Source organism: Amborella trichopoda, chromosome 1 (genome assembly GCF_054954075.1).
Source record: "Amborella trichopoda isolate Santa Cruz 75 chromosome 1, AtrichopodaSantaCruz75HAP2 v2.0, whole genome shotgun sequence".
NCBI classification, from domain to species: Eukaryota; Viridiplantae; Streptophyta; class Magnoliopsida; order Amborellales; family Amborellaceae; genus Amborella; species Amborella trichopoda.
The window spans coordinates 31,874,481-31,946,569 of NC_142336.1; the positions used below are offsets into that span (position 1 = coordinate 31,874,481).

The 72,089-nt window shown below is 36.5% G+C and overlaps 1 protein-coding gene across 19 annotated transcripts; it reads left to right on the forward strand.

Moving 5' to 3' along the window:
* The first annotated feature begins 364 nt into the window (after nucleotides 1–364).
* On the forward strand, nucleotides 365–30,195 carry FTSH11 (FTSH protease 11). 19 transcript variants are annotated; one of them, XR_016046557.1, is made up of 18 exons: nucleotides 365–1,126; nucleotides 2,232–2,385; nucleotides 5,965–6,057; nucleotides 6,244–6,332; nucleotides 7,195–7,318; nucleotides 8,953–9,072; nucleotides 10,462–10,512; nucleotides 11,617–11,678; nucleotides 11,876–11,933; nucleotides 20,747–20,872; nucleotides 20,980–21,060; nucleotides 22,856–22,985; nucleotides 23,258–23,406; nucleotides 23,481–23,780; nucleotides 25,760–25,849; nucleotides 25,980–26,033; nucleotides 27,106–27,298; nucleotides 29,841–30,195. XR_016046557.1 is itself a non-coding variant. In XM_088854658.1 (17 exons), exons 1-17 carry the CDS (start codon nucleotides 531–533, stop codon nucleotides 27,241–27,243), a joined length of 2,415 nt encoding a protein of 804 aa, XP_088710784.1. In that variant the 5' UTR covers nucleotides 365–530; the 3' UTR covers nucleotides 27,244–27,573. The 19 variants fall into 19 exon arrangements, 7 of the variants coding, with proteins under 7 accessions (XP_088710784.1, XP_006837453.1, XP_088710789.1 ...); XR_016046563.1 differs by having other exon boundaries at nucleotides 23,499–23,780; XR_016046607.1 differs by having other exon boundaries at nucleotides 20,980–21,056; nucleotides 23,499–23,780.
* Nucleotides 30,196–72,089: the final 41,894 nt, after the last annotated feature.

Below are 72,089 nucleotides of genomic sequence, written 5' to 3' on the forward strand. Positions count from 1 at the left end.
TTATAAAATACACTATTTTTAAGACTTAAAATCTTTTTATTTTTAACAGTCATATATTTATGTTTAAGACTTAAAAATACATCTTGATATCGAGATGATCGATTTTTCAACATTAAAACTTTTTATTTTTTAGTTTTATTTTTAAAAGGCCGCCGTAGACCTACATCATAAGGCAGCATCCTTATATAAACTTTTTCCTTCAAAACTTTCCCATTTCTCGTAGTAGCGGTGGCAGCTGCGGCGACCAAAAACCACGCAAGCAACCGGCTTTTCTGGAGGACATCAATGCAGTAAAGGCAGTCAAGGGTATTTTAGTCAATTGACTCGGATATCTTCTCATAGTTTGTGTGGCCGAACTGAAACTACTTTTGTAAAGAAGAGACGCCAGCAAAGACTCTCCTCTTGCTCTTCTTCCCCTTCTCCATTCTTTTATAGGGGAGAAGAGTATCAGGGAGGGAGGAGAATAAACTGAAAAACCCTAAAATTCCATTTGCAAGAAAAGAGGATCAAAACCCTAATCGGCCAAATTCATGGCCATGTATTCTACAGTCCAGGCGTCCCGCCTCCACACTCCCACTTGTCCTCCTCATCGTTCTCCATTGTCAAAAGGACACCGTGTTTCTCTCTCTAAACTCTCACGAGCTAATCTGTCTATCTACAAATTTGGGTCATTCGTTTCTTCTCGCTCTTTGGAGTCCCGGCACCATGGACCCTGCAGTGTTCGTGCATTCTCGTCTGAATTCCTGAACTCTGGCCAAGAAGTCGCCGGGGATTTCAGCCATGGAGTTGCAGAGCACAATGGCGACTCGGAAAATGGAGATGCAGAGGAGAGAGAAAGCTCTTTGGTCAATGATGGGGCTCTTATGGAAAGTGGGCCGTTACCACAGATGGTGCAATTGCCAGTTGGAGCATCAGGAAGAGAGAGAGAAGGTGTTGGTAAGTTTCCGGACTTCATGTTTTTCACTGGTGCGATGGCTTCTATGGGGAGGCGGTTAATGGATTGGGGGAGTTGGTGGCCATTTTGGAGGAGAGAGAAACACTTGGAGCGCTTGATTGCAGAGGCAGATGCCAACCCTATGGATTCTTTCAAGCAGAGCGCATTGCTAGCCGAACTCAATAAACACTGGTATGATTATGAGCTGGCTACGATTCATGACGGTTCCATGTAATTTGCTTGTTTCTATTTGATATGTAAGTGCAAGGCTGCTTTACATCTTGGTGCTTATTGTATTAAAAAAAAAAAAAAAAAAAAAAAAAAAAAAAACTCTTGCAAGAAGAACACTGTAAAAATAACATAGGAAATTAAAGAACCATGTCAGAGATTGTGGTATTATTGAAGATTAACCAGGTTAGTTTGAAGGGCAGATGGTAGAGGAGGAGTGGTGGGGTTTGATATGCCTAACGACCCTAGAAAGTTTTAATAGGCTGATTTCCTTTTGAGACCATGTTGCCATAGGATGGTGTGTCTAGGTGAAGAGATAATTGTTTTGGTGGGGGACGGCGTTTTTCTCTCCAAGAAGTAAATTTTGAAGGTTTCCTTGGTTTTCCAATCTTGAACATGAGAATAAGCCACTGTCAGAGTTCAAACTACTATCCTGGTTGTAACTACTTGGAAGAATCAAACATGCAGTTGGTTTGTAACTGATCTTGAAACTTCTTCAGAAAAGTAGTTTTATTCGGTGATTAAACTGAAAAGAAAGAGATATGGGTGTTTTAAGTTGTTTTTAAGTTGCTTTGTTGTCGAACACTATTTCTCGTTCTTGGCTGGATCATGGATGTATTGATGCTGTATCTTGAAGAAACTGCATTGTGAAGAGTTGTCAGTTGCATGCAGGAGTTGGTTTACTGATTTGTTTTGCTTATCCATATCTTTTAGCCTCAAATCTACTCCTTGTTTGTTGGATGCTTGGGTTCGTAGAATGTTGGAGTAATTCCGATTTGCATTGTATTTTAAATCCTACTGGCTGAATTTTCTTGTGAAGGTCAATCAATACATTGCATCCTGCATAATGATATATTCGTCATAAGAACCTCTTCTCAACATAACATCTTCAAATTTTTTTTAGACAACTTTAAACAATAAATGAACATGTCGAATATGATGGTTGATTGTAGGCTTCATACTTCATACCTTTTGTATCGTTTTTTCTTTTAATTAATTAATTATTTATTTTGTTGCTATACTTTAAGATACTTTTTTTTTTTGGTGTTGTCAACTTTGTTGTTGATAGTCCCGAATCAGTTATAAAACGTTTTGAACGAAGGGAACATGCAGTAGATAGCAAGGCCGTTGCAGAATATCTTCGTGCTCTGGTTGTCACAGACTCTTTATCAGAATATCTTCCAGATGAGCGCTCTGGAAAACCTTCAAGTCTTCCTGAACTGGTAATTTTATAACTTTTGTGGCTTACACACCTTGAAAACTTCTGTTCCTTTTTTTAGAATTTATTTGTAATGATTGAAACTTAAGATCTTCGTGCAAAGTTTGTGAACTTTTGAACACATTTCATATTCTATTGTGTTCTCGAACTGGTGTTGCTTTTCTTTTTTTTGATAGCTATAAAACTATTGTTACTTTGCATGTATGTCTTTGCATAGTTCGATTGTTTTAATATATCTGAAGATTCCAGATTGTGTAATACCTTGATGCACATTAATTTGCACAGAACCATGAAAGGGGCAACTTGTACTCCTTTTATATAAATGGCAACTTAACTAAAGGCAAATCAAGTACAGACATAACTGGTAAAAAGAAAAAAAAATGAGAAACACAGAGCAAGGGCAACTGCTAATTTTGTACATCATCTCTAGAGGAAATCACCTCTCTGTGGCAGACTGACCTTGCTCTAGGTCTTCCACTTCTTTATGTGTAGGAGCCCCTGCCTCCCTTTGAGTAAAGGACCTACCTTTCTCTCTCTGGGCAGCAGCCTTTCCAGTGCTGGTCGATTGCAGAACACATTAGATCTCTTATCTCATCTTTTTAGATAAGAGAGTCCAATGCAAGAGATTCTACAATTTCTCTTTCTTTGAAATCAATGTGAGAAAGAACTGATTGTTTACTCACCGTCTTTTCTCTCTCTAGAATCCCCTTCTAGAGGTACGTGGGTTCTTGATGTAGGATCAAAGGGGCTTGGCTCCTATATGATTGTAACAAGCAAGCTGGGCTTAGAAAGAAAGGATCTTGGTAAGAATGGGAGTCCCAATTCCAATAGGATTGGGAAATATGAGGTCTAAATGGGGTAGGATTAAGCTAAGGTAATAGGATGGGTTTTGGTATGACTGGGACAATAATTAGGGATCGATTTAGATGGTGTTATAGAGGTTAAAGTTGCTGGAAAATTGCAGGCTCATCAAGGATAATTGATAGCTTTGAAGGGAATGAGATGAGATTAGGTATTTAGGGCTAATTTAGGTTTTCTGTGATCAGGGGTATACATAATGCGTCTGGGAAGGTATCAAGCTATGTTGTTAAGGCTTGGGAAGGGTTGCTTGATGGGGACGAATAGGTTGTAGGGAATCTTGGATGGGGGGACTATTTGCAAGAGGAAAATAAGAAGGCTTTTGTTTGGTGAAGGAAGAACTCCTCCAAAGATGGCCTCACACCACCAAAAGAAAGAACTCAATCTTTATTATCACCTTCACTTTTGACTGAATTGGCCATGGGCCTACATGGTTATTAGAGAGAGTTCCAAGTTCTATTTACCCTATACTTTAACTATTGAAAGCATAGAAAACAAATTCCTAGATGCTTTAGGAAGCTATCCGATGCAAACATTTTTAATCCAATAGTATATGAACCTTATTTTCTAGAAATCATATAACTTAAAGAAACCAAATTCCAAACCAAATTGCAATATGGACTCAATTGTGGAAAGAAAGAAACTTAAAACCCTAAGGGACAGACAATTCATTACCTTTTATCCAGCAAGCTTGTTACAATTATATGGGTCACAAAACACTCAAATTAGGGAATTCTTAGATAAAGTAGTTTTAGATCTTGATAGATCTTCTATTCAAGCCACAGGCCACCCCAAATGGACATCTGGGTGAAAGTTATGCCTCTGGAAAGCAGTGTGCATTATTTCTATTTCTATTTGTCATTCTTGTTGAGGAAGACCATATTTGCCATCACATTTCTCCACATGAAACCATGTACTCACATACTTCAATGCCCTCGGACGCTTCGCTTCCTCTAGTGCCTGAATGAATCCAGAGCCAGAGAACCTTGAGCGGGGGGATCAACAGTCGAAATCTTTGGAAGCATGACGGAGGTAACCTTAGCTGGAACGCTCCTCACCTGGATGTGGAGTTCATGCTCTCATTCCGGTCTGGAATTGACGCGGTTTTTCTTGACGAAATACACAAACCCCAGTCCAGTGCTTAATGATGCTTTGATAGCAATTGTTTTGTTGTGGAACCCTCAAATGCAGAAACAAAAATAATGAGATCCAACTCAAATATCCATGGAAACATCCCTCACTGTGGCAAACTGGCCTCTTTCTCTGTGGGACTTGTGAGAACCCTCACCAGTATAAAATCTGGCTGGGGTTATAATTCTGAGAGACCACTTCTGGTTGCTATCTTTCTCATTTAAGAGTATAAACTTTGGGTGGCCATCAAGCTGGTGGAGGCACTGGTTCTGTCAGACTGGCCTAACTGCACTGGTTCATATATAAGAATATCTTACTCAGGACTGATACCTATGGTGGAATAGTTGCCTTAACCAGCTGACAGGGGTGAGCAAGGGATAAAGGTGGTGGTGGATTTGTGGAGAGCTATTAGCATTCCATCTAGTTTTCTGGTGATTCCTTGCTAAGATATGTTTTTGCATCAACAACCAAGTGAATGCAGACAGGAACTCATCATAGCAAGTAACTTTACAGTTTGCGTGTGCTACAATGGAGCTCTTTGAAGCTGTGGGGTGCATCAGGGTATCCTCCCAATGTCTTCCATTTAGGGTGAATTACACATAGTAGAGGTCCATAGCACCTTGACCATGTGGAGGTTCATTGCACTGCCACTGGCATTTCCCTACATTTCTCTGCCCTGTGCTGCTTTAAACCTCAACAGCGGAGGCTGCCACTGAACCATAGGTTGTTTGGCTTTGGAATAATTGAATAAATTGCTTATCGCTTGGGATCCTTGCTGATGGCTGTCTGTTGCGTCACTTTGTATAGCTAAATTTCTAATCTTTCATTGATATTGAAAGCTCCCAGGGTCTCCTTTGTCCAACAAGCGTTTCAGCTCGTCTGCTGGGGTTTATGTCGAAGCAATTAAGTATCTAAAAACTTGGGGATCCTGTGGATCTGGTTGTGGCAGAATATCTAGATTTGAACTAGTGATGCTTTGATAATGTTTTTGCATGGTTGTAGAAAAGCTAATGGGATTATGGACTCCTTGCATCGGTCTAGGTTGTTAGGGAATTTTTTATTTTATTGCTTAGGACACACACACACACACTCTCTCTTTTAACTGCTACCTCTGTAAAGTTGTTCTATTTCTACCTCTTATATGTTATTCATATCGAGAGTAGAAATAAGAAACGGTTGACAAAGTAGTCACTTGTCTTATGTGTATGTTGGAAGTGCCCCTTGATCCCAACTCCAATAATGGAATTTCTTTAGAGGTGTGGTTAAAACTACTTATTGCGGAAATCAGCATGTTTCAAGTTACAACCTCTACTTCAGAACTCCTGAACAGGAGATATTTACCTTAGTATCAAAGGAAATAGAAAGAATAACAATGATTATGTGGCTTTTACATTCAGTCATCCTTTAATGAACATTCATAATGGGACACTTTAATCTATCTATTTCTATTATGTAACCAAGGTACTTTTTTGGCCTTTGTGGCTGTTCAGACTTGTAGGAAACCTGAATTTATTCTCCCAACCATGATTTGACATTTATGTTCATGATCCATGACGACCGAGTAGTTCTTGTACTGATCTTTTGTTCTGTACAGTTGCATGAGTTGAAGCAACGTGCAACAGGAAATGCAAATGAGTCCTTTTTGAGCCCTGGCATATCTGAGAAGCAACCACTACATGTAGTTATGGTAAGTGGTACTACGTTGTAAACATGTACTAATATATAGCTGCTGTTGTTGGTAAAATGCTGTAATGTTTTGAAGAGATGTAAGTTTGCTTGTATCACAACAAAAGATGAAAGCTTATGTGAATAGCTGCTTCCTTCGTTTCATTCCCTGATGTTGATAGGATTTGTTTATGCTTTTATGTGGTAGGTGGATCCAAAAGCATCGAACAAGTCAACTCGTTTTGCTCAAGAACTCATCTCAACCATCCTATTTACAGTTGTTGTCGGATTCATGTGGTAAGCTTGCTCTAATGCCATTCGACATGATTATTTCAATATTGTTTGACCACTTCTAGGTTTTTTCTTTCAGATACTCTTGTATATTTCCAAATGCTATGTCACACAACCTTTCCATACTACTTTTCCTTCCTTTTTTAATAATCTATTTGATAGTTAAGCTATTTTGTGGCACTGATGGTTAAAAATATTATATTATGCCAATTGAACTTAGAATTCAATCCCAATATCAGTTGTGCTATTTCCTTCATCAAAATGGGTGAAAGTGACATCCTAGTCATCTAATTAGTTTTACTGGATTTGGTGCTTTCACACCTGAAGTTAACTGGTATGATTAAGAAAGCGTAAGTATCCAATTCGTCATAGGGGGTGTTTCCGATCATGAAGAACTTCTTTCAGTTTGCGATAAGAAAAATACAGCTATGATTTCAAGAATGATTGCAGGATCATATAAGTCACTTCTCTTTGGAGTGTTTGCTTCATTTGCAATGTGACTTGTGCTTCATTTGTCACTACTGAATTTGCAGTTCTTGATGGGTCGGCTTGATTGTGTAACTGTGTCATAAGTATTTAGGGAAAAGTTTTACTTGTAAGATTAACAAAAAAAGAATGTTTTGGCAGAAACCCAATCTTTCTGGCGAGAAGTAAGCATATGGCTTTCTTTTTGGTCTATATTTGAAGCTTATTGTTGATTTATGCTTGATTATGCATATGCTTAAGTAGGTATGAATGGTGGTGTTGTAAAATTTCATTTGGAACTATGTTTAAAGTTCCTAGATCTCTAGGTTTAATGTCTGTACCATAAATATTATCTTGTATGTGATGCTCACTGACTGGAGTTATGGATCTTTGCTGTTGTAAGGGTAATGGGTGCTGCTGCCCTTCAAAAGTATGTGGGTAGTTTAGGTGGAATCGGCACGTCTGGTGTTGGCTCAAGTTCTTCGTATTCTCCAAAGGAATTGAACAAAGAAGTTATGCCGGAGAAGGTAATACGGATGGATATGGATGCTGTCTTCATTATATGTGTATCTTAGTTTATGAAAAACAAACTGCTGTCTATTATGACAGTTAGGTATGCATCAGCTATATACATGTGATGTCTTATTCAATTTCAACATTTGTTAGGGCTATCACTTTTCAAGTTTCTTGGTTTATTGCCAGTCACTAACTAATGGATTCATTTCCGCTTTAAAGTTTAATGCATTGTCTGACAAGTGTAATATACTCAAACCAAACACAAGTTAATATTCTGTAAATGGAAGTATCTGGAGGAGCGTCGTTCAAACTGAACCATGGTATTTCCTAGCATAAAACCTTCCAAACCTTTGACATATGGTGTTGGAGAGAGAGTGAGACCCGCCAAAACATGACATGGCCCAAATAGGTCTCGCTTTTCCTCGAAAACCGTCCATCGTCGATTAGATAATGCTAGGCATGAAAATATCAAATGCAAGTAGAACTGGGTTGCACCTGATAAGTCCTTCTCATTTGATTATCTCATGGTTTGATTGGATGATACAAGCATCTGCTTGGGCTTGTTATAGAACATGAACAGCATATGAAAGGAAGACTATTGTAAAAATTAAACTGGTCAACAGACATAAACCAAAGGATATATTTTCCATACATTTACATTTCTTTGAATACCATGCCTTAGAGCCAGCAGATCAACAGTGATCAGTCTGATATTGCTGGAACCTTCTGCTTAATTGGAATGACATTGGTTTATTTCTTACACTGATAGTCAGCCCAGTGCAGCTTCTTACAGTTTCCATACACACTGCTGTGGCCTCAATTGCTATTGATTTTCAACCTACTGCTTTTTGTTGATCCTGTCTTTGAATGGTTTGATATAGTGGTTTGTTACTTTCGTTATATATACTTTTTTCTATATTCATTGATCCTTGACACCATCAACTGAACTGGCAGGCTTGGTGTTCGAGGACTCGGCTGAGTCACTCGGCCGTATGAGTTTGCTGTACAACTTTGGATTAGAAATATGATATTGTTTCTAACTTTCTATACAAGTTTTGTTGCTAAACAGTAATAAATGATGTATAAATATCTTTCTATATATTTTTGGTGTTTTATGATTATTTTGTGAAATTTTTTTATTATATGCTCCATTTTTTGTATTTTTCTTTTCTTATATTTTTCTCAATTGTTTTCAAATGTGAATCACTTTTTTCTGTATTGTGTCTTCTATTATACTTTTTGCATCTTTTACGGATTTTTAATTCTTTTTATAACATCTCTCTCTCTCTCTGCCAATTTTCTATATTTCATTTTTCAGTTTTAGCCCTTTCTGAGATCACGCAGGACTTGGATGAATCCTCGGACTTGCCCTGACTTACTTGGCCTGGCAGCGGCTGAGTCCCAGGCCCGAGCCGAGTTTTTTACATTGGGCAGGCTGGTTATGATAACCATAACCTTCATTTCCTATTAAATAGATATTGGAAGTTCAAGAAATTTGATGTATGAAATAAGAAGTATGAACCTTTTGTCTTTCTAGTCTTTTTCTTTCTTTGGTTGTTTTTGGTTGAATCCACTTCCTGAACTGGTTTAGATTCTGGTTACTACGAAATTTTTGATGCTGAAGTGGTATTCTCATGTGTCGCAGAATGTGAAAACTTTTAAGGATGTTAAAGGTTGTGACGATGCCAAACAAGAACTGGAGGAAGTAGTGGAGTATTTGAAGAACCCTGCAAAGTTTACTCGCCTTGGGGGAAAGTTGCCAAAGGTATGTTCGGGTTTTAGTCATCTCCAAGTTCATGCTCAGGCACTTTTGTTTACGAAGTATGTAATATCTACCATGAGTTTGACTTTGTGTTTTCCATTTAATGAAAGTTAATTTGAGTAAATGTAACTTTGTTAATATTTATGTCCTAATATTATTGTTTGTGTGCTGAATAATGTCTTTGTGTTTGCTAAATGTTTTCTTTTGGCAGTGCCATTAAACTTAAAGATATCCAACCTGATTCCTATGGGATGTTGACGCCTTTGTATTTGACATGCTTTCTTTAGTATCTAACAAGTCATCATTGAGCTCAATTGTATCCCACATATTAGGTTATTGTTAATAAAGGCCTTAATCTACTTGATGTTGTCATATTGTTGCAATTAGATATTTTAATTTATTTGTTATAACCTTGACGATAGTTGCAATGAATACACTCTTGTATCTAAAGCTTTGGCTCGGGGTAGGTCAAGGGTTCAAAGCCTTGACTTTTGACCCAAAAAACCGAAAAAGCTGACCTACCTTTTTTTTTGGCAATAAGAAAGATTATGATTGGCCCTTCTTTGTAGTTTCTCATGTCAGATGTCTTATTGTGTTGATTTGTTATATTGCGGTTTTCTTTATTGGGTGTTTCTCCAGCGTATTGTGTGTTTTGATTTTCTTATGCCTTTTTAATTGTTTCTAGCACTTACTGTCTTGCCGCAATTCCTTGCTACAGTAATAATATTTCTTTTGGGATTTAGAAAACCCTTAGTGTCATGATCATAATAAACTATAACAGATTACAAGAATGTGCTGCTTTAAATTGGGCACTTTTGGAATTCAACCTATTTGTTCTACCCATATAAATTTCTCTATCGTCCAGGAATTTTATATCACTACACAGAGAGTCTCACTCTAACCTATCCATTAATTGTACTCTAAAGGTCCTGGACCATTATGATTATATCATTGGGCAACATCTCACATATGAATTAATTGCAGTGCTTTACAATAGAAAGAACTGCTTGCAGATTTTGCTTTATTTGATAACTTTCAGCATGTCTTGCCAGTTCCAAATGGGGAATAAATACACATCCTTGGGCCCATACTGTAAATCATTTGTGCATGTTTCTTCCTGTTTCAAATCTCATAGCACCCAGATCTTGGCAATAAGCAACTTAAAATGCTCTTGTGAATATGCACTTTCAAACATCTCTTGAATTCTTTATTTTACTTATAGCTTACTAGTAGTAGGCCTTTATTACAACATTTAGTGTTTCCTGTGTCTGAATTTTATATTCTCTTGCTTATGTTCTATCCTTCTTATGTTTTAGTTTTTCTATCTATGTGCGAAATAATCTTGTTTGGTTAGGTCATGAATTCTGTGTAAATGAAATTTTTTTATCGTAGGGCATCCTCTTGACTGGAGCTCCTGGAACCGGTAAAACTCTTCTTGCCAAGGTGAGGATTATGTTTTTTAGACTATTTGCTCATTTTATTTATTTATTTTGAATATTGAGTTGGGACCTGGTACGAATGGAACCCAAGATGTCATGTTGTGGCTCTCTGTCATCCTGACTACCTTTGCCATGGGTCTATTCCTTCTATTTGCTCATTTCACGAAATATCTTTGAGTTTTAATAATGGTTTTTGTACCATGGATGGAGATCGTTTTTGGAAGTAAAAGATGATTGAATTTGATAGTTTATTGCAATATGAGTATGGGTAACTTTTACAAGAAATTATGGCTTTTATTTGTGATTCTTTATTTGAAAATATTAAATTAATGATAGATATCTAGTAACATGTACACTTGGCCATTTTAGATTGGAATTTTATGAAACATCATTTGATGTTATCTTTAATTCATCATTATCATCATCATCCAAACCTTATTCCAACTATTTGGAGTCGGCACTTTGGAGTCGGCACACGGATCCTATCATACCATTCCACTCTATCAACAGCCATACCATTAGTCAGATTATAAGTCACCATTTTCTTCTAATTACTTCCATCCATGTCCTTTTGGGCCTTCCCTTGCCTCTTTAGTCTTCCACCTGAACCGAATCACCCCTCTTAACTGGTGCTATTCTAGGCGGATTCCCTGATCGCCTATCGGAGCCATCCCCTAAGTTCCCTTTGATGCCTTCATTCCGGATTCTATCCTTTCTTGTCTTGCCACTTATCCATCTGAACATCCTCATCTAAGCTACACTCATTCTGTGGATATGTTGTTTCTTGACTGCCCAACATTTTGTCCCATAAATCATGGTTGGTCTTACAACCGTCCTATAGAACTCCTTTAGTTTCATTGATATGCTTTTATCTTTAATTCTTATTTTATTATTTACATTTTTTGGAATATTTTGTATTTAAAAGAATCCTAGAGGTGTATATCATTGCTATTAATGTCATGTCAAGTCCATTGATGCACTATGCATATGCCATTATATGGAAATCATAGGTTAAAATAATCATGTTTGAATGCATAACTGCGCTTCTTAAAAACTCGATGCCCAGTGTTTCATACAACTTATGATTGACAATGCCTGACCATGGCAGGCTATTGCTGGAGAAGCAGGAGTACCCTTCTTTTATCGAGCTGGTTCCGAGTTTGAGGAAATGTAAGTCTGCCTTCTATTTCTTTTTTGTATATTGAGGCAATAAGTTGAGGCTTGAAAAAGTATGCCATTTTTTTTTTTCTTCCAGATAGGTTTTCTTGTTTTGATCCTAAGTTTATTCCATACGTCTTGCTTCTCGTGTTAATATGACACTTTTGTATGGATTAGCTAAATGCCTTTGTGTTATAATTACATGTTAGGTTTGTTGGAGTTGGAGCTCGCCGTGTTCGATCTTTGTTTCAGGCTGCCAAAAAAAAGGTACTATTACCAGATTGGTGAATAGAATTTTAGTTTCAATATCAAGAGCACTTTTGGCCTGGTCCTCATAGAATTATTATTCGACAATTAGTTGATTATGTTTTGGGATTTTTAAAAGAAGTTTTTTTTTTTAAGTTGGTTTTTAAGAATATGAACCAAGTTTTTTTTTCCTCTCTCCATGTGGGGGCTTTCTGGAGTGGCAATAGACTCATTTGCCCCCCTTCTAAAGCCAAATTCTGGGTGAGAGGGTGAGAGAGAAGGATGAGTAGAGAGAGAAACATGGGTACAGTGAGAGAGATGGTTTGAGAGAGAAACAAGGGACATGCAAATGAGAAGCTTAATTCTATTGAGAGGTGTGGTGAATGTTAGGCCTTGTGCTCGTACAATGCCAATGGGTGTTTCACAAACTGCCTGATTCTAGGAAATTATTTGGAAGCCCACTTCCCTCTCTTCCCTCTCTTCCCCCAAAACCCACATACACAAAAATCCACTCTCTCTCTCTCCCTCTCTATCTTAATAAACCCTTCTATAAATTTGGATAAAAACCCATTCTCCTAGTGGTATATTTTTTGATTTATGATTTCAATTAAGGCAGTTCTATTATGAATTGGGGGACAAACTGGAAATTGGAATCACATATGCTCTTTAAACATTCAAACTTTGAAGCCATGGGAAGGGGACTTCCCTAAATTCATTTGGAAACTCAAAACCCATCTGAATTTTTAAAGCGTTTATTACATGTCTCCTCATTTCTCATTCTTTATCTCCTTTGAATCAAAAGTTTTGGAGAGAAGAAAATAGGTTGGCTTTTTAAATAGAAATACAAGAAACGGGATGAACATGTTTGATTTTTTGAGAGAAACTTGGGTTAAGAGGGAACACGGTTTATAGAGAGAGGAAGAAAGAAAGGGGAGCACTTAATATATTGTATATAAGAGGCAAGGTTTCAAAAAATGCTAGGCGGCCAGCCGGGTGCCCAACGCTTAGCGCCTAGGCAGGCGCCCAAAACGTCGAGCGCCCTTTAATACTAATTCCTAGGCTATTTTCATATTTTTGCTATCCAAATGCATATTTGTGTCAATTTTATAATTTATTCCATTTGAAAATATTGCAACATACGTTGTTATCTACAAACATATGACATTGCATGTTGAGAATAAACTTGTTCAAAATTTCAAACCATACAAAATATTTAAAAGTCTAATAGATGGTCTCCAACTCTCATATTTTCCATATTTTATATGCATAAAATAAACCATAATAAGTTAATAACATCCAAGTCTCCAACTCTCGAAGTCTTCAACAAACTGACTTCCAAAACTACAAAAAACCACACAACAAAATAGTTCAAAAAGGCAAAATAAGTATAAACCACATAACAAAGTAGTCCAAATTTCTAAAGCCCAAACCAAGATGGTGCAATAAAGTTACTACAAAAGAAGAGAGAAGACATCAATAAAAATCAAAATCATCATTTTCATTGCTTGCATCTGCATTAGAATCGAGGCCGTCATCATCAGAATCATCACCCTCTTCACTATATTCCTCTTCTTCCAAAGATTCTTCTGAATTTGCCTCCTCTTCCTCTTTCTCCCTCTATGAGCGAGAAGTACCAGCAGAAGTCGTTGCTCGAGTGGCCCTCCTAGGAGTAGAAGCTTGCCCCAAAGCCTCCTTGACCATTTCCCATGTCAAACCCTCCCAAGGGAAGACTTCCTCAGTACGAGGGTCACCAATTAGCCAATCTGAATCATTCTCTATATCTTTCGAAGAGATGAGATCCTTCTTTGGTTGGGTTTTCTTCTTCTTGAGCCTTTGATTCTCTCTAACAAAAACCAAATCGTTGAGTTTCTTTTGCTCAAGCCTATTTCTTCTCTTTGTATGCACCTATAAGGAAATATGCATCAGTAACGACTATGAGTCTATGATCTTCTTACCTTCTATGAATCTATATTAGAAAAATGAACTTTTAAACAAGAAAAGCATATAAAATCGTAAAATAGTAAAATACCATCTCAAATGAACTCCAATTGCGCTCACAACCAGAAGAGGTAGTTGTCAAACTCAAGATCTGTATATGGCCACAATATGTGGGCAACCTTTATAATTAATTTAGGTATTAACATTATCACACATAATTTTAGGAACTTGAAACTTGAAAGAAAATTATAATTTATAAAACAAAAGTACAAAGCATATTACTTGGTTTGTCTTTGTTTTTCTGTCTTGATGCCGTATCTTTCCCGAATAACATCAAAGAGCACTTGAGCGAAATAAGCTCTTCAGTTGATGTCTTATCTTGGATCTGTGGATCGAAAACTAATTTATCAAGGCGCTCATTAAAACCTTCCATAATTATCCCTTTTGACTCAATATGAGCATCTGCATAAAAGAATTTGGGGTTCAAGTAGTACCCGCTACATGCTATGGTCTATGGAGCTGCCTATCCCACTTGTCATCTCTAATTGCCCAAATTGTGTTGTACTTGGCTGTATCATTGCCCAAATTTTTTGCAATCTCATTCTTAGTCCTTTCCATTGCATCATATATAAAGCTCATGGAGGACTTATCAGCATCAACCAAGCACAAGACCTTCACTAAGGGAAGAAATATTAATATCACATGCTTCACCCCATGTCAAAAATATTCGAAAGAACAATATCTCGTGTCTTCTTTCCCTTGGCATCTCTAGATCACTCACTCCTACTCCACTCTTCTGAAGCAAACATAGACCTTAATGCAATCCTTCTCCTATATATGTTTTATAGACTAAGGTAAGCAGTGACAAATCTAGTGACCCTAGGCCTCACTAGCTCTCTCTTCTTTATAAACTTGCACATCATGCTATTATGTGGCTGTATATGAAGATTGTAACCTCTTTAGCCTAGGAAAGAACTTCTTGAATAGTAGCTAAGTCACCAATGGCCTCAAGCATAAGATCTACGCAATGTGCAGTGTAAGGAATCTAAAATATACGAGGCCTCTTCTGTCGAAGCAAAATGACCTGCAACTAGATTGAGAGTAGCATTATCTGTGACCACTTGAATTACAAGTTCCTCCCCAACCTCCTCAATGCCCTTATCACTGAAAGAAAATATGTAATGAGAATCATGAATATCATTAGTAGCATCAATGGATCGCAAAAAAATTGTACCCGAGGGACAATTTACCAACAAATTCATGTTACTCCTCTTATCACTCCACATATCTATCATTAAAGAAATCCCAAATTTAGCCCACCCCTCTTTATGGGTCTTGAGATATTCGTTAATATACTCAACTTCTTTCTTCAATAGTAGCTCTCCAATCTCATATGGAGTTCGACCTTTCAAACCTGGCCCAAATTACTCAATTACTTCCAACATTGTATGGAAGCTATTCAAGCGAGCGTTGTTAAAAGAAATGCCTGCATGGTAAAACTACCGAGCAATATACTGAATCACCCTGCCTCTATCTTCCTTCTTAAATTTATTTTCAATTGTCACTTGTTTTTTCGCCTTTCCTCCCTTCTCTTTTTCAATTGCTGTCTCAGGGCTAAGCGTAAAAAAACTATCAATAGGCTTTCTCATATGAGGCTTCTTAGACTCAAAAGCCTTCTTACTCTTAGAGCTCTGAGTACCAACCATGGCTACCTCTTCTTCTCCCTCTTCATCATCTTCTTCAGTGTCAATATTGTCATAAAAAACATGGACCGCTAACTTTAATTTTGCTATGTCCTTTTGTTTTGAAATTTTTTTACTCTTTTCACCTTCAATGTATCTAGAAATTTCTTTCTTTACCAGCTCTGGGACTTTCTTACATGGGGCAACATCACCTCTAATACCGGTAGGATGTTTCTTAAGTCTATTTATGCCGGCATTAGAAACATGTCTACAAAACTTGCACATAATTTTATTCTTATCATTCTTATCCGGGTTAACACAATGTTACCATCCCGGATCTCCACCCCTTGTAGATTCCGCAGAAGACATATCAAATTAAAACAATAAAACTTAAATAAAGATTACAAACTGACCTTTTGTGCCCCATATCTGATCTTTGATGTTGGTTACCTCAATCGAGCTACTAATCAACTCAAAAGTTTTCTAATACCATCAATAACACTCTAAAAATAATTTCAATAAGAAAATAAAACTTTTTCAATCCACAAAAAATAATTTTGATTCTTAGAAATTATTTTAGATTCGCAGAAATACGTTTAACATAGAGATTGAGGATTTTTTTGTTTCATTTTGGGGGTTAAAAATAAACCCCATAATATATTTATATGATCTTGGAGCTCAAAATGACCCCCTTTGCCCTTTTGGGCGAGTTAAAAAAGCGAAAAAGGGCCTACGGCCTTGGGTGCCTGCTCGCCTAGCCCGCTTGGGCGCTCGCCTAGGTACATATGTCCGTGTAGGGCCGCCTGAGTCTGGGCGTGCGGTATTTTGGTCTAGGCCGCCTAGGTGCTGGGCCGACCATTTTTAAAACATTGATAAGAGGGGCAAATTGGTCATTCACCCCTTTAAAAAAGGCTCCATGCAGAATGGAGGGCCCAAGTTGAATTAACAAAAAAAAAAAATTTCAAAAAGGATTTTCTCTTAACAATTCCCATGATTTTAATCATCAGAAGCCTATGTTGGTTTGTGAAATATTTGTCCTATGTGACAAGAATACAAGATATGTATGTGCCTCAACAGTTTCAAAGTGCGCACTTGTCATGGACTACCCAGTTCTTAAAATATAAAAACAGGCACAAGAAACATAATTTTCTTCTTTTGCAAAAGCTGTTTATTGATACAAAAATATTCAGGGCGATGTTTTCATCTGATATTGTGTAGACTTCATAGCGTGAGGTACTTCTGGGAAAAAGAAATCATCATTGTAAAGGAATAAGAAATTAGACAAAGTAAAATAATGTAGAAATACCTAGGTATTCTACGACATATGGTACCAAGAAAATATATTTTTGAAAACAATATACTTGGTGGTATATTTCTTTTGAATGAATACATGGTTTCACTATTATATGTTATGTTGAACGTCTTGAGAAACAGCCCATGAATTTCCTCGGAATAGCTACTGTTTTGTTGATTTCCTACAAAGGTGGATAACACCTGAAGTAGTATTCTTATTTTCATCTAGTTGGAAGAGTCTTTTCACTATTGCCTCTTTCCATTAGAAAGGCTCTTGTCTTCGCAAAAGAATAGTTTGGTTGGCATTGCTTGACTTGATTACTTGCAAGCATGATTACTTGGGAAACAATAGTGATCTAGTTTGTCTTTTGCTTGCTCACATGCCACTTAAGATAGCTTTATTCTTTCTTAGTACCTCACGCAACTTGTTTTTTTTTTTCTGGTATGGGCAGCCTTAATGTCTTTTTGGGTAGAGGGATTATGATTTGGTGAGTTGTTATTTGTCTCTCTACTAGAGAATTCCTCTTGGAACTTAAGTGGATTTAAGCTTCAATTTTTTTGGTGAGTTGAATCCATTACAAGTGATGATAAATCATAACCATCATCATCATTATCATCATCATCATCATCATTAGAGCCTTTCCCAACTATTTGGGTTTGGCTACACAAATCGTGGTTTGCCATTCTGCTCTATCACGGGCCATACCTTTAGTGAGGTCATAAATCTCCATATATTTTTCACTACTTATAACTATTTTTTTTTGGGCCTATGCCTTACCCTTTTTGAGCCTTCCTCTTGAACCAACTTGCATCTCCTAACATGGGTTGTACTAGATCTATGCTGCACATGGCTAACCACCTAAGTCTATTTTTTCTCATTCTATCGCCTATTGGAGCCATACTTAAGTTCTTCAAAATTTATTCACTTTGAATGCTATCTCTTCTTGTCTTGCCACTCATATATCTCAACATCCTCATCTCTGCTACACTCATCCTATTGGTATGTTGTTTCTTGAACTCGCAACATTTTATCCCATAAAGCAATGTTGGTCTCACAGCTGTCCCATAGAACTTCCCCTTCATCTTCATTGGTATGAGGCGATCATATAAAACTCCGGTTGCACATCTACATTTCTCCCACCCAACTCTAATTCTATGTGCAACATCTTCTTCAATCTCTCAATTTTCTTGGATTATCGACCCAAGATATTGAAAGTGTACTCTTTTTGGTATTTATTGGCCGTCAATCTTAACTACTTCATCATATGTACTCCTATTATTACTAAACTTGCATTCCATATAATCTGTCTTAGTCTGAGTAATTTTAAAACTTTTAGATTCTAGAGTATCCCTTCAAAGTTCCAACTTTGTGTTGACACTGCTTTGAGACTCATCGATGAAAACTATGTCGTCCGCCAACAACAAACACCACAATACCTCATCTTGTAGGTGCCCAGTTAAGTCGTCCATAATTAAGACAAGAGGTATGAGTTCAATGCTGACCCGTGATGCAGACCTATTGTCACTGAAGACTCACTCGTCTTTCTACTAGTTGATGGCACACTAGTTACTGCTCCCTCATATACATCTCTTACCATGTTTATATAGTATTTGGAAACTCCTTTCTTTTGTAACACCCACCAAATTAAATCTTGAGGTACTCTATCATATCTCTAGGTCAATAAAGATTATATGGAGGTCTTTTCCCTTCGCCTTAAACTTCTTAATCAGTTGCCTAAGTAGGAAAATAGTCTCAATTGTTGACCTCCGTGACATAAAACCAAATTAGTTTTATGATACATTTGTTTCATGCCTCAATCGTTGCTCAATCAATCTCTCCCACAGCTTCATAGTGTGGCTCTGAAGTTCTAACAAGTGCTGATAAATATTAGTAAAAAAATATAATGTAGAAAAATGGAAGAAAGTATGTCCAACCAATGGGTTATCTAGTTTGGTCCAAACCATAGTTAGCAAATCGCTATTTAATCGGCGAATTTTTTTAAAAATTGGCATTTTTATGGAAACAGTTTTAAACGGCGACTTTTGAAAGGCCAGGAAAAAGTCACGTAGTTTTCATAAAAACGTTTAAAACGTGCTTTTTTCATAATCCGATTGAAATTAGGCAAAAAAATCACATCTTTTATACCTATAGTTTTTTGTTTGAAAGATAAATTTTTTTTTCCTGTTTTGTGTATTGCAGCCATTGCTACTTTCATGCTTTTGAAAAAAAATATTATTTAAAAAAATCCTAAGATAGAAATTTTTATCCCCACTATGTTCTTCAAAGCCATAGTTGCATATTGAAGGTATAAAATTTTTTTTTCCTTTCTTTTTTAAACTTAAACAAATAGATGCAGATTTTAGTGTTATTATGGAAAGTCATTGTGTAAATGAAATACTGTTTATAGCAAATCATTTTGTAAAGTAAATCATTGTGTAAAGAAAATCATATACATGCAGATTTCTGTGATTATTTGTGATAATTGTTTTTATGAAAATACTGTTTGTGGCACAAATTAGGGCTCAAAACATAGTCTTTTACTGATGAATGAGAAGCAGAGAGTGTGACTACAGGACCAAGTAATCAACATTTTGCTTTTGATTATGTGATAACGAAGATAAACAATATACTGTAAATTGTAAACTTATAGAAGCAAGCAATTGTACATATAGGATTAGTTCCCCAAACCTAATCCTTCAGCTCTGTTGTTGTTTCCCCAAGAAAATGGAAAAAAGCCTCTTCCTTTTCTCCCTCTAAAATCAGTTAGGGCCTCTTGACAAATCAATATAGTTAGGGCTTTCTCTCAAAACAACATCCCAAATGAGAGAGAAAAATCCTCTTCAAACTATCCCAAATCAGCATCCCATCTTCCTTTTCTCTTTCTAAAAATCAGTTAGGGCCTCTTCCATTAGGGTTTGTGGAGCCCATGACCTATTCCTTCTTCCTTCTTCTCTCTCTATAAACCTTGGCTATGAGCCCGCCCTATTTTCTTCTCTTCCTTCTTCCTCCTGTCTCTAAACCGTAAACATAGAGATGTGAAACCCAAATTTCTGCAAGCTTCTTTTCAATTAAAGAAATTCATAAAACTTTAACCATAGTTAACCATAGTCACCATACTATAGTTAAATCTTGTAATGAGAAAACAAAAATCGTGTACTTTTTTTTGGTACCTGCCAAGTAGGTATGATGTTTAAATATTTAATGGATAAATTTATATGGTATATTTGTCACCATACCATAGTTAAATCATTTAATGAATAATTTATATAGTATATTTGTTTTTGGTATGTAATAAGTAGGTGTGATGTTTCTTAAAGTATTTAATGGGTAGATTTGTATGGAACAAATTTTTTTTGGTATCTACTAGTTAATTATGTATTTAATATTGGATGATTGCATGAGAGTCACGAGGCATCTAAATTAATTGACTTAATTATATTAGTCTGGTAAAGTTTTTATAGATGAATTAGTTATTGATGGCTTTGACATAATTTTTATTTTTTAGAATTTCAAAATTTCTAATATTATAAATTTATCCGATTTTTTGACTTCGATTTTTTGAGCCTAATCCGATATATTAGCAATATCTTTATATGAAGTAATTTTGCCGATCTGTATATTTTACCTGATTTTTTCATCCGACTTTTTAAAATAAAAACGAATTGTTTCCGATTTTATGGTGAGCCGATTTATTGATAGTCCTAGACTTGCTAACTATGGTCCAAACCAGTCCTACCAAATGTCCAACTTGTTGAAAACCAAAGATCTTATGTTAAAGATTATCTTTTATTATATTCTATTTTTCTTGTGGTATTTATGATATTTATTTTGTTAAGCTGGGGCCTATATGATTCATTCGTGAGATTATATTTAATTTGGATAGGTTGGTATTGACCATGTTATTGCTCCACTGTTTGTAGGCACCTTGCATTATTTTTATTGATGAAATCGATGCTGTGGGCTCTACAAGGAAGCAATGGGAAGGTCACACAAAGAAAACATTACATCAGCTGCTAGTTGAAATGGATGGATTTGAGCAAAATGAGGTTTGCCTAATTCTTTTATGACCCAGAGGTTGGCCTAATTCTCATGCTGAAACTATGCTCGACTCTTTTGTTTTTATGTGCTGATCCTTGGGTTACTTCATATGTAGGGCATAATATTGATGGCTGCAACTAACTTGCCTGATATACTCGATCCAGCTTTAACAAGGCCTGGGAGATTTGACAGGCATGTAAGTTTTATTGATCAATTGGTTTTTCCGTTGGGTTGGTTTGTTTCTAAATAAAGTAAGAATAATTAGTTATTATAGACTTACAGCCCATTTATGTGATTGCTGTAAGTTAACCATGTTATCTTGAATGCGATATGCTTGTTTGGGAAATTACTCATTGGTTCTGTGCAACTTGTGCGTGCAAGTTTCTGATGACTGCTTTGACGATTGAAAACTATTGAATGATGCCTTAGTGATACAAGGAAGCCATTCGCCATGTTCTCAAGGACACATGATATTTACTATTGTGTCCACTACTTTCTGCAAGAGAATAATCTCCTTGGGATTGAGAGTTACAGAGAATATACAAAGTTTCTAAAAAATGTTCTGTAATACTCTGCAATTTAATGTTAACCTATCTCTCAAAAAAAATACTCTGCAATTTATTGTTTGCAACCTGGCATGTTATTATGATACTGTTGCTTGTGTAGAACACATCTTACAACAATATAACACTTATGCATATAGTGAAAATTCGTTTACTAATTCCATGATTTGGTTGCTAACATGCAATTGATTTATAAGGCCTGATGCCTTGAGTACCTTCCGCTGTGGAAAACAAAACATACATTCTTCCATATGGTTTTGGGGTTTGAATGCTCATTGTGGGGCACACGGGCATTACAGCCATAGAGGACCACTCTCATCTGGCTAATGGCTGATGAGTTGGCCACATGGCAGTCTGACAGATTCACAATCTTTGCCTAGCCAAAAAAGAAAAAGCTTTTGAGGTTTTAACCAGAATCCCATTTGATTTTGAATTTTCACCAAATTTTCATTATTTAGGATTTTGCCCCGTACCTGATCTGGTAATTGTTTTTCCTTGTTCACTTTAAAGACTCAGGAATTAGCCTACCTTTTCTAAATCTTGTAAGCAAGGAGATTATCAAGTGATATCTTTTACTTGTATTGAAGTTTCTTTGCTTTAGGTCTTCTTTGACATCGATTTTGTACCATGTGACTTCATTGTGATGTTACTAGTGTAATTCATGCACCTCCAAACCTATATTTTATATTTAAAAGATGAGGAAATGTATTGAGGTGGATTGCAACTTTATTAAGGAGAGATTTCTTTTTGGTGATGGTTTCATTTTTATCATTTTCTTTTATCTCTATTGTTGTTTAAGCAAGTGGTGCTAAAAAGTCGACCAACAGTCATTTTGTTATGGAGCAACATTAGGTCATACTCTCGAGGCCAAGCTTATCCACATCTAACAAGTCCAAAAAGAGGCTATCCATGTTCAATGGATTGGCATTACATGTCACGCAATGGAAGTCACTAGACATGTATTTTAGTCGAAAAAGTATTCGATGCTATGTTTCCTACAGTTAGCATCTCCCAACTGTCAGATGTACAAGAGATGGTTGGGGCCTCGACATTTCTTTGCTCAAAGCTCATAAAAAAAATCGACAACCTAATTACACACTTCATTAAGTTACCTGTTAACCCTACGTGTTATGACATCTAAAGAACCAAATTAATTGCACTCCAATTTCTTACATGTGAGAGGCAATTGATATTCCTTGTGTTTTCTTCATGTACACATGTCATCCTCTTTTCTCATTACTTGTGTATATGAGGTCAGATTCTTCCTTGTTACAAAAATTTTAAACTGATCGACTTACCCAAAAAGAAACATAATTGGAATAGATTAAAGCCATCTTGTCTTCTGCATGCTGCTAGCATCACTTGTGGGCAAAATTTCAAACTGGGATGTAGAATCATTGGGCATCTAATTCTGATGAAGCTTTTCAGATTGTTGTTCCAAGCCCTGATGTACGAGGCAGGCAAGAGATATTAGAGCTCTACTTGCAAGACAAGCCTTTGGCTGAAGATGTAGATGTAAAAGCACTTGCTCGAGGCACACCAGGTTTTAATGGCGCAGGTACCATGCCATCTTCTCTTAAAGAATTATAGGCACATCCATGAAGTAATGGAACTCAAATGATTGTGAATTCTACAATGTAGTGATTAAATGAGCTTACATTTTGACATAACATTTATTGTGGATTTTTGAGATTGGCTTTAGGCTGCAAGATTTGTTGGGAAAAAAGATGCCTAATTATCCATTCAGAAGTTATTCTTCAATGTTTACAAACATGCCTTACTTCCATAAGGTTATTCAACGTTGTTAACCTCTTTTCAATATACTTTTAGATTTGGCGAATTTGGTCAATATTGCTGCCATCAAGGGTGCTGTTGAGGGTGTTGAAAAGTTGACGGCTGCGCAGTTGGAATTCGCAAAGGACAGAATTGTTATGGGTACGGAAAGGAAAACTATGTTTGTCTCAGAGGAATCAAAGAAGGTAAATGAGCTAAAAGCTCTTCTGTCTATGGCTCTTTCTCTCTTCCACAGTGGACATATTTGTACACCTGACAGATTGTTGAATACTTTCAGCTTACTGCATATCATGAGAGTGGTCATGCAATTGTCGCATATAATACAGCTGGAGCACATCCTATTCATAAGGCAACGATCATGCCACGAGGATCTGCCCTAGGGATGGTCACCCAACTTCCTTCAAGTGATGAAACATCTATTAGCAGGAAACAGTTATTGGCACGACTTGATGTTTGCATGGGAGGGAGAGTTGCAGAGGAGCTCATCTTTGGTCCAGAACAAATTACAACTGGTGCCAGTAATGATATTCACACAGCTACTGAGCTTGCTCAGTATATGGTACTTCTTTCATCAATGAAATTTTCAACTATTTATTCTCCTTTTTCTTTGTTTCTTAGGAATTGCTATCTCGTCAAACATGATGTATGGAATGCATGGCATGTATACTACTGAATCATGAATGAAATTTCTGATTATTAATATTTCTTTGCTTTTTTCATTACCAAAGATGTTGCCTTGAATCTGACAGAAAATAATTTGATAACAAATTTTCAGTCAAATTCCTCATGGCAATTTGGACGAATGCTACTAAAAAGTTTAAATGGTTTCTAAAGAAGTATCTGTTTTCTGGTGAAGTATGTCATATTCTTAGGAAGATCATATTAGTTTCTTATATCATTCATTATTTATATTTCATTTTTTTTTATCGTTAGATAAGTTTAGAAATTCATTCATGTGTAAAAAAATATCATTTCTTTTTGATTGATTTGACTCATCAGAGAGGTTGGCAATTGGACAGACCCTCATCTGATTAAACCATGTCTGGTCCTTGTCACAGTGTACCAAGTTAAAATGGCAACTAAAACAAGTTCTTCTATACAATTTTTATTGTATGATAGCCAATGTTCTAAAAAGCGGTCTGCCGGGCGCCTAGGCGCCCAAGACACCTCTGGTTGCACGCGTAGACTTGGGCGCCACATTCTGGGCGGCTGTACCTGGGCGGCTGCCCAGGGACATGGGCTTTTTTTCGATTTTTAAAGATGCCCAAAAGGGTAAAGGGGCTAATTTTAACACCCAACAAGGTTTAAAAAGGTTATAGGGGTTATTTACAACCCCAAAGTTAAAAGAATACTTCCATAAGCACTCAATCTCTTAGCTATACCTATTTATGAGTATCAAAAGTATTTTTTGTGGAATCAAAAGTATGGTATTATGGAATAAGAGTTGAAGACTATTACTAATACATCGCCTATTAGACACTTAATTTTTTTAAAAATTTTGTATAGTTTGAAATTTTAAATTTTTAACAAGTTTAATCTCAACATGTGATATATCATATGTTTGTATATAATAAAGTATGTTACAATATTTTTAAATGCAATAAATTACAAAATTGACACAAATATATGCATATATGTGCGTTTGGACATCTCATATATGTATATATCTAAAGAATTTGTACTACAGGGCACCTGAGGTTTTGGGCATCAGGCCGGCCACCTAGGGGCCGCTTAGCGTTTTTTGAAACCTTGATGATAACCCAATATATTGGAGCCAAAAATCACCTTTGCTCCTTTCCCTGAGAAAAATAACAACTGTGGAGAGCCAAATGAAGAGTACATGGGTTCTCTAACCTTTCGCTGTGAAAGAGATGCAGATCATGAGGCCTGCGTCCAACTCTAACCCACTCATCTTCCGATTTCCAAATTACTGGAGTTATGCACTCCTATGTTGCTATGTAGGGTTTCTTATTCGCGAGTCACACTTGGATGTATTTCCTATTTTTGTTTTCTCTGCCTAATCAGCACAAACTACCCAGATTTTTGAGCGGCATTAGCCTAGTACTCTGGTTCAGTGGTGTATGGTTTGTAGTACTGGTTACTGCACATTAGAGTTGTCTGTCCAACTCTAACCCACTCATCTTCTGATTTCCAAATTACTGGAGTTATGCGCTCCTATGTCGCTATGTAGGGTTTCTTATTCGCGAGTCACACTTGGATGTATTTCCTATTTTTGTTTTCTCTGCCTAATCAGCATCAAACTACCCAGATTGTTGAGCCGCATTAGCCTAGTACTCTTGTGTATGGTTTGTAGTACTGGTTACTGCACATCAGAGTTGTCTGTAGAACCGTAGGACAGTATTGGTTATCTGCACATCAGGGTTGTCTGTAGAACCATAGGATGACGATAGAGTTATTTTATGTGATCATGGGAGGAAGTTGTGCACCCTTTGTTTTGAATATTTCAGTGTCCTGTTATGAGTTTCATTTGTTCAAACTTCTGTCACCTGCGTATCTCATTAGCTACATGTGTGCCAGGTATCAACTTGTGGGATGAGTGATGCAATTGGTCCTATCTATGTCAAAGAGCGGCCAAGTTCAGAGATGCAATCCCGAATAGATGCAGAGGTCTGCTTTCCTTGTGCTTGATCCCATCAACAGTTTTATGGTTTCTGCCTTTGTTATGCATGATCATTCAAATAGGTTTGTGGTACATATGTTCTTTAGATATCTGATGTTTGTATTCAAATACCTGCAGGTTGTGAAACTCTTGAGAGATGCCTATGAACGTGTCAAAGACTTGCTGAAAAAGGTACACTCCAATCTGTATCTATTCCCTAGGACTAAATATTGTTATGAAGATCTTTCACGAGAGTGACTAATTCCCAATAAGTGGTTAAGGTATCTTGGTTGCCTTTAGGTGACTGTTTACCTTCTTCCAGTTTAATGGACAATTTGTTACCTCTCTTTTTAGATACCATTGCATGTCTATGTGTGTTCCTTTTTTGGTTTACAGAATCTAAAGTTGTTCAGTTGGTTATCTTCACTGCATATTGTTATGACTGCGGACTAGTTTTTGGCAGTGGTCATATCTGGTATCCCAGAATTGTCATTGAAGTTTGTTATGGATGCTGATTAAAGTCCCTAGCTACTGTAGGAGAAGAATTCTAATTAAAGCTGGGAAACTGAATCAGAATAGCACATTATGATAAAATTCATGTCTACCAATAACGTTTGAGTTTGAATGCGATGTAATGTAAGGCAGCCTCATGATTTTTGTTGAATGCAGTTTTATGGTTATGACCTCCTTTATAAAGCATTCTTGTTGCAGTAGTTTTTTCTTTTTGAGAATGTTAACTTTCTTGTAGCAGTAGTTAATGGCACACGTTCCACAGAATTGTAGCACCTCTTTGAATAAATGGAAACAATTGTTAGTTACTTGAAGGCTCCCGTGGGGATGGTTTACAATATCCATGGGTATGCATCCTCACAGGTTGGCTGCTCAATATGGTATGATATCAAGGAGCCCCCACCAAATGTAGTCAGGCCACAAGGAAGACTAGACCACTCAATTCCAGCATTATATAGGGGGGAAATTTATGACATTTCAGTAGTTAGTCATACTGCAGCAGTTTTGAAGTTCCAAGTCTTGACCTTTCCATATGAACAATATGTTCAAAAAATAAAACAGCCGTTATTCTAATAATTTTTCTTGCATTTCCCTTGGGATATTTGTATTTGACTTGCATTTTTGTGAGAATGAGTTGCTGAAATTCTTCCTGATGTCTTCTGATTTATACATAAATTCGTAACTTGTTATTGATTGCAGTTAGTAATTATATTTGAGATGTGATAATTGCTTACTGCTCCAAACACTCTGGCAGCATGAAAAAGCATTACATGCCCTGGCCAATGCTTTGTTAGAATATGAGACACTCACAGTTCAAGATATCAAAGAGATACTAGATCCTTACAATGTTGGAACACTCACAGAACAGCAGGAGGAGCTTGCCATCAGTTGATGCTGTGTCTTGCCTGTATAATATGATTTATCATCTTCATCTCTGTACAGTACAGGTACAAGCATAAATTTAGAAAAGGTGTAACATTGATAATTATTTTCCCTTAATCTGGTCGGGAAGCAATCTCTTTGTAGAATAACTTGGGAATCACTGTTAATGTTCAGAGCCATGCATCCTATATCTGCATGAAGGAAGCCTAGGCAATGCATGACAGCCTTCGTTCATTCTAGTTTCTCTTCTATTTTGATTTTCTGGTAAGCAATATCTTAATGACAAATGTTACTTTAACATTCTTGTCAAATAAATATCTTAATGACAATGTTGCCGCAATCTCTACACGGAATGACATAATTTTCTGTTTTTTAGTTTTTTTTCAAAATGTCAATAAAATAGAGAATTCATTGTTGTTATTGTTTGCAGATTTGTTTCTTCTTGAAAATTGCACAAGAGGAGTATGGTTTAAGTTTCGATCAGGATACCGACATCAAAATACAATAACATGTGCTAATTCCAGTATTAGGCATTGTAGATTACTCGAGGTCTGGTTTTACCACTGTTAATGGATGAATATATTTGCTATATAACCTCTCAGCACCATTTTTCTATACTCCCTTCTTTGTGGATGCCAACCATTACTAGTAGTCAGAAACCCAAGCAAAAGGCAATTAGTTATAGGACAGAATGTTTCATGACCATCAACAGATACTCATGATAAAAGAAGTTGCTTCAAGACCATCTTATGACACTTCATGAAACACTTCTTCTTGCCAAGCAATTCATAAACTTGTCCGCATTATATAACTTTTTTTTCTCTTTGATGAACTTGTGTTAAGTCGGGATCAAAGAACAGTTAGAGGTGAGGTCACAGAAGTTGCTATTGTTTAGTGGTACATTACAAATTTCTGCAGCATGTTCTTCGAACATTTTCCATTCTTCTTAATTGCATGCGTTCACCTTTAATAAGATTCCTCCTTCCTGGCATTCACCCCAGTATATATGTCCTTACACAGCATCATATGAATATGATTCTGAATTATTTATCTTATGTGTCACGCAGCAACGATGAACCTCAGCATAAATAGAATTTTAGTAAATATAAGGACACTCAAGAATTGACTTAGTTGTAGATGACTTTCCTTCCTCCATAGAAGGTCAAGCATCGGACGCTTTGATCCTCGAGGTGGTAGGCTTCTCGATTTTCCCAGCTTTTACTAACATTGCTTTCATATTAAGGAATGAGCACCATTATTCCAGGATTTGTTGGCTATACTAAGAGATCAAGGCGATGCCACCTGAGGTCAGGAATCTAGTGCAGCAACTTCTTGATCATGCCATGGTACACATTTGCTTGATTTCTTGCACTAGCAAATCTGAATCCGAAGTATGTGAAGGATTTGGATCTACCGTTACGCCCATCTGTGGCAGCATATGCAGGTGAACTGGAGCTCTCCATTTCAGACTCCCATCAGAGACCATGTTCCCTTGAAAAGTAATTTGTTGTCATGGTGGCTATGCCCCTTAAGCTCTGTCTGTCAAAAAACTAGTCACCCACTTTGTGAATTGTTCACCAAAAATATCAATAAGGCAAGCTTATTTGAGAATATGAAGACAGGAGACTTGAGATTTCACATCAGGTTTGTTGTAGGAAGAACTAGGGTAGGAAAAATCAGACAGTGCAAATTCTAACCGCTCAGTTAGATAGGAATTGGCCGGTTCCAGTTTTGATAGGTTTTGGTGAACTTCTCGGGTATTTAAAAAAAATTCAAACAAAATTATATAAAATCCCAAAAAATAAGGGATTTTGTTTGTAATACACTTTTAATGTTTTTTTTACCATTTTGGTAAAGATTGTTTTGGCCATTAATACATATTTTCATATTTTTCCATCTTTTTTTAGAAAATTTTAAAAAATACCCCTAGGCCCAAATTTATTCTTTAGAATCTATTTTTTCCATTAGTTTTTAATTTCATTTGGATGTGCTTTGTTTAACCATATTTTAAATATATATATTTTTTATTTTATTAGATTTCTTTTAACATTTTTTTGACCACTTAGGACTTGCCTGGTTAGGTCGGTTGAACCGGCCGGTTTACCGGTTAGGCTGGTAGTTCCGTTTCGGGCCCCATGTCCGGTTGTTCGTTTTGGTTTGATTTTTCCTACACTGGGAAGAACTTCATCGATCATTAGAAAATGGAGTCATATTAGGAGCATATATAGCAGTTCTTATGCGCTTGGGAGCATGTATGGCAGTGCTTATGCCCTTCAACCAATTATAATGCTTGACCTTTTCGGCGTGAATCCTGCCTGCTAATTCTGTTCGAATTTCTAAATATTTACCTTTTTTATTTATCATGATATTTTGCCTAGTTGTGCAAGTGCAAGCCACCTTTTAATTCCACTTCACCACTAATATCCATTGAATGTCTTAATTTTCTCCAAATGGGGTCTTGAGCAATCAATATTTAATCTAAACATAGTTTAACATGTTCTCTAAACACCCTAGTATATCTATCATATTTATCATTGAAAGTAACCATGTCTAGGTGTATGAACTTTCTTTTAACAAATTTTTATATATGATTCATTACAAATTCAGATATGATTCCTAGTGGGAAATGAGCTGGAGCAATAGAGAATCTGCAGCACGGTCTCTTGTCCACAGATATTACCATGTTGTAGCTTGCTTACAACAAATGCCTCCTAACTGGCTTGTACGACTGCAAAACAATGGCTTAAAGTTAATTAAATTGTGTGCTAACTACCCCTGGCGCATGTGGTGCATCTACTGTGACATCACTTGTTGTGATTAGCTAAACCCTGCAGCGGCCGTGTAGTTTGTGTATGCGGTCAATACCATCGATCGACTCTCGCATTTCAACGCCCTGTTATATCATCCAAAACTTGACTGTGCAATCATTTCAACATGGAAGAAACATGTTAGACCTAACAAATAAGCGGCTACGACCTCTTCTATATTTTTATCTATCCTGTGATTCAACCTAGAGAAGGGAGTACATCAAACTCGAGGCTTCTTTTGTGAAACCCGCCCGTTAAGATCACTAAAACTATGGTTTCATCTTTGCACGGTCGATTGATTGGGTAGAAAACTGGATTAGGGTTCTTTCCAAATCCATATATATATATATATATAATTTTTATATAAGGTTGCAACTTTAAAATGTAGAACTACGGATGCACCTCAAAAATCCATCGGAAAAATTATTTTAATGTTGAAAAACCCTGTGACTGATCATCTCGACATCGAGTTGTATGATTATGAAAAATAAAAAGCTTTTGAGTCTTAGAAATAGTGCATCTTACAACATATTATATGCACCGTCCATTTTTAAGATTTTCATATGTTTATAGATCTAATTGATTTTAACCATTTTTAGAATTCAAACTTTTATAATTAGAGATAAAAATAGATTTTGAAATAATCCTAATAGCATTTTATATCAAAATTATATATTATGATAAAATTTGAAGGCGTACCTTAGTTGGATTGTTTTAGGTTGCAACCTTATGGAAACCATACCCATATATATATATATATATATATATGTGTGTGTGTGCGTGTGTGTACGGTTGTATCATAGTATAATGCAACGACACTTCTAGAAAACCATGTTTGTGGTATTTGTACGATCCTAAATTTTGCACACACACTCTCTTCATCTCAATAATCAATCCCCCCCCAAAAAAAAAAGTTCAATTTGAACCCTAGATATGGTCAAAATGAGTTCCCTCCAAAAAAAGAATCTAGACTATTTATTTTGTGAATTTCAAGACCAAAATGAACGGCCTATGTTAATTGGCCTAAAAAATACTTTCGAAGTTGTATTTTCAATTTTTTCTTTTTTTGTGATTCTTCATTAGAATGAAAAGAGTGTATATTTAAAATTTGAATAAAACAAATGGCCTTAAGATGGTTTTTTAAGGTTGTTGAATCATATTACTATACAATGGTTGCATGAAATCATCGCCCATATATATATATATATATATATATATATATATATATATGGAAAAGTCTTTCCAACACTTATAGGCGAAAATGAATAGTGATTTCGCCTACCCTCATCGCCGTCTAAATTTCATCGCACGGACACGATTGTCCGGTAGTGTTTTATTTTTCATTTTTTTTCTACAAATCGGAATGATCTGAAATTCAGAGAGTATGTACATATTATTGAGTCTCATCTAATAAAAATATATAAAAAAATATCAATAAAAAATAAATTGATCAAAATATCGACAAAGTAACTATCACTGTAGCCACTCACCAACAGCCATTGTAGCCACTAGCCAACGGAATCTCACTGTAGCCACTAGCTGACAGAATCTCATTGTAGCCACTAGCCGACAGCTTCTATAGCCATTGACCAACGGAATCTCACTATAAAAGATAAGGTGTCGGTGCAGATTTCAAACGTTTCAAATCCATTTATTTTTTAGGGTTATAAAAGGAGAAGAGGGGGGCTCTTCTCAAACATTCAGAGTTTTCCTGAGTTTACAGATCTCTCTCTGCTCTCTTCTTTACAGTTCTCTCTCTGCTCTCTTCTATACAGTTCTCTCTCTGCTCTCTTCTCTACAGTCCCCTCTCTGTTGTATATCTAGTAGTGCTTGAAGCTATTTGGTTTCTTTACTAGTGTAAGAACTTACATGTGCGACTGCTTTTGGAAGGAAGTCCCTGACTATATCCCTGAGCAGCTGAAGTTATTTACCAGCTTCTGTATCTGTGAAATGTGAGTTTATTTTACTTATTAAGTTTGATTTGTATTCATGTTTATGATCATGTTTACTATGTGTTCCGTTATTATTAAAATATTCTGCTAAATATTCCGCTAAATGTATCTGACCCAGAAGCTAAAAAAGAAGCCCTTATCCAGTACATCAATATGTCCAAAACCCCATCTAGAAAACGTAAGTCTTCTCTTGTCCCAAGAAAAGAAGATTATAGTTTCCAGGATATTTTGAAAAGGGTATAAAATAAAACACATATATTTAAAGAACCTCTTAGGGATGCCTTCCATTTAAAATTTAATTGTTTCATGATAAAACATAAGGCAACTATCAAATTTTTCAGATGGCTAAAATATATATCAAAAGATTATGGAATAAAAATTCCAAACTTTGAAGTAAATATGGTTGAAAAATATTTTCAAACCTTTTAGACCACCAAAGGAGAAACAATTGAGTCCATCCATCCCCCTGAGACGAGCTTACAACTTAAAAGAGAAAACTGTATTGAAGGGCTCTGAGACCATTTAGCGGAATATTTAGCAGAATATTTTAATAACAGCGGAACACACAGTAAACATGATCATAAACATGAATACAGATCAAACTTAATAAGTAAAGTAAACTCACATTTACCATTTAGCGGAAAATTTAGCGGAAAATTTAGCAGAATATTTTAATAACAACGGAACACACAGTAAACATGATCATAAACATGAATACAGATCAAACTTAATAAGTAAAGTAAACTCACGTTTTACAGATACAGAAGCTGGTAAATAACTTTAGCTGCTCAAGGATATAGTCAAGGACTTCCTTCCAAAAGCAGTCGCACATTTAAGTTCTTACACTAGTAAAGAAACTAGATAGCTTCAAGCACTACTTGATATACAGCAGAGAGGGGACTGTAGAGAAGAGAGCAGAGAGAGAACTGTATAGAAGAGAGCAGAGAGAGAACTGTAAAGAAGAGAGCAGAGAGAGAACTGTAAACTCAGGAAAACTCTGGATGTTTGAGAAGAGCCCCCCTCTTCTCCTTTTATAGCCCTAAAAAATAAACGGATTTGAAACGTTTGAAATCTGCGCCGACACCTTATCTTTTATAGTGAGATTCCGTCGGTCAGTGGCTACAGTAGCTGTCGGCTAGTGGCTACAGTGAGATTCTGTCGGCTAATGGCTACAGTGGTTGCTGGCTAGTGGCTATAGTGAGATTTGCGTTGGCTAGTGGCTATTGGTGAGCAGCTACAGTGACAGTGACTTCGTCGGTAGTGGTGATAGGGACTGGGACACATGTCCTTGATAGGTTGGAGCTGTTCTGGTCCCTCCTGAATTTTCTTTATTTTGAAAAAAATTCAATTCCGACACAATCGTCGCCATTCATCGGACTATAATCTTCCTGTTCATCACTTCGAGTAGACGTTGACATTTTTTCCTCATTATCTTCTATTGCGCTGCAGAGCTTCCTTTTAAGCTCTTCTTTGGATAGGTTGGGGTGTTGTTGCTGTAATAGTGCAACATATTCTGATATTTCCATTTTTTGCTTTTGGGGTGAAACTGAAGGAATAAATTTCATTTTTATTTTATCTGGATTTAGGGATTCATTTTTGTAGCTCTCCCACCATTTGATATGGATTGGCCTTCTTAATTCGGGGATATAATCCCACCTGTCCATATCATTTGTTGAAACTTGATAATCCCATTTTAAAATCCATGGGACTTGATATAAGGTCATAAAATATATATGGAAGTCTCTTTTAAGACTTTGCCTATTATATTCAGAGAATCTGGATATTTAAGACTTCAAAGAATATGGAAGTCTCTTTTAAGAATTTGTATTTCTCTTGCTAGAATCTGGATTGTTGATCCCCATATAGAGAATCAATTTTTAAACCAGTTTAGAAACTTATTTGGCTCAGTTATTTTGAACTGAATATACCAGTTATGAGAATTTTTTGTATTATGGTATGAAAAGACTTCGTCCCAAGCCTTTATGTATTCATAGTAATGATAGGATTTGATTTTAAATCCTTTCGTATTTATGATCCTTGGCTTTAAAGGATCCGATCTCCATTCTTTTTAATAAATAACTTTTTTGATTTGGAACTTTGAATATGCTATTTCATTATCGTTATTTCTAGAATGATGAACTATGAAAACTGACCCCATTTTTATAAGGATACATTCGTACCATTCTCTGCATCTGTCTCTCATATTAGGATGCATATGCTGTCTGAGGTATAAAACAACTATTTCAGCCGGAGTTTTTGAGTGATGTTCATTTTCTATGATTAGCAAAGGAATATATGCTGTTTCTAGGAGTATGAGTGCTTATTGGTGTTTGAAGGGGAGATATATCAATATCTTGTATTTGCATTTTTATTAGAGCATTTGGTGTTGATGGAGATGCCAGGGATGATCCTGGACTAGGGACTATTTCCATCAACTGGTTTTGTTGGCTCCTTCTGCTCTCCCTACAAAAATTCTCGAGTTAGAAAAATAATTGGTGTTACCATTAATATGCTCCATACTAAATTAAAAGGAAAAAAGAATACCTTGCCATATTGCAAAAAATTACATTTAAGTACATGTTTTGAAATTCGGATGGTGCATTTTGTAATCCTAAAGACATAACATTCCATTCAAATTGTCCAAAAGGAACATTAAATACAGTTTTATATTTATCTTTTTCGGCAATCCTGATTTGCCAATAGCCTGATTTAATATCAAATTTTGAAAATATACAAGCATTGACGAGTCTATCCAAGAGGTCTCTTTTATTTGGGATTGGATATCTGATCAATCTCAAAACTTTGTTTAGTGGTTTATAATTTATAACCAGTCTTGGAGCCCCTCTTTCTATTTCAGAGGTCTTTTTCACGTAAAAGGCCGAACAGCTACATGGTGATGAGCTTTTTCTGATAAGCTTTTTATCCAATAATTCTTTTATTTCTTTACAGATTTCGAGTAACCTATTGTTCATTTAAATAGGTCTTGCTTTAGTAAGAATTTTTTTTTCTCCGAAATCTGGTTCATAAGGAAGTTCAACTATATGTTGCTTTCTGTCCCACAAAGCATTGGGGACATCTGCACATATACTTCTTTCCATATCGGTGTTTAGGGATCTAATCTTCTTTGGAACCTCCGGAAGAGATAATTTTTCTTCCATATTTTTATATTTTAGTTCTTCTTTAAGATAATACATAAATTTTTCTTTAGAAGAAATCTTATTTTTAATATTATTGATTTCATGGATTCTGAGCTTTTCAATAAAGGTAAATTTAACCTTATGCCCTTAAATACTCGCTTCTATCCCTGTATCATCAATCTTAATTGGATAGAGCATATTAAAAAAAGGAGTCTTTAAAATAATAGGTTGACTTAAACCTTTTACCATTATGAAGGAAAAATTGAAACAAGCACCATTATTGCATACTGCAGTATCCGACAGTTTATAATTAATAAATATTTTGCTGCCATCTGCAGTATTAAGAATTTGGGTAGTCTTACTGAAGTATTTAGTTGACACTAATCCTTTATTAATGCAATTTAGATCTGCTCCTGAATCTATCAGGGTGATAGTTTGGAAACTGTATTCCTTTTGAACTAAAATTTTGATATTAGTAAACCATGTTTGGGTTATTATTTTGTCTACTAAGTTTACATATTTACAATTTTGGACCTTGTCAATTACATTCATACCAACTTTGGAGGTTTCAGGTTTAGGAAGGGTGTCTTCAACCTCAGGTGGTAAAGTAATATTATATTCAGTAATTAAATTATTAAATTCACTTTCTATATTTTCTTCTTCAATTTCTTCGTTAATGGGGTTCTTGGTTAGTTCTAAAATCTGAACCCTTGCTTTCAAAGCTATCTATTCATTTCTAACTTCATTGAGTTCATAGTTCAGATATTGAAGGTTCCTTTTCTATATGTGTTTTATTTTGTACCCTTTTCAAAATATCATGGAAACTATAATCTTTTTTTATGGGGACAAGAGAAGACTTAGGTTTTCTAGATGGGGTTTTGGACATATTGATGTACTAGATCAAGGCTTCTTTTTTAGCTTCTGGGTCAGATATTTTGTCGATGAGGTCTATAATCAGATCCTCTTCTTTTGTGAGGGTATTAATGCTTAACCCGTTCATATCCATTATTGCATTATAAAAATTACATTGGCAATTTTCCTTTTCCTTTTCTGGATTATTTTCATCATCAGAGTCTGAATCAGAGCTACTGATAATGATATCCTCATTTCCTCTTCTGAATCAGAGGAATCAAAGGTTTCATCCTCTATTTGGAGTATTTCAAATAACTGCTTTTTAATAGTATCATCTATTTCCAGAGAGTTAATTCTTCTTTGAACTCTACATTTGTTTTTATAATGGCCTATTTTGCCGCAATTGTAATAGACATGGATTTTCCTTTTTCTTTTATTTTTAAAAGATGGTTTATCTTGTAAGAATTTTTTGGAAAATTTTTCTTTTGCCTTTAAAGAATGTTTGAATTTTCTTTTTTAAAATTTTTCAAGTTTCCTTTTATGAAAAGGCTTTGAAGGGGGTAGAGTATTAAATCCAAATTGTTTGCAGAAGTCTCCTAACTCCTTGTTCCCCGTTATTCTCTGTTTTTCTAATTGTCGTCGAAGTTTCAAGTCTGTACATAAAGCCAGACCCTCAGCACAAATTTCGGCTGATAATTCACCTAATGTATAAAGAGAATAAGGAATAATTCCACCATGCTTATTTTTAAGCCTTGTTTTTACCTTTTCTACAAAAACGTGTGGTAGACCAGCTATAAATTTTTCTTTCTAGTGGTCTGACTTATTATCTTCTCTTGATAGTAGCCTTGAGAAAAATACATCTTTGTACCATTTGTAATGAGAGAGTGTTGGGCATCTTAGATTTGATAACAAATCTTCAGATCTTGTTGCTAATAAAGCAGTCCTTCCTATAAAATGGAGGGTGATAGTATATGTCAGTGTATTGACTGCACCTCCTTCTTGTATTATGTTATCTTGGCCATTTTCACTCTTGACTATCCACTGTTTTGAGGCATTTAATATTTGATTTTTTAATTCCTCATCCATATGAAAATCTACATATTATGGCTTTGGCTATCTCATGGTCTTGGTTTCCACTTACTTTACAGGCAGTAGCATACATGGTCATATGTTTTATGAGATCTAAGATCTGATTTTCAGCCATGCTATCTATATTCCAATTTACTATGGATTTTCCTGAATAGGAGACCGACGTAGAGATTAGATCTTCCTCTATCTGTAGATCTACAAGGGTAGGTCTAGGATAGTACATTCAGGTTTGGGGTACTGGCCTTATCATTTTCCCATAATCAATTATATTAATGTCTAAGCTTTCAGTTCTAAAAGCTTTTTGCATATCATCAATTTTTTTGTCAGGTGCCTTTTGAAGGACCTAAACAGCTCCTTCCTTAGCTTTAGAGGCTGGCTCTTTTCGTTTATGTTTAGCTTTTTTAATGTCTTGATCAATTCATCTATCAATTCACTATTCTCTTTTTTTTTCTTTATTCTTTGTAGGCTAAATTTTCCTGTTTCAATAGTTGAAGGAGGTTTGAATAGAACGATTTCCTTTGCTTATCAAAACTTCTAGGTTCAGAAGATGGTTTTAACTTGTTTACTGCACTTTCTATTCTTGTGGTTTGCTTACCTATTGTTTGGAGAAAAATATTTGTATAACTATTTTGCTCAATAATATGGGGTATTCCTTCCAGCTTGGCCATATTATGGTCACTTTCTTTAGGTCACATTTTGAAAGGTGAGGCTTTAACCTCCATTTTCTCCTCGAATATTTTTCCTTTAAGCTGTAAGCTCGTCTCAAGGGGATGGATGGACTCTATTGTTTCTCCTTTGGTGGTCTGAAAGGTTTGAAAAGATTTTTCAACCATATTTACTTCAAATTTTGGAATTTTTATTCCATAATCTTTTGATATATATTTTAGCCACCTGAAAAATTTGACAGTTGCCTTATGTTTTATCATGAAACGATTAAATTTTAAATGGAAGGCATCCCTAATGGTTCTTTAAATTCTTTGAAGAACCATTCTCTTATTAGTCTATTTTCTTCAGAGTAGAAATCTTTTCTGATCCATTTCTTGTCAATTTTGAATTCCTCTTTTTGAATAACACATATATCGAAGTCAAGATCAGAGGGTGTCGGTTCTTGTTCTTCTATAGAAGAACCTGGCGTATCTACTCTATAGACTGGTTGCTGAACCTGATTTGGAGTCCTAATAAGTCTTTCAATAATAGATCTTCTGTGAGTAGGTATTATTTCATATTCGGATTGTGGTACGGAAGAAGTCGAGCTTCTAGGAGGATCCCTAATGCTTGATTCACCAATCCTTAAGGTAGTTCTTCTGGCGGATGGAAAACTTATTTCTATTTCTCAATCAGAATGTTCTATGATTTGTTCAGGGTCTTTATTTTCAAGATTTTTAATCTGGGATTCAATTTGTAAGGACCATCTCTCTAGTCATTTTACCTGAGACCATGCTACTAACTTTGGTATGACTAAATTTGATTTTTCCATATTTGTTTGAAAAAATATGGTTTGTCTTTTCAAATCCATTTGCCTAGCATTTGGACACAAAGTATTCATTACTTTATAGCATATTCTATAAACAAATGCTAAATTTTGAGAACCTGAGTCCATATTAAAATCTTGAGTTTTAAGGTTTAGGTTTAGGACTTTTAATAGATTTGGATATGTTAAAGCCACTTAGAAATTTGAAAAACAGTGAAAATAAATGGGGCCATTACAGAGACTAGATTCAACTATTCCTAGCAAGGAATCAGTGAATCTTTTATGGCTGTTGTCTCTAAAACAAAGTAGAACAAAATTAGTTAATCATGTCATTGTCAATGGTTTGACAACTATTTATACTAAACCAATATACAAGTATTTGTAATATTTTCTTTTGTGATCTTCAATCATTCTTGGGAAAAGTAATTAGAATTTATCTTGAGTTTCCATAACTGAAATACTCTGTTCAATAGTTTTGATAGAAAAACTACTTTTGAAATCGAAAGTTCCTTTACTATAAACATCAGTTATAGGCACTTTAGGTATATTCCAATTTTGGATTTGTTTTTCTATATTATGTATTATTACTTCTTCCCTATTTTGGTCAATTTTTTTCATGTAAAATTTTTTTTTATAATTTTTAAATATTATCCTATTTTTTATGAATGCACGCTCCAAATTTCAAGTCATTTCGATTAGTAGAAAAAAATAAAAAGTGAAATACTATCGGACAATCGTGACCACGTGATGAACTGTGGACGGTGATGAGGGTAGGCAAAATCACTATTCATTTTCGCCTATAGGTGTTGGGAAGAATTTATATATATATATATATATATATATATATATATATATATATATATATATATATATATATATATATATATATATATATATATATATATATATATATATATAGGAAAAGTGATTTCTCCTACCTATAGGCGAAAATGAATAGTAATTTTAACTACCCCCATCACCGTCCAAAGTTCATCGCACGGTCACGATTGTCTGGTAGTATTTTATTTTTCAATTTTTTTCTATAAATTAGAGTAACTTGAAATTTTGAGAGTATGTAAATCTTACTAAGTTGCATCTTATAAAAATATAAAAATAATTATCTGCGAAAAATAATTGATCAAAAATACCTCTAAAAGTTTTGGGGGTATTTTGGTCAAAGTTTTTATGTAAAATATTTTTTTTTTATTTTTAAAAAATTCCCCTATTTTTGATGAATACACGCTTCAAATTTCAGGTCATTTCGATTTGTAAAAAAAATAAAAAATGAAACACTACTGGACAATCGTGACCGCGCGATAAACTTTGGATAGTGTAGGGGGTAAGCGAAATCACTGTTCATTTTCGCCTATAGGCGCTGCGTAGTGTTTTCCATATATATATATATATATATATATATATATATATATATATATATATATATATATATATATATATATATATATATATATATATATATATATATATATATATGAAAAAAAAGCTGGGATTAGCCCATTAGATCATATGAACATATGCCCAATAGCCCAAATTGAAAATGTTGGGATTAGTTCACTAGCTCATATGAACATATGAGCCCAACGGCCCAGATTGAAAAAGCTGGGATTAGCCTGCTAGCTCATATGAACATATGAGCCCAATGGCCCAGATTGAGTCTGGGCCGATCAGATGATCACAGATGCTCGGAAGTGTTTGAATTTTAACTTTTTTTTAAAATCTAAATCACTTGAAATTTTAGGCGTGTGTTTATCAAAAATAGGTGAATCTTTTAAAAATATCAAAAAAATATTTTACATGAAATAAATTGATCAAATTACCCTCGAAAAGAATCAGAGGGTAATTTAATCATTTGTTTTTCACAAATAAATATTTTTATATTTTTATTAGGTGCGCCTTGATGAGAATAACATACACCTAAAATTTTAAATGATTTAGATTTGTAGAAAAAAAAAAAAAATTAAAGCACTACCGGACATATGTGATCGTCAGATCAGCCCAAATTCAATCTGGGCCATTGGGCTCATATGTTCATATGAGCTAGTGGGCTAATCCTAGCTGTTTTCAATACATATATATATATATATATATATATATATATATATATATATATATATATATATATATATATATATATATATATATATATACACCAGTCCCTTACCTGAATCTTCAGATAAAGGAAAAACAAAACTACCTGAGCATGAAACAATGATGCTCCAAGAAGAACCAATCATAGAAGATACTATCCAAAATCAAGAAAATGCATTTATGGATACCACTCTCATAGATATCAACAGAATAGCTTATGAAAAAAACTGGAAACCCATTACAGCTTTACCATATCATAAAAGACCTACACCTGTTGATATTCAAATGGAAGAAGATGCTATACAACAAGTAGTATCATATTCAGGAAGATCAATAGTAAACTGGACAATAGATGGATTATCTGAATTAAAAATATTAGATGTCATGAGACATATGACAATGTTTGCCTCTGCAAATAAAATGGCAGGCAACCCAGATCAAGAGGTGGCAAAAGCTATAGTCAATGGATTTACTGGCTGGTTAAGAGGTTGGTGGGATTTCTATATAGATGATGAAACTAAGAATAGAATCCTCACTAATACTAGACAATGGACCGCCAAAAATGAACAGAATCAAGAAATAATTTATACAGAAAGTGATGCTGTTAATACTTTAATATATACCATCACACTTCACTTTGTAGGAAGTACAGCACTGTTAGCAGCAAGATCGAAAGATCTGCTTTCAAATCTCCGTTGTCCTACACTATCGCATTATAAATGGTATAAAGATGTATTTTTCTCAAGATTATTAATAAGAGAAGATTGCCAGTTAGACCACTGGAAAGAAAAATTCATAGCTGGTTTATTATATTTATTCGCAGTAAAAGTCAAAGAAAGACTGCGAAAAAAACATAATGGAATCATAATATATTCTTCATATACACTTGGAGAATTATCAGCAGAAATATGTGCTGAGGGATTAGCCTTATTCATAGATATGAAACTCAAAAGGCAATTAGATAAACAAAAATCACTAAGCGAAAAGAACTTGGTGACTTTTGTGAACAATTTGGCTATTATCTTGATAGAAAAAATATGCCTGAACAATTATATAAGAAAAAGAAAAAATATAAAAAGGAAAAATATAAATCTAAAGATAAGAAAAAATATTATAAAAAGTCTAAAAGAAAACTGATCAATAAATTTTCTCTCAATACAAAAGGTAAGAGAAAATTACCCGTATGTTATAAGTGTGGTAAAGTAGGACATTATAAACATCAATGTAAATTAAAAAAGAAGATAGAGTCATTACATTTAGATGAAACAATAAAATCAAAATTATATAATATAATCAATTATGATTCAGTTTCTTCTACCTCTACTGATTCCCATATAGACCAAATTCAGGATGATGATCTTATTTGAATAGAATCTTCTGACTCTTCCAATAATTTTGATACGGAATCATCTAGTTCAACAAAAAATAATAGTTGTAGTTGTCCTATACCTACACATAATGTACATACACTTACCCAAGAAGATAATTTCATCTTGGACATTATTGACAAAATTACTGATCCAGATGAAAAAAGATCTGTCATTACTCAATTTATTTCTATAACAAAAAATAAAGCAAAAACACCTCCCATCAATAAATCTTCTGATGAATACAATTTTGCTGCAATAATGAAGAGAGTAAGTGAACAACATACTTCTCAATAACAAAAAGAACCCACAATTTCAGATCTCAAAAAAGAAATTAAAGAAATAAGAACCGAAGTAGTTCAATTAAAGAATAGAATTAAAACTTTAGAATTACAACAACTATCTCAACAAGATACTGATACTGATGAAATAGAATTTGATCAACTTATAACATAGGAACCAGATCCACCATCAGATAATCCAGAAACTTCAGAAGCCAAACCACATATAATAACTATTCCCTTTGTCAATAAATCTTCTGATTAATACAATTTTGCTGCAATAATGAAGAGAGTAAGTGAACAACAACTATCTCAACAAGATACTGATACTGATGAAATAGAATTTGATCAACTTATAACATATGAACCAGATCCACCATCAGATATTCCAGAAACTTCAGAAGCCAAACCACATATAATAACTATTCCCTCTGTGATTTATTGATGGGAGGTGTTTTTGCTTTATTTTTTGTTATATAAATAAATTGAGTAATGACAGATCTTTTTTCATCTGGATCAGTAATTTTGTCAATAATGTCCAAGATGAAATTATCTTCTTGGGTAAGTGTATGTACATTATGTGTAGGTATAGGACAACTACAACATTATTTTTTGTTGAACTAGATGATTCTGTATCAGAATTATTGGAAGAGTCAGAAGATTCTGTCCAAATAAGATCATCATCCTGAATTTGGTCTATATGGGAATCAGTAGAGGTAGAAGAAACTGAATCATAATTGATTATATTATATAATTTTGATTTTATTGTTTCATCTAAATGTAATGACTCTATCTTCTTTTTTAATTTACATTGATGTTTATAATGTCCTACTTTACCACACTTATAACATACGGGTAATTTTCTCTTACCTTTTGTATTGGGAGAAAATTTATTGATCAATTTTCTTTTAGACTTTTTATAATATTTTTTCTTATCTTTAGATTTATATTTTTCCTTTTTATATTTTTTCTTTTTCTTATATAATTGTTCAGGCATATTTTTTCTATCAAGATAATAGCCAAATTGTTCACAAAAGTCACCAAGTTCTTTTCGCTTAGTGATTTTTTGTTTATCTAATTGCCTTTTGAGTTTCATATCTGTGCATAAGGCTAATCCCTCAGCACATATTTTTGCTGATAATTCTCCAAGTGTATATGAAGAATATATTATGATTCCATTATGTTTTTTTCGCAGTCTTTCTTTGACTTTTTCTGTGAATAAATATGGTAAACCAGCTATGAATTTTTCTTTCCAGTGGTCTAACTGGCAATCTTCTCTTATTAATAATCTTGAGAAAAATACATCTTTATACCATTTATAATGCGATAGTGTAGGACAGCGGAGATTTGAAAGCAGATCTTCCGATCTTGCTGCTAACAGTGCTGTACTTCCTACAAAGTGAAGTGTGATGGTATATATTAAAGTATTGACAGCATCACTTTCTGTATAAATTATTTCTTGATTCTGTTTATTTTTGGCGGTCCATTGTCTAGTATTAGTGAGGATTCTATTCTTAGTTTCATCATCTACATAGAAATCCCACCAACCTCTTAACCAGCCAGTAAATCCATTGACTATAGCTTTTGCAATCTCTTGATCTGGGTTGCCTGCCATTTTATTTGCAGAGGCAAACATTGTCATATGTCTCATGACATCTAATATTTTTAATTCAGATAATCCATCTATTGTCCATTTTACTATTGATCTTCCTGAATATGATACTACTTGTTGTATAGCATCTTCTTCCATTTGAATATCAACAGGTGTAGGTCTTTTATGATATGGTAAAGCTGTAATGGGTTTCCAGTTTTTTTCATAAGCTATTCTGTTGATATCTATGGGAGTGGTATCCATAAATGCATTTTTTTGATTTTGGATAGTATCTTCTATGATTGGTTCTTCTTAGAGCATCATTGTTTCATGTTCAGGTAGTTTTGTTTTTCCTTTATCTGAAGATTCAGGTAAGGGACTGGTAATAGTGGGTGAAGGAATAATGATTTTGGGAGAAGGTATCCCTTTAATTTCTAATTGGGATAATTTTGCTATTAATTGATCCATTAAGGACTTATTGTTGTCACCAATATGGAATTTATTTTTATTTAATTCTGGAGGAGGTTTGAATAGAACTGCTTTAGGTATAGGTGTAGCAGATGGTTGTTCTTTTGAAACAAGTCTTTCTATTCGTTCTGCCTGTTTACCTAGGGATTGCATATACAAATTTGTATAATTATTTTGTTATACAATATGAGGAATCAATTCCTGTTTCTTACCAAGCTCTTTTGGTAAGACTTTATAAGGAGTCGCTATTATATCATATATTGATTGTGGCTGTGGTGGTTCATCCTTAGACGGGATGACTGCTTTGAGTATTATACTTTTTTCAGGAGGGTGTGTACTAGCAGTGGTAGTACCATCCGTACTAATATAAGTTTTCTCTTCTATTGTTTGAATATTGTTAAATGAGGGAATAGTAATATTATATTGATTACATATTTCTTTTAACCATATAAAAAATCCTTTGGTTATTCTTTCTTTTTTAAGAAATTTATTATATTTTATATGCATTAATTCTATTAATCTAGGTTGAAATGTTTTTAAATACCATTCTCGAATTTGTTTATTTTCATCAGATAAATAATCTTGTCTGATATAATCTTTATTAATTTTTCTTCTTTTCCTTTCCAATTTGGCTGCCAAGTATGCTGCCATATATTCATCAAAATATTGATCATATGGATTTATTTTTTCTTCGATATCATCTTCATTTTGTAATGTTAATATTTGAAAGTCTTCTATACTGGGTTCAGGAGTGTATGCTATATTTGATTCAGGGGTATACGTAGGAATAACAAGATGATCAGTTGTTCTTCTTATCCCTTGTAATTGTAAATCTGAACGAGGTATTGATTGTGAAGAAGATTGGGAAGGAGAAGGTAGTATAATAACATCAGGAGTAGTAGAATAAGATTTCCTACTAGGTATTAATGGTGTCTTATTCTTTTTTCGATTAATATTTATATCATCCTGTAATTTCGATTGTTGGAATTTGATTTCAATATTTCCATCTGGATGTTCTATTATTTGATTGGGAATACTATTTCTTGAAATTTCTTGGGGTTGATTTGCATTTTGTAGTGCCCATGACTGTGGTAGAACAATGTCTGACCATTTAATGGTTTTGGGTACTAGTGTATGAGATTTTTCCATATTTGTTTGAAATAATATAGTTTGATTTTTTTTATCTATTCTCATAATATTTGAACATAAGGTGTTCATGACTTTGTAATATATTCTGTAAACTATGGCTAAATTTTGAGAACCATGTGTCATATTAAAACCATGAGTTTTTTAATTTATTGTTAATATATCTAGAATATTTGGGTCAGTTAAAGAAACCGAAAAATTTGGAAAACAGTTAAAATATATTGGACTACTACATAGGCTTGATTCAACCATGCCAAGTAGTGAGTCTGTGAAATTATTGTGTCATGTATCTCTTAGGCATACAAGCACTGAGGTGTTCAACCCTAGTCGGGTCAAAGGTTTAACAGCTATTTGAATGAGGCCAATGTGTAAATATTTGTAATTATTTTCTTTATGTTTTTCAATAATTTTTCTTGATAGTAGTTGAAAGTCTTCTTGAGTTTGAGTTACAGATAAACTTTCTTCTACTGTCTTGATGGCATAACCCATCTTGAATTTAAATGATCCCTTATGATAAATGTCATGTATTGGTACCTTTGGTATATTCCAATTTTGAATATGATCTTCAATATCATTTATTATGATTTGTTCTTTATTTTTCACTCTAAGTGTTTGAGATAAAGTTGTACTGCTACTTTTAAGATTCCTAATTAAATTTGCCATCTGTAGGTTGCGGATAATGACAATCTGGACGACCAAGGGTCCAGCGTTTTCCCCTAAGCGGCTCTCCTGGCCTTGGCGGGTACTTTGCAATAGACTTCTTTCGTCTCTTATCATAACTCTCGGACCAACTTTCTTAGTGGTAAATTTAAGTAGGTTTCCTTAGTAATAGTATAACTTTTTCTCTAACAGGACTATTGGGACAGGTTATCGTTTACTGTTCATGTACTGTATAAACAGATTCCTGTTTGCACAGTTTTTACTGTATGGCTTTGATACCACAAACCCCCAGGATCTACAGTCTGATCCTATTTATCGTATTTTTGCAGGTGATAATTGAATCTAAAGTAGATATGTAAATATGAGACTATTGTATTTAATTAATTATTGCAGAATTTTATAATAATTTAGAATGAACAGTATTATGCAGATAAGAGGAATAACAGATACATCTATTACTAACCATTGAGCATAATTTAAATCGCCAATTTTTATACTAAATAATATCTTAAATTGCATAATGTATATTCATAACACACTTTATTTATAAACAACTTGTAGCCAACAGGTACAATGAAAGTAACAAACTAACAAACTAGTATTTTACAGACACGTACAGTCACTCATACAAAGGGAAATAGATATTTACAGTCACTCATACCACAGAGGGAAACAGAAGGTAGAAACAAGGAAATTGAAAAACAAAAATACTAAGAAATACTATAAAACTTACTGAGTACAGATGCAGTAACTGGAAAAGAGTTTCCAGTGATGCGGGCAGTATGAAGGGAGAGAGTTTATATTGCAGTCACACATCAGATATTAAAAGATAGAGAAGATGGATAAAACCTGGTAAAATTTGGAGCTATGAAGGTCAGGATAGCTAGAGTATTGCTGTATTTCCAAGGATCAGAGGGAGAGAAGAAGAGAGGAGCTTTGTGAGAGAGAAGCTCTTGGACGAGAGAGAGGAGCTCTGTGAGAGAGGAGCTCTGTGAGAGAGGAGGAGCAGAGAAAAAAGGGGGAGAAGAAGAGGTTTCGACCCTGCCTCAAATGGAGGAGGCTTGGTCCTTATATAGGCGGGGGGAGTTGCTTCGCCACTAAGCAAGGAATAAAGCAGAAAGCAGGAGGAGAAGACATAAAGCAGGATGAGTGGACGTAAAGAGGTAAAACAAAAACAAAAAAGAAAAAGAAGCATCTGGGAACAGTGTTCCCCTTTGTCGCTTCCTATCATGGCTACAGTGACATTTTTTGGCGTATCTATCATGGCTACAGTGATATTTTGGCGTATATCAAATGGCTACAGTGATATGTCGGTGATGCTTGAAGACTGTTGTCGGTGATGCTTGATGACTGTTGATGGTGCTTTTTGTCGGTGATGCTTTATACTTTGTCGGTAATGCTTGATGAGTTTTTCTTCAATTATTGATTCTTTCATGGTCTTTGACTGAATTCATCCGGGTCATCTTCCTCTGGTTCTGTTTCTTCATCCGGATTTTCTTTAGGGAAATTAAGGTATTGGTTGGTGTGTAAAGGAGATGATTGTACAGTTTTTTCAGAAGAAACTGGTTTCTTTCCAGCTTCAGCAAATATTTCTCTCATTTGGTTTTCTAAGGTCTCTTTTGAAGCATTGGGGTTTTGCTGGAGCATATTTCTTAAATAGGTTGGGAAATCAAAGGAGGTATTAACAGTATGAGGGCTTGGTTGTTTCTCAGAGGTTTGCTGAGGTATTCTTTTGGGAGTGAGTGTTGTGGGGTCCATATTGAATATGTCCCACCACTTTACAGAGATAGTTTTTCCAAGTCTGGGAATATAAGAATAGTCAGCAGTGGTATTAACTGAGATTGAATAATCCCATTTCATGATCCATGGGATTTGGTATAGGGCCATGAAATATAAATGGATATCAATGGTATTATCAGCATGGTTATACTCTTTGAATTGTTCATGCACTGTTTTGAAAGCAGGAGGTAAAATTTGAGATGTTGAGCCCCACACAAAAAACCATTTTTTAAACCATGTGGGGAATCTTTCGAAAATAGGGAGTCGGAACTGAATGTACCAACTGTGTGTGTTATTTGGATTTTGGTAATAGAAAAACTTATGCCAAGCTTCAATATATTCGGCATACCTATAATATTTATAAGAAAAGTCTGGGTTGTGAAGTTTCTTTCCTTGTACGGGATTGCAACCCCACTCTTCATAGGAAAGTAAGTTTTTAATTTGGACCTTGGAGTATGCAATGGTCCTGGTATTCTGTTGATAATAGTGGACAATGGAAATGGATCCTGTTTCCATAAGGATGGCTTCAAAGTATTCTCATGTTTTAACACCATTGGATGGGTTAAGATGATTAAGTAAATATAAAGGAGCAAGTTTTATTGGTTCTGTATTAACATGTTTCTCATCGATAGTAATATCCATGAGATAAACTCTTTCTATATAAGAAGACCTGGGTATATTTGGTTGTGAAGCAGACTTGGTCTGGGCTGGAGAATATATGGGTTTTGAAGCAGTTGCTTCGGGATAGGTGATCTGGTGGATAGGAGAATGGGAAGGTGAATGAATTGCCAAAGGCGAAGGTTCCCCTTCAAATGGTATTATTTTTGACATGGGTTGTTTGTCTCGGCGAGAAATGCCTCGAGAACCTATTGAACTAGGTGAAGGTGAAAGTGAAATATTATTATTTTTATTCTCCTCGAACAGCTGTAATGCCAGGGACAGTGGTGATTCGTCGTTTACGTCAGTGTTGCCCCCTGTAAAAATTCACGGGTTAAAAAGTCAGGGAGTGAATTGGAAGATTCGGGAAGGTGTTCGATGGAAAAATCAAAGGCGGATAAGATAGCCTGCCATCGAGCAAATATTTGTTTGGACACCAAATTTTGAACATCTTTTTGCAAAATATCTTTGGCTGCTTTGCAGTCAGTTCGTATAAGAAATGGTTGATTAAGAACATCACTTTGGAATTTAGAAACACAGTGGACAATGGCTAATAGTTCTTTTTTGACCATTGAATAGTTCTTTTGTGTGGAATTCCAAACCTTAGAAGTATAAGGGAGTAATTGTTCTTGATTATCAATTTTTTGTTTGAGAATACCGCCTAGACCAATGTCTGAGGCATCACATTCGATGATTTTAAAAGCAGTTGGATGTGGAAGAGAAAGACAATCAAGAGTCTTTACCTTTCGTTTGATTACTTGTACTGCTTGAGTATGAATATTGGTCCATGGTGGAGGATTCTTTTTGAGTCTATCATATAGCGGTTTAGAATCGATAGCAAGATTAGGATAAAAGTCACTAACATAATTTAAACATCCCAAGAACCTTTGGAGTTCTTTTTTATCAAGTATTTGATCAGGGAATTTATCAGCAAATTGTATTGATCTATCTATGGGAATAATTGTTCCATGATGAATCATATGGCCAAGAAACCTTATATTGGTTTTGAATAAAGTAATCTTTTTTATTGAAACTATTAATCCAGCATTCTGGACTGTATTTTTAAAAGTATTAATATGTTTACTATGTTGATCTATAGATTCAGAGAAAATCAAAACATCTTCTATGTAGACTATCATGAATTGATGGTAGGCATTAAAGACATCATTCATTATTTTCTGAAATTCAGATGGAGCATTTTTTAAGCCGAATGGCATAACATTCCATTCATATTGTCCGAATGGGACATTAAATGCCGTTTTATATTGATCTTGTTCTTGGATTTGGATTTGCCAATATCCAGATTTCATATCAAATTTAGAAAAGATACAAGCTTGGGCAACTCTATCTAATAAATCTTTTTTATTAGGAATAGGATATCTGATCTATTTTAAGACTTTATTTAAAGGTTTATAGTTAATAACTAACCTAGGAACTCCTTGTTCCTTTTCAGCATTCTTATTAACATAAAAGGCTGCACAGCTCCTAGGTGAGGAGCTTGGTCTTATAAGCTTTTTATTTTGGAGATCAGTAATCTCTTTGTGACACATATCTAATAAGATATTATTCATTTGTATTGGTCTAGCTTTTGTAGGTATTTGTTTTTCATCAAATCCTTGTTCATATGGTAGACTAATGTTATGCTTTTTCCTTTCTCAAAAAGCATTGGGGTGCTCACTGCATATAGAGGTTTCTATATGGTGTTGTATTGATTTGATTTTTTGTTGTATTGAAGGAGTATTTATTTGTTCTTCAATAAACTTATATTTAAGTTCTTGTTTTAGGGTGCAAAGAAATTTTTCTTTGTTCTGTAACTGACTTTTGACATTATTTAATTCTTTTAATTTTGGTTTATGTATAAAATTAAAATGTATTGGTAGATTTTGAATAGTTGAAGATATTCTTGTTTGATCTATAGTCAAAGGATATAACAATGTAAGGAATGAGACTCCAACGATTACTACTTGACTTAATCCCTTTACCATAATAAATGGTGTATCAAGGCATTGATGATTATTACAAACAGAAGCATTGGATAATTTATAATTGATAAATAATATACTTCCATCTGCTGTATTTAATATTTGAGTAGTCTTATCAAAATATTTGGAAGGTACGAGACCTTCATTTATACAATTCAGGTCGGCACCTGAGTCTATTAAGGCTGGAGTTTCAAAACTACAATCTTTTGCAACTATAATTTTGACTTGGACAAACCATTTTTGAATTACTATTTTGTCTATTAAATTAACAGAGGGATAATTATTATATGTGGTTTGGCTTCTGAAGTTTCTGGAATATCTGATGGTGGATTTGGTTCATATGTTATAAGTTGATCAAATTCTATTTCATCAGTATCGGTATCTTATTGAGATAGTTGTTGTAATTCTAAAGTTTTAATTCTATTCTTTAATTGGACTACTTCGGTTTTTATTTCTTTAATTTCTTTTTTGAGATCTGAAATTGTGGGTTGTTTTTGTTGTTGAGAAGTATGTTGTTCACTTATTCTCTTCTCCAGCCCAGACCAAGTCTGCTTCACAACCAAATATACCCAGGTCTTCTTATATAGAAAGAGCTTATCTCATGGATATTACTATCGATGAGAAACATGTTAATACAAAACCAATAAAACTTGCTCCTTTATATTTACTTAATCATCTTAACCCATCCAATGATGTTAAAACCAGAGAATACTTTGAAGCCATCCTTATGGAAACGGGATCCATTTCCGTTGTCCACTATTATCAACATAATACCAGGACCATTGCATACTCCAAGGTCCAAATTAAAAACTTACTTTCCTATGAAGAGTGGGGTTGCAATCCTGCGCAAGGAAAGAAACTTCACAATCCAGACTTTTCTTATAAATATTATAAGTATGCCGAATATATTGAAGCTTGGCATAAGTTTTTCTATTACCAAAATCCAAATAACACACACAGCTGGTACATTCAGTTTCGGCTCCTTATTTTCGAAAGATTCCCCACATGGTTTAAAAAAAGGTTTTTTGTGTGGGGCTCAACATCTCAAATTTTACCGCCTGCTTTCAAAACAGTGCAGGAACAATTCAAATAGTATAACCATGCTGATAATACCATTGATATCCATTTATATTTCATGGCCCTATACCAAATCCCATGGATCATGAAATGGGATTATTCAATCTCAGTTAATACCACTGACTATTCTTATATTCCCAGACTTGGAAAAACTATCTCTGTAAAGTGGTGGGACATATTCAATATGGACCCCACAACACTCACTCCTAAAAGAATACCTCAGCAAACCTCTGAGAAACAACCAAGCCCTCATACTGTTAATACCTCCTTTGATTTCCCAACCTATTTAAGAAATATGCTCCAGCAAAACCCCAATGCTTCAAAAGAGACCTTAGAAAACCAAATGAGAGAAATATTTGCTGAAGCTGGAAAGAAACCAGTTTATTCTGAAGAAACTGTACAATTATCTCCTTTACACACCAACCAATACCTTAATTTCCATGAAGAAAATCCGGATGAAGAAACAGAACCAGAGGAAGATGACCCGGATGAATTCAGTCAAAGACCATGAAAGAATCAATAATTGAAGAAAGACTCATCAAGCATTACCGACAAAGTATAAAGCATCACCGACAAAAAGCACCATCAACAGTCATCAAGCATCACCGACATATCACTGTAGCCATTTGATATACGCCAAAATATCACTGTAGCCATGATAGATACGCCAAAAATGTCACTGTAGCCATGATAGGAAGCGACAAAGGGGAACACTGTTCCCAGATGCTTCTTTTTCTTTTTTGTTTTTGTTTTACCTCTTTACGTCCTCTCATCCTGCTTTATGTCTTCTCCTCCTGCTTTCTGCTTTATTCCTTGCTTAGTGGCGAAGCAACTCCGCCCGCCTATATAATGACCAAGCCTCTTCCATTTGAGGCAAGGTCGAAACCTCTTCTTCTCCCCCTCTTTCCTCTGCTCCTCCTCTCTCACAGAGCTCGTCTCTCACAGAGCTCCTCTTTCTCGTCCACAAAACTTCTCTCTCACAAAGCTCCTCTCTTCTTCTCTCCCTCTGATCCTTGGAAATACAGCAATACTCGAGCTATCCTGACCTTCATAGCTCCAAATTTTACCAGGTTTTATCCCTCTTCTCTATCTTTTAATATCTGATGTGTGACTGCAATATAACTCTCTCCCTTCATACTGCCCGCATCACTGGAAACTCTTTTCCAGTTACAGCATCTGTACTCAGTAAGTTTTATAGTATTTCTTAGTATTTCTGTTTTTCAATTTCCTTGTTTCTACCTTCTGTTTCCCTCTGTGGTATGAGTGACTGTAAATATCTGTTTCCCTCTGTATGAGTGGCTGTACGTGTCTGTAAAATACTAGTTTGTTAGTTTGTTACTTTCATTGTACCTGTTGGCTACAAGTTGTTTATAAATAAAGTGTGTTATGAATTTACATTATGCAATTTAAGATATTATTTAGTGTAAAAATTGGCGTCTTAAATTATGCTCAATGGTTAGTAATAGATGTATCTGTTATTCCTCTTATCTGCATAATACTATTCATACTAAATTATTATGAAATTCTGCAAGAATTAATTAAATACAATAGTCTCATATTTACATATCTACTTTAGATTCAATTATCACCTGTAAAAATACGATAAATAGGATCAGACTGTAGATCCTGGGCGTTTGTGGTATCAGAGCCATACAGTAAAAACTGTGCAAACAGGAATCTGTTTATACAGTACATGAACAGTAAACGATAACCTGTCCCAATAGTCCTGTTAGAGAAAAAGTTATACTATTACTAAGGAAACCTACTTAAATTTACCACTAAGAAAGTTGGTCCGAGAGTTAAGACAAGAGACGAAAGAAGTCTATTGCAAAGTATCCGCCAAGGCCTGGAGAGCCGCTTAGGGGAAAACGCTGGACCCTTGGTCGTCCAGATTGTCATTATCCGCAACTTACAGATGGCAAATTTAATTAGGAATCTTAAAAGTAGCAGTACAACTTCATTTCAAACACTTAGAGTGAAAAATAAAGAACAAATCATAATAAATGATATTGAAGATTATATTCAAAATTGGAATACACCAAAGGTACCAATACATGACATTTATCCTAAGGGATCATTTAAATTCAAGATGGGTTATGCCATCATGACAGTAGAAGAAAGTTTATCTGTAACTCAGAATCAAGAAGACTTTCAACTACTATCAAGAAAAATTATTGAAAAACATAAAGAAAATAATTACAAATATTTACACATTGGCCTCATTCAAATAGCTGTTAAACCTTTGACCCGACTAGGGTTGAACACCTCAGTGCTTGTATGCTTAAGAGATACATGACACAATAATTTCACAGACTCACTACTTGGCATGGTTGAATCAAGCCTATGTAGTGGTCCAATATATTTTAATTGTTTTCCAAATTTTTCGGTTTTTGCTGAAACTACTAATCCAGCATTCTGGACTGCATTTATAAAAGTATTAATATGTTTAATATGTTGATCTCTAGATTCAGAGAAAATCAAAACATCATCTATGTAGACTATCATGAATTGATGGTAGGCATTAAAGACATCATTCATTATTTTTTGAAATTCAGATGGAGCATTTTTTAAGCCGAATGGCATAACATTCCATTCATATTGTCCGAATGGGACATTAAATGCCGTTTTATATCTATATTGTTCTTGGATTTGGATTTGCCAATATCCAGATTTCATATCAAATTTAGAAAAGATACAAGCTTGGGCAACTCTATCTAATAAATCTTTTTTATTAGGAATAGGATATCTGATCCATTTTAAGACTTTATTTAAAGGTTTATAGTTGATAACTAACCTAGGAACTCCTCGCTCCTTTTCAGCATTCTTATTAACATAAAAGGCTGCACAGCTCCAAGGTGGGGAGCTTGGTCTTATAAGCTTTTTTATTTGGAGATCAGTAATCTCTTTGCGACACATATTTAATAAGATAGTATTATTACAAACAGAAGCATTGGATAATTTATAATTGATAAATAATCTACTTCCATCAGCTGTATTTAATATTTGAGTAGTCTTATCAAAATATTTGGAAGGTACGAGACCTTCATTGATACAATTCAGGTCGGCACCTGAGTCTATTAAGGCTGGAGTTTCAAAATTATAATCTTTTGCAACTATAATTTTGACTTGGACAAACCATTTTTGAATTACTATTTTGTCTATTAAATTAACAGAGGGAATAGTTATTATATGTGGTTTGACTTCTGAAGTTTCTGGATTATCTGATGGTGGATTTGGTTCATATGTTATAAGTTGATCAAATTCTATTTCATCAGTATCAGTATCTTGTTGAGATAGTTGTTGTAATTCTAAAGTTTTAATTCTATTCTTTAATTGGACTACTTCGGTTTTTATTTCTTTAATTTCTTTTTTGAGATCTGAAATTGTGGGTTCTTTTTGTTGTTGAGAAGTATGTTGTTCACTTACTCTCTTCGTTATTGCAGCAAAATTGTATTCATCAGAAGATTTATTGATGGGAGGTGTTTTTGCTTTATTTTTTGTTATAGAAATAAATTGAGTAATGACAGATCTTTTTTCATCTGGATCAGTAATTTTGTCAATAATGTCCAAGATGAAATTATCTTCTTGGGTAAGTGTATGTACATTATGTGTAGGTATAGGACAACTACAACTATTATTTTTTGTTGAACTAGATGATTCTGTATCAAAATTATTGGAAGAGTCAGAAGATTATGTCCAAATAAGATCATCATCCTGAATTTGGTCTATATGGGAATCAGTAGAGGTAGAAGAAACTGAATCATAATTGATTATATTATATAATTTTGATTTTATTGTTTCATCTAATCGTAATGACTCTATCTTCTTTTTTAATTTACATTGATGTTTATAATGTCCTTCTTTACCACACTTATAACATACGGGTAATTTTCTCTTACCTTTTGTATTGAGAGAAAATTTATTGATCAGTTTTCTTTTAGTCTTTTTATAATATTTTTTCTTATCTTTAGATTTATATTTTTCCTTTTTATATTTTTTCTTTTTCTTATATAATTGTTCAGGCATATTTTTTCTATCAAGATAATAGCTAAATTGTTCACAAAAGTCACCAAGTTCTTTTCGCTTAGTGATTTTTTATATATATATATATATATATATATATATATATATATATATATATATATATATATATATATATGGGTAAACGTTACAACAACTGGTCAGCTATAATGAATAGTATATAAGTGGAATGGGAGCCGTCAGATCTTCATCATGCGGTTCAGAATACACATCACTGTTTTTGGTCAATGTATTTCATGTAAAATTTTTTTATGTTATTTTTTGTAGATTCGCCTATTTTTGATGAACACGCTCCAAATTTCAGGTCAATCCTATTTGTAGAAAAAAAAGAAAATGAAACATTATCGGACAATCGTGATCGTACGATGAACTTTGGATGGTGATGAGGGTAGGCAAAATCAATGTTTATTTTCGTCTATAGGCGTTTTGTAGTATCTTCCATATATATATATATATGGCAAGCTTTCTATGCTTCCCCCTACAACATAAAACCTATATTCTTCCCCCTATCAAACCGTCCATTTTGAATGAACGGCTGAGATGGCTCGAATCACAATATCACGTCTTTATACTCTTTTATTTTTAATCTTTTTTCTATAGAGTATATTTTGACAAAAAGTTTTGGGCATCCACTCCTATCTTAAACTCGCACTTGTAAAAATTATATATAAATAATTCTCAATAAAATAAAATAACCAAAATACCCCTGAAATTTGAGGGGTCTTTTTGTCATTATATTTTATCAAAAAATTCTTTTTAATATTTGTTTTGGGTGTGTCTCATTTAGAGTATGGCATGTACCAAATTTCATGTTCATATAATTTTTATAAAAAAATTAAATATAAAATACTATGAGATGTTGGATCTAAATAAAACAGTCAGTGAATCACTTGATCTAAATTAGATGGCTGGATGGGGGGAGATATATATCTTCTATGCTGTAGGGGAAGTATATATATATATGTGTGTGTGTGTGTGTGTGGGTTTGTCTAGAGTTAACGACCCCTCAATGTTAAAGTTAGAAGGGGTTGTGATGGGTATCTATATAAAAAAGATCGTTATCTTTTGTTTTAAAAATTATTTTAATAGGTAACTTAACTATTAAGCAATAGCAAATTTGGAATTTTTACAAAAGTACAATGGCATTTTGGAAGTTAGTGTCTTGAAATTTTATTTGTAGAGTGCCCTTGTATTTTAGTAAAAATTTCAATTGTACCATTTCTAGAGATGACAAAAGTACCCATTGTCTTGTAGTAATATTTATAAAATTTCCCTTACTTAATGATGAAGATATAACAAAAAGTAATTTTTTTTAAAAAATAGACTACAAAATTAGTAAATCCACCATTAGAAATCCAAGTGTGGTATTTGACTACATTGGTAAGGTATATGTGAAATCCTATGTAGAAAGTATGAGGCAATGCCATGTATAAGATTTTAGAGGCCAAGAAATCTGAGTGTTGTGTATGACCACATTAGTAGGGTACATGTGAAATCTCATGCAAGTAGCATGAGGCAATGTCACATATAAGGCTGTGGAAGCTAGGAAACTGGTTTCATAGTTTCGAGCAGTGACTTTCGAAGAATATATCTCCCTCGTCTGAAATCGCACCCAAATTTTGGGAGCATGTTTGTCGTGTTTCCTTGAGCGTTTCGATATGTGGCACGCCCCGTGCCGACGCTATTTGAAGACATATTTTAGCACCTTGTACCCGATGTGGAATAAAAGAGAAAAACTTAGGAAAATTTAAACACTTTCAAACTCCCTTTTTTTCTTAATCTCTCTTTCTCTCAATCTTTACAAACTCTCTTTTACTCTCTAATCTCCATAACTCTCTCTAATCTTTCAATCTCTCACTCTCTCAAATTCTCTAAATCTCTTTACTCTCTCTAAAATCTCTCAATCTCTTAAACCTTTCAATTACTTTCAATTCCTAAAAAATCTCTCAATTCTCTTTTAAACTCTTGAACTCCCTCTACTCTCATTCTCTCAAATCTCTTTCAGACTCTCTTAAATTATCTCGAACGTCTCATTCTCCCAAACTCCCTTAAAGTCTCTCACTCTCAAATTCTCTCTCTTAATCTCTCTTTCTCTCATTCTGTACAAACTCCCTAATATCTCAAACTCACTTTTACTCTCTAATCTCTCTCTCTCTCTCTCTCTCTCTCTCTCTTCAATCCTTCAATCTCTCTCACTGTCAAATTCTCTAAATCTCTTTACTCTCTCTAAAAATATCTCAATCTCTTAAAAACTCTCTAACCTCTCAAATCCTTTTAGTCTCAATCACCCCCAAACTCTCTTTCAGACTCTCTCTTACTCCTAACTCTCTCTCAAACTCTCTTAAAACTCTTACTCTCAACTCTCTCTCTCTCTCTCTCTCTTACAATATCTCATTCTCAAACTCCCTCTTTCACTCTAAAACCCTCATCTCTCTCTCAAACTTTCTCAACCTCTCAAACTCTCAACTTTCTATCAAACTCTCAATTCTCCTAAAATTTGACTCAAACTCTTAATTATCTTAAACTCTCTCTAAACTCTCAATTACTCTCAAAGGCTCTTAAACTCTCAAACTCTCTTAATTCCTCAATCTCCCTTTCATTCTTAACTTTCTTAAACTCTGATGATCTCTCTCATTCTCTTTATTAAACTCTGAATCTCTCTTTTACTTTCAAATACCTCTCAAATTCTCTCTCATCCTCAAATATCTTTTCTTCTATCTTAAATATATTTCTCTCCCCCTATATTTTTTAATCTGTGTCCCTTTTCTTTCTCTCAACTTCTTTTAATCTCCCTCTCACTTCCAAAGTTCTCTTAACCTCTCTTTCTCTCTCTCTCTCTCTCATTCTTAATGTCTCCCCCTCATTCTTAATCTCCTTTACTATCTTCATCTTTCTCTCTCTCTCTCTCTCTCTCTCTCTCTCTATCTCTCACCCCTTTTCTTCTTGCTTAGGTTGCCCCGAAAAGGCTCTGTTGGGGTTGGTCCTGCTTGGGCTTGTCCCACAGTACTAAAGCCTCAAAGCATCCTCCGGGGGATTACCCTTTCTCTCGCTTTCCAGCTCTATGAACATCTCCCTTCTCACACATCACTCTTATCTTTTGCCGAGATCATTCCTGAACGGCTCTGCTGGAGTTTGTCCTGTTTGGGCTTGTCCCACAGTACTAGATCCTCAAAGCATCATATGGGGTAGTTCTCCCCCTCTCCTCTCTCCCCTTCTTCCCCTCTCTCCCTCTTTGCATTCTCTTTCACTTTCATCTTCTCTCTTCTTCTCAATCCACCCTCTTTCTCATCTATTCTCTTTTTTATTCTCACTCTTCAAACATCTCTTTCTCTACTTCTCTCTTCTTCCTCTCTTTCTTCTTTACCCTTTTTTATTTCTCGTCTTTTGCATGCATCAGTCATTAGGAAGCCCTGCTGAGGTTCATGTTGTTTGGACTTGACCCACAATATTAGATCCTCAAAGCATCCTCCGGGGCATTCGGGCTTCAGACTTTGGTTCAATGCCTTTTTGTCCTACCGCTGATGCCTTCTAGGGGAAGTGGCGCTGATAGGCTGTTAAATTGATGACTTCTCTCTCTCCTCTTCAATATCTATTATTTTCTTCTTCTCCATCTTCTTCTCCCTCCTCTTCTCACCCTCTTTCTCTTAAAATATTTCTTGATCTTCTTTCGACCAACCCCCTTTTCGCCTTTCCTCTATCACCACCAAGGCTCCTCTTGAAGGACAAGCTAGGGTTATTAATCCACTAGTTAGCCATCTCATATGTGTGTTTATCAAGGTGTAGCATAAAGCAAGGATGGCAGAGCCGGACCAAGCCGAGAAATAGGGTGTTCTCATTTCTAAACTAAGAGGTCTCACAAGAGCCCGGACGTGTCCACAACTCCAAACCGCGATGAGGTATGCGTCTGAACCCCTCGCTTCACAAAATATCCCTCCCTGTTGGTAGCCTATCTGCACACACAAGCCCCCACGCACACGTGCGGGGCACACAGTTTTTCCAAGGGAGTGATCTCTGTTTGGGTCCATCCAGGTTGTCGAGATCGAGGCCCAACCAGTCATATTTTGAACATGCCGTATTCAAGTCACGAAAGGGAATGCAGACCCAAATTTGTCCATTCTTCTTCTTGACTGGTACACATTGGCTAGTCATTTTGGGTATTTGACCTCTTTAATGAAACTGACTGGCTTGACTTTGTTTACATTAGTATTGATCTGTATTTCGAGGTCAGCTTGGAATCTCCTTGACTTTTGCTTCACAGGCTTTAAGGATGGGTCAATCCCCAGTCGATGAATTGTGTCAGGCAAAGACATCTCGAATGACTCAGTGGAAGGTGGCATATTCTTCTTTTTCCTCAGGTGGCATAACAGCTGAGATGAATATCAACCTCGGGTCAGTTTCATCACCCTAGTTTATCTCTTCCAAATGAACAGTTGTGGCTTGCCTACCATTTTCCAAACACTTCAGGTGCCTCTTCTACCTCCACCTCATCAAAGGGTAGTGGGTTTGAAGGTTCTTCATCAACGTTCAGCACTTCCATCTCTTTCTCAATGGTTAGTGGTTCTTCTTCGACCCCCTTTACTTCCAAGGTCACAAGTTCCTGAGGACTATGGGGGACTTCTACCTCTCCCTCTTGAGAACACGGGAGACAACCTCTTCAAGAGTGGGAAGTTCAAGGGGACAAGGTGGTGGATCTTAAGATATCATCACATGGGTTGTTTGGTTAGCTATGTGTGGCTGAGAAGGTGGGTTGGTAGTGCCCCATGTATCCGAGACCTTGTTTTCTTGCATGATGTAATGCTGTGGACTCAATGACTGCAAAAGGTGCCATCATTCCTTTGCTGTCTTTCAACCTTTGATTAGTCATTGGTTCATAGTCTATCTTTTTCATGATTTGATGAGCTTGGGGACTATAGAGATCCTATTTTGGTGGGACCGTAATATTTGCAAAAGTGGAGCCTTGAGAGAACTCTGGTGCACTGAAATTTTGAGATTCAGGGACGAATCCAAGTAAAGGGGTGGAAGGGTGAATGGAGGCGGCACTTCTTTCACTTTGGCCTTTCCTTGTCTCATGGTCTCTACTTGGTCGAGCAAGTCTTGAACCTGCTACTTTAGTTTAACAATAATGATTTGCATTTCAGATTCAGACTGAGGGATGGCAGTAACAGTGAAGAATTTGGTGGGAGGTTGAGGGTTGGCTGCCACAGCTGTGCGAGAGATATCTGCCTCCAAGAGAGGGGTCGAGATGTGTAGGACCTTTGATGGTCATGCACATAGCTGACCAGGGGTAAGGTAAGCATCTTCCTCCTCCCATAGAGGGACTAGGATGTGCAAGACCTTTTGATTAGCGCATTGGCCTCAGCAACACGATGGGTGACATCCACTTTTAGCAAGGGGATTGGAATGCGCAACACCTTTTGACTGTCGTGGGTGTAGGTGACTGCCAGAGTAAGGTAAGAAGGGTCCTCCTCCCTTAGAGGGATAGGAATTTGCATGACCTTCTCACCAGCTTTCTTGGCCTCTGCAGCACGACGAACGACATCCGCTTCCAACAAGGGGATTGGAATGTGAAACACCTGCCGATGGTCATGAATGTATGTGACCGTTTGAGCCAGGGTGGTGAGACTGATTCTGTCCTCATCTCTCATGGTTTGCTCCGTTTGGGCCACTATAAGGGATGGCTTTGGAGGTGGGGACGAGGCAATGAGGTTTGCCCCTCATGGTAATGAGGCATTATCTCGAAGGGGGAGTAAGGCAGATTTGCATCAACGAGAGTCAAGAGAACCGTCTTTCCGCATCTCTTATGTTATTAAAACATATTTGTGAGTGACCTCGCCATGTCCTCAACATCCTCGTGAGAGCTATTAGCAGTCCCTCTCATGGCATGACTCGTCATGGCTTCCATAGGCAACACTTGCTCTTGAGGTCATACTGGATTTGTGATAGTAGTTTGCATCAGCATACTGCGACTCAGCAATGGGAAAGCGTCTCTTATCAATATAGACCGTGTGTTTCCTTCCATCTCAGCTATATTTGAAACATTGATGGTGTGGATGAAACCACCCCATGATCATGAAGCCCAAGATAGTCGAGAAGTATGTTGTATGAAGTGTCGGTCTCAATTACATGGAATTGGGCATAAGCATTCAAGTCACCGATTTTGAGATGCAGATGGATAGTGCAGATTGGTTTCTCCCCCAACTGATTAAACCCTTGAACTGTGAGGTTCATAGGCTCCAAATGCTCAACCCCCAACCTTATGTGAGTGAGGATTCTCTTTGAAATTAGATTCACTGCGAATGGCCCATCGAGCATGATCCGCTTAATTGAATGAGCATGTAGCTTGCTGGTCACAAACAAAGGTCAAACAAAGGTCGGTTATGAAACTTTTCCCACAACTAGAGATCATCATCTAAAAAGGTGACGGACATGCAATTATTGAGAATTGTAGGATCCATTTCCACTCGCTCAATTTCGGTCTCATACACTTTGGGCTGGAAGAGAGCTTGAACCAAAGTCATGTGAAAATCATTTGAGCGAATGAGAGCATCATAGATGCTCAATAAGGTCAGAAGTCTCCTTAGATGTCCAATTACAGCATATTTGACCTTATCATCCTTGAGATGGGTGGCCCCTTGGTTTACCACTTGTCTTTGAGGCACATGGGATAATGGAGCAACTCTTGGTGGGGGAGGATCAGTTGCAGTTATGAGAGGAGTTGGAGAGGGCTGGCTAGGCTGAACAGTGGGGATAGATGTTGGTAAGATAGGGCAAGCTGTGGATTTTGAGGGTTCAGGGTTGTAAAGAAAGTGGGTGACGAATTTGGGTAAGGAACTAATGATGGACCCAGACACTTTAGGAGAGGTGGGTGTTTGGATTGAGTGGATGGAGGATTTGGGTAAGGGACTAGTGGAAGACCTGGGTATTTTAGGAGCATTGGTTGCTTTGGGGTTTGAGAGGGCCGAAGTCTTTTTCTCAATTTCAACTCGAGTTATCCAACCTCCACTGTCATGTTTCTCACACTGATGAACACCATTTGGCTGGTTAGACCCGGTTCTCGATGGGTCAGGGTGAGAACCCTCTCGCAGACAACCGTGGAGTCGCTCGCGCAAGGAGATGAGGGCGCACACCGGTGAGGGGTGCACGTGGGCGAGCGGGGCTCATGTGGGTGGATAAACACCAACAATGAGAGAGATTTTCGACGACAGGAGCGCTTTGGGGCGCTAACCTCGCCGCTTGGGGTTCGAGGGACACGTCTAAGAGGTCATGCCTCTTAGAACAGTTACGAAGCCCTCCGGCTGTGTGCCAGCGCGGTTTGGACAAAGACTCTCTTCAAGCTCGCAACGTCTCTACCCTCTCTCCCTCTTTATTGCTTGGGACCGGTATGGGATTCGATTGTCCCTCCTTGTGATTATGGCCTCGAGGGGGCTGGCTGGCTAATGAAGGGGTGTGAGAGAACCTGAGGGTTGGTACTCGAGGGTTCACTCACGTCCGTGTGTTTGTTAGTGATGTGGGTAGCTGTGTGGGACAGATGATGTGTTGGGTAAAGGGGGAGAAAACGAGAAAGGCTAGGGCGTAACCCTGTTTAGGAGAGAGAAAGGAGGAGTTCGTGTGCTCAGGGGTATTTTTCTCTCTCCTTTCGATGGAACTAAGGACTCAGAAGCAAACGATAAATGTAATGCCTCTGTTTTATAATGGGTAAATACCCTACTTAAAGGATTTTTCGTGCCTCGTTTACAAGTGACTTAAGTCTGCTTATATAGCAGATTCACCAAACTGGGGTGAATGCTTAAAAACAAATCTTATTTACATTTTAGGAAATTGGGAATAAATCTCGAAATTAGGCACAATGACCAAAATGTCCCTAAGATATTTTTCGCTAATGACGAAGCTATCCTTGCATGCAGATTGTTCTGCCATGCCTAGATCTTGGAAGATTTTTTTGCAACTTGCGGTGATGGTTCTGATGATTCATTAGCATATCTTCAATGTCCTCGCGACCCTGAGCATTTTGATGCCCTTTAGTCATGATGTGGTGGCCTTTTCCCACGGGGTGGAAGTCTGACAAGATTTGTGAACTTTGTTCACCATTGCACTTTGACCTGTGATGTTCTGGCTCATGGCTCTTCTTGCAAACGAGAGAGGAGAAATTCATAGTCACTTTGCACCAAGTTTGGGCAGATTTGGTTATGATTTGCATTTGTACCTAATTTGGGAGGTCACCAGAAAGAGCGATTCCAACAACCGGGTAGTTTTACTTCTTCTGTGACCTGGGGACTTGCATTCATCGGACCTTGGATTAAATGCAAGAATTATGCCAGTTTGCAGCTCTTTGCGAGGTGGTTGCATTGAACTCGTCCCCGCGATGATCCGATGCTTGGATGTTGAGCTGTGCTTCACTGGATTCGAGGCTTCTTCTTCTTCTTAAACCCTGGTTTTTCTGGTTTCGTAGGTACCTTATTTTCAGGAGAAGTTTGACTCTAGGTCGTGCCACAGTAGATGCCTTAGGTCAAAATGACGAGGCTGGCATGATCTAGAATATATCTGAATCTAGGTCCTTTTTGGTTTCAGTGGAAGGCGCCATGGGTTCTTGAAGCTGCTTCCAAAACACGATGTCGTAGTCTCCATGTTTGGGAACTGATTCAGTGAAGCCGTACCGTGCTAGTGTGAAACCCGCCAGTTGTGAGGCCCTATGGGCATAGACTCCTCTCGGGTAGTCTGATTGAGCCCAAATTTGGTCCTTGGGGTTTTTTCGACATTCTGAATGCAATGGCTGTGGTTTGGCATAGTTCTGAAGCTGCTAACATAGGGTTACGGTCGTAAGGTCCTTCCTTGGTGCGATGTCACCGTACTCAGGTCATAAGGTTTGATGCTTTATTTTATGACACAACTTTGGCCTGCTGGTGTCATGTGTACCCACAGGGCTAGGCTGCTGCCGGTTCTCTCCTTGATTGCTTGGGAGATATAAGTATGTAAAAAATGACGTACAAGAGTGGCATGCCTCATGAGAAGAAGCTCTCTCCCCTCATATCTTTCCACTGCTGCTCCATGTCTAGTTCTAAGGCCAACGAGACATTTTGAGCTTCAGGCTTTGGAAGCACTCGATTAGCTCCTCAAGAGTAGGAGGGGGTTTCTTCTTGGCGGTAAAGGTTAAGGCATCACCAATGCTCACCAGCTTTCTTAATTGCTTATGATGACGCTTGCTGGTATTGCAATGCTTGAGCTCTTCATCAAGAGCCTCAAAGTTTGGGCATTCGAGGGTGAGTTCTGTGGGAGATGTGTCAAGAGAAGGAGGGTTTGAAGAATTGGGGATTGAAGGAGGAGAGCTTTTAAGGTCATCACTCAAATTTGACCGAACCAGGTAACTTTTAAGGTCCTCACTTGTATTGGTCTCAAAAAGGTTTTTAATGTCTTCACTCTCATTAGCATGAATGTCCTCTTGGGTGACAGTGGGATCGGCAGTTTGTGGACTTGGTGTGGCCTGAGTGTCTTAAGGGGAATGAGTCTACACCAACGGAGGAGGTGGTGGTCTTTGTACCTCTTCCATGGATGGTGGCATGAGGGGTGAGCTACCCCCGTCATAGGATGAATGCCTAAGTGGCCTAGAATTCTCAACGTCATTGAGCCTCTCCATCATTTGACTAAGGACCTCATTGATTTGAGCTTTCAGGTCTTTGGGCTCCTCGTTTGCTTGGCTAACCATCACAACATCAGCTCTCTTGAGGATTGATGCCCTAAGTGCAATGTCTGCTTTGCACCTTTTGGGACCTTGATCTGGGAGGCTAGCTAGGAGGGGATGGGAATGCCTTGACTGGGCTTGGGCTTGACTAAGAGATCAGGTCAACATTGGTTCTCGACGATCTTGAGACGGTGTTTCGAACAAGGACAGTGCGATACAGTTTTGAGAATGTGCAAGGATTAGTGCGAGACTGTCTTGGGACCATGAATGTTGGTGGCTTGGGTTATCCTCTATGATCTCGATGGCCATGTAGTGAGCATTCCCCTTGGTATTCTGCACCGTTATTGCATGTAATGAGTCGAACAAATTATTCTTTAGAAGATCCATCGATTCAGCCACTGCTGGTGCCCTTCGCTTTTAGGGGGAATCTTTACACCCTTCTTGTACATGATTCTTAAGTTCCAGTATACTCTCTCCCAAACTAGAATTGAGAGTGAGATTCTAGTTAGTTAGTCCTCTTTAGATAGGTCAGGACCACATCCATTAGTTGGGTTGGGGTATGGTGACCCTAGGGAGAAGGCTTTGTGGCTGCTTCAAGAAACTTACATTTGGTGGGAGCACATGGGGTTGGCCCATCTTTCTTGAGAAGAGGGGCTTTGCCCCAAGCTTGTACTCGGGGGCTAGCGGGCACATGGGGTAGTTGGGGAGATGAGAGAAGGGTAATTGAGGGGAAGGTTTTCGAGTACCAAGTTGTGAGGGTTTGGGAAGCATATAGGTGTTGTGAGAAGTAGGAGGCTTGCACCACCGACCCTTGCCCTCAGAACTTGGGGTAGTCTTGGGGCCATGCGTGTGTGCACAGTTCAAGGGCATGTTTCAAGTGGCTTTGGAGTCCACCCAAGTTGGAGTGGAGGGTCTGACTTTAGAAGTGGCAGCCTCATTACAGAGTGTGCTTGACAGGGGGGCCTTGTGGCCACCATTCACAGTGCGTACATGCATGTGCATTTGTGATTGACAGTTAGGTTGTTGGTCGTGCACTTGTTGGGGTATAGCCTTTGGGCTTCCTCGAGCCAGATGATTAACACGATGTGTGGGTAAGGTGGCTTTCGGGCCATCCTTGAGTGTGGGATTGGGTCCTAGGATGCCTGACATGTGAGAGTGAGGTAGAGTGACCCTTTGGTTGCCCTGAAATGTCAGACCAACGGTTGGGCTGCTGGACCTTGAAGGTGTGTGAGAGGGAGCAGCCTTAAGGCCTCTCCTTTGTGTTGAACTGACGGCTAGGTTGCCGGTTCGAATGGTGGTGTGTGGATCGACGATTAGGCTGCCGGTTTAAAGTGGAGGAGTGTGGGGGGTGGCCTTGGGGCCATTGATGTGTGATGGGTTGACAGTTGAGTGACTGATTTGATGTGTGTGGAGGGTGGTGTTAGGAAAAATGCTAGCACGCGGGTGAAGATGATGGGGGACGGCCTGTAGAAGAAATGATAGGAGAGCTACTAATTACAGAAAAGAGGGGAGTGGCCTTTCAGCTTCCCCGAGTAGTAAGACTGGTGGATGTGTTGTACATCATTTTTGACGTACTTATATCCCTTGCACGAATAAGGGGAGAGCAGTGACAACTCGGTCCTACTGGTACTCAAGACACATACATGCCAAAGTTGTACTGCGGAATAATCTTCGAATTGGACAACCTGAGAAGAGCACTGTCATATCAATAAAATACCTTACAACTGTAGCTGTCACGTCCTCGCGCCCTAACCCCATACCGTACAAGCCAGAGGGTGACAAAGTACGAGACCGTGACGTGACGTGGTCAACGCCACTCAGGTGGGAGTGGCTCAATGCTTATAAAAGGTGGAATCAAGAGCAAACCATGAAAGAAAAACAAAATCCATTCATCATTAACAGAGATTTAACCAAAATGCAAACTCATTTCCATATACAACCATTCTCCAAAATTTATTCACAAATAGTTCAAGGCACTAATGGCTCAAAAAATACAAGGTAAACACCAACCAACAGCTTAGTGGTGCCGCCACCAAACACCTACTATTAAAAGCATCCAAAGTCCTTTCACCAACTCCAAGCTTTGTACATCCCAACACACTAATCAGCTGCCCTATCCCCCAAAGGTAAAACACTATCACTCTACAAGGATGAAAATGAACGGAACGAGCTAATAGCTCAGCAATTAAATCCACACCATTGTATTCTGACCTATAATTGATAATAACAAATAAGCAATGATCACCATTCACACAGGCATCACGAGATTATCTTTATCCATGCCTTTCAGTACTTTAGCCGTATAAGAATGAATACAGTTCAGTTATCAGAATTATATACAGTGCATAAGTCATCATTCATTTCATCTTTAGCAGAACATAACCACTTACAAAGCACATAATGCACATAGTAGAAGCTAGAGGGGCCTACTCCTGAAGTAGAAGCCCCATTGATCAGGCCAAGCCAATCTTGTAGCTCCGAATTGCTACCCGCATTTCACTTTGTACTATCCTCACACACACACACACACACATACACATATCCCCAATGTGCTTTGGGGCTTTCGATAGGCAGTGGCCTTGCAAGACACGACCCTCTCCTTATGCCCTTCTGACGAGAGGGCATTACACTACCATTGGATATTCCAATACGTAGTGCCCATAACATTTGGGGGGGCGCAACCCTCTCTGTTACTCAGTTTCACCTATCAACCCCATTCTTATCATTGGGGTCAGAGCACAGTCAGTAATTACCGGCATAACAGCATCCAACAACCAATGGGTGTCCCATTACGTAGCGGTCAGTGTCACAATCTATCACAGTATAACAGTATCACAACAGTATAACAATACCCACTACTAATGGGTATCCCATTGCGTAGTGGTCAATATCATAGGGGCTCACAGTATCAGTATCACAGCATAAAATAGTATAACAATACCCACTACCAATGGGTGTCCCATTGCGTAGTGGTCGGCATTACAGTGTAGCAGTATAATAGTGTCCATGCAAAATCAAGCTTTAAGTTCACATATATTTTACTATCCCTTGCCAGGCTATTCAGAAGCAATTACAGTATCATAGGCATGCGTATGAGGCATTTTAAGACAGTTGATTTCATCTCCTTTGTTCAGATTAATCATTACACCACTTGTATAATTCATGCACAATTTGGGGATATACTATTCATTGCATCAATGGTATATATACATACACATCGAGGCCTGGTATCTGATTCACAAGAAATCCCAATTGAATCTCAATATTAAATTAAAATAGACCTGTCACTCATTCATTCAACAGAAATTTTCAGTTGCTTGATCAATCGAAAGGGGAGTGTGAAAAAGGGGTTCAGTTCCAAATTTTTGCAATTTCTCACAGGGACGTACTATCATAAATAAGGATGTATCTTTTGATCTATTCAAAATTCAGAGATAGTTCCATACCCAATTTCACAATAGACACACCTATCATTCAAATGGAGGTAGTTTGAAAGCATTTGGACCCCGTTTGATTAATCAAAAGCTCAGTACAATGAAGGTATGCTATCTGAAATCTGCTGTGCATTTGTGACAGTGATATGTCCTACTTAGCAAAGTTATAACTTTCAATCCATAAGGTATTTTAAGATAGTTTTAAACCAAATTTCAAGTGAAAACAAGTATCTTTCCATCAAGGGCAGTTTGAAAGCATTTGAAATTTATTTGTTCATTCAAACGTTCATGACAACAAAAAGACAGTTATGGTAATCTAGTGAAATCTGCCAACAATGACATTCTCTCACAAATTAATACATAACGATCAATCTAGAAGGAATTTCGAAGTAATTTCAACATGAAACTTTAAGCACACGCAGATATATTTCAAAGGGCAGTGATTTGAGAGCAATTGGAGTCCATTTGGTTAGTCAAAACTCATGGCAATAGAGGCGACAATTATAATTTCAGAGAAAACTGTTAACAATGACATACTTGTACAATTGGAAGCATAACGCCTCATTTATAAAGAATCCGAACAAGATTTAAACATGAACATAGTATTAGACAGATATATCCTTCTAATGGCAGAAATTTGAAGTCATTTGAGCCTCATTTGACTATTCAAAAGCTTGTTACAAAAACATAAATATTTCTGGAAATTCACATTGTGCACATGATATGCTTCAAAGATTGCCTAGTAACTTTCAATTCACAGTCATGAAGTATTTTTCCATCTTGATTTAGACATACCTAGACACTTTCCTACAAATAGGGTCATTCTCAATATCAAGATTCATCATGCAACATATACGTCAGTTTTGTAAAACTGTGCACTAACCATTACTAGTCACTTACCCTTACTCATTTCACGCTTGTACTATGTTAGTTTCGTGCCTCAACAAGTTTAGATGCAATAGTGGGTTCATCCACTTACCTAGTGTGCAATGGTGCCTCTAAAACTCCCTTTTACAGTCGACGTCAAGCTTCTTACAATGGTTCTACAATGAAGTAACAGTGGGCTCTAAGTGTTGGGCTCTAGGGAGAGAGAGAGAGTGAATGGCATGAGAGAGAGAGAGAGGGAGTTAAGTACCATGCTGGCCGGAGACGAAGCCCAAAAACTGACAAGTGGAAAGCCCCACACATGCAACAGGACAAGTTGTGTGTGTGGCAGCATGCAGCAGGTAGGTGGTGACCAAGGGCCATGCATAGGTGCGCACGACAGCTCTTGTTTCTGCTTCTCTCACTACCGTACGCGTCACTTTCTCTGCTCCTTTCTCTTACAGCCCACGCACTCCACCGTACATGCTCTCTCTTCTCTTCTCTCTTCCTTCACTGCCGTGCGCGCACTTTGCCACGCACGTTCACTGCTGTGCACACCCTTCTTTCTGCTCTCTCTTCACTGTCGCACACGTACACTACCGCCCGCTTCCATTGCTGCGTGCCTTCCACTGCCTCGCACTTTCCATTGCCGCGCGCCTTCCACTGCCATGCGCCTTCCACTTTATCCCGCCATGCACTCTATTAAGCCTGAAAAATCTTGGTCCTTACATCATCCCCACCTTAAAAAGGATTTTGTCCTCAAAATAGTCAGTATATCAAATAGATGGGGTATTTATCTCAGATCTCATCTTCCCATTCCCATGTCGATTCGTCTCTTGAATGATACTGACATAACACATGGACGAGAGGGATTTCTTTATTGTGCAATACCTGCACTCTCTTGTCCAGTATTTCAATCGATTGCTCGACATAAGTTAAATCTTCTTTGATTGGGATTGGCTCATACTTCAAGACACGGGACGGGTTAGGTTGGTATTTTCTCAACAGTGATACATGAAAAACATCATGAATGTTAGCCAACTTGGGTGCTAAGGCCAGTCGATATGCCACAACTCCGATTCTTTCTAAAATTTCAAAGGGTCCAATAAATCGTGGGCTCAACTTTTCCTTCTTACCGAATGTCATAATGCCCTTAATTGGCAATACTTTCAAGAAGACACGATCACCCACTTCGAATTCGAGGTATTTTCGATGATTATTGGCGAAACTCTTCTATCGACGTTGGGCTGTCCTGAGTCGTTCTTGAATTAGAGCAATCTTTTCTGATGTTAAGCTGAGATGATAAGTTGGGATGATCATATGATAGTCTCGGACTATCATATGAGCCACTGATGCCACGGGCTTCCTACTCAGGACGTGTACTATGACATTTATCTTACCCTGGTGGTAATTGAGGGTACGATCGTAATCATTCAACAAGTCCATCCATCTTCTTTGTCTCATGTTCAACACTTTATGAGAAAACAAATACTTAAGGCTCGTATGGTCAGTGAACACTTTAAATTGGGTCCCATACAGATAACGCCTCCAAATCATCAGGGCAAAAACTACAGCCGCAAGTTTCAAATCGTGAGTTGGATAATTTTGTTCATATGATTTTAACTAATTGGAGGCGTAGACTATGTCCTTTCCCCTTTGCATCATCACACATCCAAGCCCTTTATGAGAGACATCTGTGTAAACCACAAAGTCTTTGTTCCTCTCAGATAAGGTCAGAATTGGGGCCGTAGTTAGTCTCTTCTTCAGTTCTTGAAAGATTTTCTCACAGGCATCTGACCACACAAACCTTGCTTCCTTTTAGGTCAGGAGAGTCAGGGGAAGTGTTATCTTTGAGAAACCTTCCACAAAACATCTATAGTAACCTGCCAGTCCCAGGAATATGTGGACTTCTGACACATTTGTTGGTCTTCCCCACTTAAGTACAACCTTGATTTTACAAGGATCAACTACGACCCCATCTCTAGAAACAATGTGCTCGAGGAAAGCTACGCTCGGGAGCTAGAACTCACTCTTACTTAACTTAGCATACAACTTTTATGACTTTAAAGTCTGGAGGACCATCCTTGGATGCTGCTCATGGTTGCTCAAAATTCTTTGAGTACACTAGAATGTCATTTATAAAAGCCATCACGAAATCATACATGAAGGGTCTAAACACTCAGTTCATTAAATCCATAAAGACAGCTGGGGCGTTGGTTAATCAAAATGACATCACCAAAAATTCATAATGACCATATCGGGTCCTAAATGAGGTCTTGGGAAGATCTTCTTCCTTAATCAGCAATTGATGGTAGCCCGCCCGGTGGTCAATCTTGGAAAATACTTGGGCCCCTTGAAGTTGATCAAACAAGTCGTCAATTCTGGGCAAGGGGTACTTGTTCTTTACCGTAACCTGATT

Bases quoted from the DNA above. Each gene is read 5' to 3' on its own strand.
- FTSH11 (XM_088854643.1), top strand. From the start codon at position 531: ATGGCCATGTATTCTACAGTCCAGGCGTCCCGCCTCCACACTCCCACT. The intron at 20,873-20,979 runs GTTTGCCTAATT...CTTCATATGTAG, and splicing joins ATGGATTTGAGCAAAATGAG to GGCATAATATTGATGGCTGC. The intron at 25,850-25,979 runs GTCTGCTTTCCT...AAATACCTGCAG, and splicing joins AATCCCGAATAGATGCAGAG to GTTGTGAAACTCTTGAGAGA.